This window comes from Coturnix japonica, chromosome Z, assembly GCF_054131305.1.
Source record: "Coturnix japonica strain WE chromosome Z, WE-NBRP24, whole genome shotgun sequence".
NCBI lineage: Eukaryota > Metazoa > Chordata > Aves > Galliformes > Phasianidae > Coturnix > Coturnix japonica.
The window spans coordinates 11,136,689-11,208,777 of record NC_140702.1 but is presented as its reverse complement, the minus strand read 5'-3'; the positions used below and the strand labels follow the sequence as shown (position 1 = coordinate 11,208,777).

General features: G+C 38.1%; 1 protein-coding gene across 2 annotated transcripts; it reads right to left on the bottom strand.

Moving 5' to 3' along the window:
- Positions 1–38,780: 38,780 nt before the first annotated feature.
- LOC146753725 (uncharacterized) lies at positions 38,781–62,585 on the bottom strand. 2 transcript variants are annotated; one of them, XM_085528140.1, is made up of 3 exons: positions 62,430–62,585; positions 40,268–41,779; positions 38,781–40,189 (listed from the first exon to the last, which is right to left on the bottom strand). In XM_085528140.1, exons 2-3 carry the CDS (start codon positions 41,719–41,721, stop codon positions 40,066–40,068), a joined length of 1,578 nt encoding a protein of 525 aa, XP_085384266.1. In that variant the 5' UTR covers positions 41,722–41,779; positions 62,430–62,585; the 3' UTR covers positions 38,781–40,065. The 2 variants fall into 2 exon arrangements, with proteins under 2 accessions (XP_085384266.1, XP_085384265.1); XM_085528139.1 differs by having other exon boundaries at positions 38,781–41,779; positions 62,430–62,583.
- Between the last annotated feature and the right edge of the window lie 9,504 nt (positions 62,586–72,089).

The window sequence follows — 72,089 nt, the reverse complement described above, 5'->3', positions numbered from 1 at the left end:
TATGCATGTTGCAAGGAGTTAAAACTTCCAGTGTAAATTACTGTTTAGCAATGAAAGCTAAGTAGCAGCTTCAGTCTTTCACTGTACTGTTTTCATGTAGGTTGTTAATAACTTGCTCCTACGTGTCTGTATCCCATAAAATAGCAGACATTAGAGCACAGTAGCCAAACCCAATGGAGTTCAGTTCCATTTAGTTTTGTATAAACAGGTAAAGAAAAAAAATTGCATGCTGTAAAACATTTAGTGATTCCATAGATCTGAGGAAATAGGCAAGTATTTCAGCAGGTTGCTGTTGTTTGTTTGTTTGTTTGTTTTTAATTATAAATGTATTTCATTGCCAAGCTTGACTTTAATTTCTTGAAGGTCAAGAAATTAACTAGTTGGGTCATGATGGCATAAGTCCAGATGAAGTATTTAACTATATAATGTCACTATTTCGTTCCTACTACACCAATGGCAACCTAGAAAATACACACATGAATTTCTGAATTATATCTGTGACAGTCAGTATTGAAAGCATAATGTTCTCCTGTGCAGACCAACTCAAAGAACAAGGCCCCTTCATTCTTGCCTTCTCGGCACTACTGGTTTTGTACACAGACTTCTCTCAAGAGGATTCTGCTTTGATTCTATTAGAAGCATTATTACAGCACATTTTTTTAACAGGCTTTCTCAATTTCACAATCAAAAGGTAAAGAAAACTTTCAGATCAGTAAACATAAACATCTCAGTGCCAGCTCTCCTGCTGAAACCTTTTGTTGCAGTGAATGCACATGAAATATTTAGAGTTTGCTAGAGCTCAAGTAGGAAGGCTTTTATTCCATCAGGAAGGAATGTAGCCAGGAGCTGCCTGCTGGCTATACACCCTGGGATGCTCTGTTTGTTGTAGGCCATGGTTCCCCTTCCCCTGCACTTCTCACAAGCTGTCACATATCAGCCCTCCTTCGAATGTTCTCTGGCTGATGCCTAGCAAATGTTGAATCATAACTGTCTTTCATCTGGGCACTAGAGGCTGCTGGAAATGAGTTTTTAAGTGCCTGGGACACATCACTCTGTATATGTCACAAGCAGAGATGCAGATCTGTTGAAGTGAATAGGGGAGACAAGAGCAATGAAGAAATAAATAAAAGAGAAAGCCTGATGGTATTGTGTAATTTCTGTCTTGCACTGGCATTTCAGTTTAATCATCTGCAACTTCCTTTTTTTTTTTTTTTTTTTTTTTTTTTAAAGCTGTCAGAGAAGATGTTGTGACACACCAGGAGAAAAATCCCATTAACTTCATTTTCTGCGTTTCCTCTGAACCAGGCTGGAACAGTAAGGCAGTGCTGTCATGCTTCTTCAAAGCATGAACACAGCCAGCAGTAAGATGTGGAGAAAATGATGGAAAATAAGTGTGCAATTCCAGTCATTTGTAGAGTCAACTGAAAAAAAAAAAAAAAAAAAGAATAAATCATGAACTATTTGATTATATCCCACCGAAGCCTTCAACCTTTATAGTGCATAGTGCAGGTCAGTGAAGAACAGAACACCCAACTGTGTCCATAAGTAGACAAAGAAGGGATTTTATCATGTACTGTTCAGTCGCCTGTGGTAAATATGTCCCTTATGCACTTATTGCAGAAAATTCACAAATAAATAATATACAAATTATTGTAAGCAATAAAACTAGGAGCAACTTTTAAACTTTTATGCACATACAAACTTGCCTTGCAGTAAAATTCAACACTGAAAGTGCCCCTGATTTTGCATTGTATAAGTGATCTGATCAGGGAGAAGAAATAAAGCAACTTGAAAGTACAGAACTCATGCTTTCTTCTGAAAATCCACTTGTTTTCTATTATCTCCAGCAGGAAAAAATAAAAAGCATTTCATAAAAAAATTCTAACCTGCAGACAACAGACAAGTGCAAAATTAACCTTAGCTAGTTAACACTACTTTTTAATTTTATTTTCCTTTGTAACTCCAGTTCAAAGCTGTTAACTTCCTATTTCCTTTTTATTGATACTTACTTAAAATAGTTGACTGCATCTACAGGACAGAACAAATCTGACATCAGTTTAACTCCTCTTCATATATGTCTAAGACAAGAATACGAGTTTGAATAGGGGACTAAATTGCTTCCACCTATATGTGAGTGAATATTGAAAATACTACGAAAATTCTAATTTTAAATCAATCATTACATTGTCATTTTTTTCACCCAGAAGTGTTCTCAGAGGTGGATGGTGAGGCACTCAGAGCAAAGATCAAAGCCCCGTAAAATTAAGACTTTTCTTCTATGAATAGTGATTTATTCTTTTTTTCTAATTGTACCAAAATGAAGCACAAGTCAGAGCACTTTGATTTTTTGTACCAAGCACTCATTTCATGGGCCAGCTTTAATCTAGTGAGCCAACTAGGATACTGGGACTCTCTTGAATATTTGCTAAAAATGTTTCTGAGCTCAAAGCTTTAATGAGTTTACACCATGAAAATTGCTGACAAAGAAATGCCTAGAACATCCCACTGACTACAGTGAGATTAGCTGCTTTGATGGCTGCAGAACCTTACTGCAGAACTACAGAGAAGCTTTCAGCTTGCTAGTGAGAATTTGTTTCAGAAACGGATGGAAATCCCTGAGCTGACCATGAGCTGGCTCCAGCAACTGACCCATTGTCAGAAATAACTCTTTAGATAGGAAGCTATTTATGCTCCATTACATTAGATAGATCTTTGTGTTCCAGCAGAGCTGGGAAGAGGAGAGTGAATTTTTGCCACTGCACAGGTCTGCTTTCGATTTTTCTCTTTCTCCACATCAAATTCTGGCAAAAAGAAGAGGATTAGCAGAAGAGGGTAAAGTTGCTGACAAACATCGATTGTTTGGAAGAATGGTTTTGGCAAACTCCTTCCATGGCCCCCATGCATTTTGTCCACAGAAGTATTCTGTCAGAGCTGTCAAGCTTCCCCTGCTTTCCCAAGTAAATAGCCAGAATGATTTGTAGAAACTTGCTGAAACTCCTCGATTAGCAGTTCTACATATAGGGGAAGGTTCTTGAAAAATAGAAGGTTAAGCTGATAGATCACTTGAACTGAAAACTGCAGGGTCAGATCCATCCCCAGTGCAGCCCCTCTCCTTGGCAGCGGATGAACTTGGCCCGGTGGTGCTCAGTATATTTATTATCAACCTGGGAGTGTGGGCTAGAGGTTAAAAGCACAGTAGAAATACCTGCTGACAGCCCTGATCTCAGTCAGAAAAGGGAAGGACAGTGTTCTCAAGATTTTTTTCACATAAACTTCTTCAACTAGGAAATCTGTAGAACAGATTTTTGCCGCTATGAAAACAGGAAGTCTGTAGTTAACAATATAACTAAATGAAGATGTAAATGAATCCAGAGAAGGATAAAGTATGAAAATGAATGCTTCAGGCACTTCAGAGACAAAACTGTCTCTGAAGGGACAGGGGAGGGGAGGGGAGGGGAGGGGAGGGGAGGGGAGGGGAGGGGAGGGGAGGGGAGGGGAGGGGAGGGGAGGGGAGGGGAGGGGAGGGGAGGGGAGGGGAGGGGAGGGGAGGGGAGGGGAGGGGAGGGGAGAGGAGGGGAGGGGAGAGGAGGGGAGGGGAGGGGAGGGGTTTTATTCATTGTTTTTTTCTATAAATGAGCAGAGGGAAAATAGAAGGAAACTGAGCCACAAGATGTTGCCCAACACACAGAACATAGAAAAGACCAGCAAGTTATTACTGAACACATCTAACAACTTTGCCTGCTGCTAATCCCTGGACCAGTTATAGACACTGTTAGTGAGGCAACAATAATGCCAGTTCTAGTAGCACATCATATCTTTTACTCCCATATAATACCACTGGCAGAAGAAACATTTATATTCTTGACCTCACACACTCTTCAGTCGAAACGCGGAGCCACTGATGTGAGCACCACTTCCCATCCTCTTCTCAAGGGATTCTTTCTCATAGGAGACTTCACTGGAGTCTTTACCTGTGAAGGAAAGTGACAGACATCTGAATCAGAAAGAGACAAAACATTTTCCCTTAATTCACAGAAAAAATAACTTTGGAGTTCTTTGTGTTTCCAGCTAGAAAAGATGTAGTGATTGTAGATGGATACAGCAACACAACAAAAAATTTACTAATTCTTTTCCAAAGGTGTCACAGAAGTTGCCCTGTTAGCCAAGTTTTCTACCATCAAAACATACTCCATAAATCAGGCTGGAAAAAAATACCAAAATTAAAATAAAATCAAAGAAATGCATAAAATTTTGCAGAACAGCAGATTTTCCAGCTTTCTTATATCAGACACTCTGACTCTCTGACTGAAATGAAGAATTCTCACAGAGGCTTCAGGGACGGTTTTGTATCAGATAGAGATCTAGTAAAAGGAAATCATCACCGTGTGATTTCAAGCCCTACAGAAAAATATGTGCTTCTAAAATAAATATATGCATAGCTGTACATTTCTCACCTAGGCACATTTACCAAGACCTGAATTTCCATATATTGGCATATTGCATTGTATGTCTTTTTTGCTTCTGACTCTATGTTAACTTTCAGATAACACTCTAAATGCAACCTTTCCCATACTCAGCACATCAGTCATATACTTTCATAGAAAGTCTTGGTCTGTTACACATCACAACTCACCAGATTTAAAACACCATTTATTCAGGCACAATTCTTTGTGCAACAAAAAGATTCTATCTCCATTAAATTATCATGAAATCAAGGCAATATGCTCTTCCACTTCAAGATAGCTGAATTAAAAATACTGGAGTGAAATTACTACAGTATCAAATAGATTTTAAATATTAAAAAATATTAAATTGTGACTTTCACATTGAATAAATGTGAGATAATTAAGTATAGAGTTCTCTGTTTTCAAAACAGTTGTGCAGCCTGTATGATTATGCCATATAATTTATTTCTTCCTTCTTTATACAGGCATATTATACAGGAATATGACACTAATGACATTGCATGTTCTTACAGTAAGGAATCAGAAAGTATCTCACTAGCTCCTGCAGTTTTACTTCTTGTGCACTTAAGGCGGTCATCATCATCTTTTGCCTCTAAAAATTACTACTGACAGTATGTCACTTGTTGAACAATTGACGCAGATTGCTTCAAAGAACTTGCTCTTGAAAAAAAAAAAAAAAAGGAAAAAAGAAAAAGAAAATATGTGATCTCCCAGGCCAAGAAAGCTGGGGCTTTCAGCCTGAAGAGAAAGCTCCAAGCTTTATAATAGTCTTCCAGTACTTGAAGGAGCCCTTCAGGAAAGCTGGGGAGGGACTTTTTAGAAGGGCTGGTAGTGATGAAAAGAGGGGAAATAGCTTTAAACCAGAAGATGGTCGACTTAGACTAGATATCAGGAAGAAATTATTTACTGTGAGAGCACTGAGATACTGGAACAAGTTGTCCAGGGAGGCCCATACCTGTGGATGCCCCATCCCTAGAAACGTTCGAGGACAGGATGGATGGGGCTGTGAGCAACCTGGTGAAGAGGGAGGCATCCCTGCCTATAGCAAGGGGTTGGAACTTGGTGATCTTAAAGGTCCCTTCCAACCCAAACCATTCTGTGATTCAGCGATTCTATGTGCAGGCAGCTATGATTACGAAGGACTTTATGACAGGGTTCACAGTATAGATGTGCAATTCTGAAAGGATTTCAAGTGGTTTTTGCAGCTCTGATTTTCCCATTCTGAGAGACCAAAGGGTTTTGAATGAGAAGATCGTTTTCAGCTATGACAGAATCATCTATCATGTGTTCTTGACAGACAGGTAATAAGTGTACTATTAATGTTTGAATATTCTGATTTTGACAGCTGTCTTGGAAATAACATGGTTTGGAAAATTAGTTCTTGATCCTGTATTAGAACTTGGGATATGACTATATTTAGCTAGGCACTGAGAAGTAGAGTTTGAAAATTCTTTCAGCATTCAGAGATCCTTATATAGCATGTGATACAAAGAAAAAACAACAGAGTAATTAAATGTGTAACTGTATTCGTACAGAGACCACTATTATGGTCATAGGTTTCACTATTGTGCTCTCTCTTCAGTTATCCATATATGAAAAGAATTAATGAGTAGCATCAATGACCTCCATATACATCACATATCTTTAGAAAGATCAAGTGAGTTGTGTGTCTTAGCTCATTCTCTCTCTGACTCACAGTGTAAACATATTAGAAGAGTTCTGAAAAAAAATTGATTTTCTAAATTTTAGAAATCACATTAATTTTTTTTTATTTATTTATTTTTTTTGAGAGAGAGAGAGAGAGAGAGAGAGCTGACAAGGAATTTGATCAGCAACCAGAAAATTATATATTTTCAGTTTCCTATGAGTGCCATTTTTTTGCAACTAAGTTATATGCTGGATGAGAAACAAATCATTTGATTGACTCTTCATAATTTCTCCAGTCAGAGGCATCCAAATTCTGCATTTGCACCTGCAGATGTTGGCAGGCCCATGTCCTCTTGGCTCCTTAGGACTTTAGAGAGACCAACACCTTCTTCACTAGCAACTATCTGTTTTCTGTAACTTCACTGTGCAAGCAACCAATATCCTTCTTCTATTTCTGTTTATGTACCTTCTTACATTTGCCTTTATGCATCTTGTCTCATCTGCATGTAAGAATGATGGTCTGAACTTCACACTTCTTCCACAAGTAATATCAAATCATTGACAGTTACAGATGGATACGCTTTTATTGAGCCACATATCAGACAAAAATCTCAATTTTTCACATATCTTGCTGTCATTCACACTTCTATCTGCCCAGAAGCAAAGTCCATTAGTACAGAGACTGCATAGTTCATGTATATCTCCTTGATATGTAGCAAGAAACACAGTAATTTTTAAATGAATCCCTTTCACAAATTAAAAATGCATTTTCAAATCAGTTTCTGTTTCCATATCAATTTCCCAAGGGGAGTGCCAGTGTCCATTGTAGGAAAAATCATATCTGTCTGTACTGAGTTCAGATTCAGTTCTATAAGACTGTGTTTTGCCAGATGGAAACACGTCCTTACCATCTCGGGGTCACTTTGCAGCTTCTAAAAATCACAGGCAATGCAATGTAAAGTGAAAAATGAGTATTTTAAATAAACAAATAAATAAAGCCAGAAGAGTTGATTCTAATCTTAATTTTAAAATGAGCTCGATGCCTTTAGAGACAACCTAGACAATGTTTAAAGTTGAAGGATTAAGTACCTTCCTCGTAAACATTTCTGTCATTGTTCTTTGGCCTCAACATCATGTTCCTACAATCAAATTCTCTCTCGAGAATTTGTTAGAGAATCCCAAAGTTCTCCAAAAAAATATATCAGCACTGCCTCCAGTGTGTTTACGCTGAATACTCCCTTCTGGAGCTTTTACATTAGAAGAAAGAATGTTAGTGTCTTCAAGAATATTCCTCAATTGACTGAGATTTTTCTCTAACACTTTAAGCAGTGCATGAAAAATGCCTAAAAGCTTTTGAAATCCTTAAATATGGCAGAGCTTACTTGCTAGAAATATTACTTGCCATTTTTCATTTTTTGTCAGTTACTTTCCTGTGATGATCTTAAAAACCTGAGAAGTTATATTCTCAGTATTTTACTTTGTACCATTAGAATTTTGTTAGACAAGGTCAGGTCACTGCAGCTTTTCAGCCTGGTGTGAAAACAGACTTCAAAGAAAATCCAAAAATCTACAACTTTCTAGCATTTGGTTTCCAAAGACTTAGATCATCAGAAAGCAGAATTAGATTGTTCTTTTTATTATACAGCTGAAACAGGCAAAGTTGAAGGCAAATAATAATAAGAAGGAAGGAAGGAAGGAAGGAAGGAAGGAAGGAAGGAAGGAAGGAAGGAAGGAAGGAAGGAAGGAAGGAAGGAAGGAAGGAAGGAAGGAAGGAAGGAAGGAAGGAAGGAAGGAAGGAAGGAAGGAAGGAAGGAAGGAAGGAAGGAAGGAAGGAAGGAAGGAAGGAAGGAAGGAAGGAAGGAAGGAAGGAAGGAAGGAAGGAAGGAAGGAAGGAAGGAAGGAAGGAAGGAAGGAAGGAAGGAAGGAAGGAAGGAAGGAAGGAAGGAAGGAAGGAAGGAAGGAAGGAAGGAAGGAAGGAAAATACTGGAAAATTGCTCTCTTACACTCTTACAGACAGGGTTATTATAACACCAGTGTTTCAGCACATCACACTCCTTCTCAGCTCTATTGCTTCCACCGAGTTTATACCATATGCAGTTTGAGAAACAAACCAAAGGCAAGTAAATGAAAGCATAGCTGTAAACACAATGGAAACTTCCCACTAGCTCCTGTGCCACTTGACTAGGGAATCAGGTTTTATGTGTTGCCATATTCTAGTTAATTCAGACAAAGTACTTAAGTCAGTAAAAGGTAAAGCAAATATAACTTTTCAGGCCTTTACAATTATGAAGATCTTTAATCTAAGTCTGCAAGCCTAACTAAGAGCATAATAATAAATATGATAAGTTTGTATGATACAAAGGGGATAAGAGTGCTGTTGTGACTTTTGAGTCCTCAAACCTTCCCAGTTCTTCTCAATTGTAAAATACCTTACTAATCTCAGGGAATATTTTTGATAATTCTCCTGGCTCAGTATTGGAATTTCACTATAGCCAGGCTGCTATGACCTTACAGTAGGAGGCAGCCACTCACGGTCTCCTGTCCTGGAGAATGAACAGTACTGATTCAGGGGGACAAAGGTGGAGAGAAAAAAAAAAAAAAACACGTGAAGATAAGAAGAAAGAGAGCTTAGTATCTACAGTATTGAACACAACAAACAATTTCCTAACAACAAGAGTAAAATCTGAATAGTTTTGAGAGTATGGGACTATGCAACTCAGGAGGCTTCACAGAGGAAATCATTAAAATGATACATAAGGTATTTCAATTTTAAGTCTATCTCAATATCATACACACATCAGACACTTCCTCTGTCTCTTGATCCACTTATTCTGCCTGGATTTCCATTTAATTTTTATGATGGTGCTTATGTACTCCAGAGGTGCTCACCAGCCCACATTTCCTTTGTCCTGTTTTTATGAGATTATATAGTTAATAAAAAATGATCCTCAGTGAAGGAGACGCATAACAGAGTTAATTTCTTCACACTAGAGTACACTGCCATTTAGAACTGGTCTGTTTCTATTCATTGTAACAGCATGGAAGTAAATAAGCAATTTTCATACATATTACAGCAAATAAGCATGCCAGAGCTTAATTCATGTTCTTGTGATTAACAGTGTAGAGTGGCTGTATAAATTGCATCTTTCCATTTCCACACCATTCTATTAATCCACCCTTTTACATGTGAAATATACCTAGAATGAGGCTTACTTGACATCTGGGGAAAAAAACTTAATGAAATAAGATTGGGGAAGAAAGGTTGAAATAGCCTGCTTTGATCAAAATAGCAGATAAGAACCCAAAATAATGTGTACCTTCTTTATTTTATGGGATATCAATCTTAAAAGAGCTATAGCATATCAAATTACTCCAAAAAGTATACTTTCTCTTCTTTCTTTCTTAATGGAAATTAAAAACAGGCTGGAAAAAATGAAATTGATTTTATTCTCTATGAGTTTCATACTCCATTGCACAATCACCACCTAGCTAATTCTTCATTAAGAGAGATAATTACTTTAATGGAGATTAAGTATAATTTAAAATTCACATTCATCTTTATCTACCCAATGCAAGTTGAATTAAACCTGAAATGGGGGCTCTTCAGTGAGATCTTGCTTTCGCATTTTGGTTGGCTTTGGTTTCTTCCTTTCTTCCTCCTCTTTTACACCTCATCCATCAGTGTCTTTTACACCAGCCTCATACACAGAATTTCCACTGCTCAGTTAATACAGCTTTTCTGATGCCTACTGACACATGCAGTATATCTGAAAATTAAAATCAGAAGAGCAGAAGTGCTCCAGAAGTTGTTTGTGCATACAGCTGTATAGAAAACTGCACTCCAATCTAGTGCTAGGAAAGATCTGAAAGCAGGAAGTGACCCAGTTTTCCCTATTACTAACTTTTTCCACATAGTTTTATAAATAAAATTAATGCTGAACAAAAAGTAAAATAAGAAAAATGAAAATTAAGTTCAAATCAGAAGTACAGTATAAAAACAATTATAGAGAAACTTAAAGTAGAAGTTTTACTCAGGTACCATGGTGAAATATGAAAGAAATGTAAGCATGAAAATATGCATTTGAGAGATGCTGAAATCTTCAGAGTTGTATTTATACAATTAAAATTCATAGCTTTATTGAATGCAATCCCAAGTACAATTACCAGATGCTGAAAAAACTGCCATTTTTCCTCATTATTTCTATTTCTTGTCTTTCTGTACACTGCTATAAGTGTTCTAATAAGTGTTTTTAACCTTTTCACTTTCCTTCGCTAGAATTCTGTCTTTTCAGCTAACACCAAAGAGCCCTTTGCTCCAGTATACCAATACAGTGATGCCTTGCTGGAAGTGACCAACAGTACCTGTGTGACTGAAGATGCTCACTTACTATCAAAGGGCATTAACCCAACCTTCAACCCAACCACTCAGGGGTAGTAAGGACTCTTGAGCTCAGGAAATGCAAAATTTTGTTCTGATACAACAGACCTGACATTTCTGCAATAGCATTATTTTTAAGTGTTTTGTTTTTTAATCTCCAGGGTGGCATCTGAGATATCATATCATCTTCCCATTCAAAAGAAAATCCCCTTGTGACACATAGAAAAACATTTCACTTGCAAAGATACAGTAACCATGTAGGTTCAGTGTCCCTTTTGCATCATGGTTATTCATTTGTGCCTTTTCTTTAAACCCTTCCCTTGCTTGCAAGGATATACCTACCCCTAAAGAAGGGATGAGAAGTCAGTCTTTCTAAAAGAGGCAATTACTCATGATTACCAGATCTTCTGCTTCCAGTGTTCAATTTGAAACATGCACAGGGAGCCTTCACTACAAAAGCTGCACTTTCTCATACATGCGAGAAAAGTTAAATTCTCCCTCACACAAACAGTCAGCAGAAGACATATGTGCCTGCTCTTTGCGCCAAATATCTCCTAGGCCTTACACCCACAATAGTGAATGTTGTGGATTTTGCTTTAGAAAATTAAATATTCCCAGAATATTAAGTATTAAAAAGATATAGCATTAAGTCGAAAGAGAGGTTCGGTCTATTAAGCAATATATTAAATGTGAAGTATATAGCCTTAGATCTTCCACAATAGATCAGGACCCAAAGACCACTTAAAGTAAAAATAAACCTATTACAACTATCTGCTGCCTCTTTTACCATGGAGATAAATGAAAAAGGCAATGCATGTCTTTCCTTCAGCCCACTGCATTCACTGCTGCTCCAAGTGTATAAACTGCTTTTAGCAGGAGAGAATAATTTTGTCCATATGCCTCATGACAATTTTTTGAGTCACTGAGTTTAAGACATCTGATTTAGGAAAGAGTTGATGCTATCTGGGGGCTTGGCTTTCAGAGACTGGCACTCTACCTGTGGAAACTAGACTGAAGCAATAAGTTAACTTTATATTTGAATCAATAATGAAGGAGTGAAAGACTCTCCATATTGTATTGCTTATTCTTCAGAATAGAAATGTGACTTATACCAACTCTCTTCCCTTTCTACCAAGTTCTTCTTTCCATGCCTCTTAGATATCCATGTTTTTCTGTTTCCTAGCATATGCTGTTTTATAAATATGTTTAGTAATCAATAACTTACATCCAAAATCAAAACCTTCAAAAATAAAGCATAATCATATTTTAGAACACTTCCTGAAAATAAGTTTTCTGCTTGAAAGAGATTTGCATTTCTTTTCTTCTCATGACCTTCTACATGGATTATTCTGACAGAGCAGCTGTTAACAGAGGTGACATACCCCTAACTCTGGGCATTTGACTTCTCACCCTGACAGTGTCATGGCCAAGTTGTCATCACTGAACAGAATGTGATTTAAAACAGAGGGGAGAGAGAAATGTGGCTGCTAGTTTGCAATATTTCATCCTTCCTTCAGCAGCAACCAATGCAGTGAGTGCTCTTGCATGGTATAGCAGCAGTTGTACAGCTGTGCCGGAAGTCGTACACATAGAGGTTCAATTTCATAATCTCTCCAAAGGCTGCTTGCCCCAAAAGAAAAATGGAGATAGTAATCAAAACTACCTGAGAAAAATACACCCTAAATAAATAAATAAATAAATAAATAAATATTGAATGTTTCTGTTACATTGTGAAGTAATGGTCATTATTGTTTAAGCCAATACAAAACTTTTAGCTTTTACACTTTCTTTTCACCTAAATCTTCATTTCTTTCATTATATCCACATTTTTATTATTCTGCCGCTGAGTGTGAGATTTAACATATATACTATTAATAGTCTTTAATAGTAGTTGAATTTTCTGAGGACAAAGTACATTAATTCTACAGTTAAAAATCCTGGATTATATCTCTCTAGTATTCGCAGCTGCTTAGCTTCTGCATGGTGAGCTGGTATTCACATGTCACTTCATGTAGAATGCAAAGATGGAAAGAAAACCATTAACAGAAGATATTACTGAGCATTAAAAAACAAAGACCCATCAGCTGTCACAGAAATTTATTTATCATGTTCCCAGGTTAAGTCAGTTTGTGTACTACTATGGAACATGCTTGAGTTGATCAACATACAGAAACATTTTCAGTAGGTTTTTTATCCCATTGCCCCAAAATCTATAAAATAGCCATCACAAAGTAAAAGCTGTTATCTGTTATTTCAGAAGACCTTCAAACACAGACCCTGAATCTATACTAATATCTTCTTTCATCTTGTTAGTCCTGGCTAGTTGTTAGTTGAAAATATATATGGTTTACCAGCTCATTCATTCTCCCTCGTAGTTGTTTGGGAAGAATGCATTACCCACAGCTGCTAACAAGGAAATGCAGGTTCTAAAAGGAGAGCTGTTGGCAGATATTCAGCTTGTAAATCATAAAGACTTCAGGCTCCAAGACTTGGGAATCTCCATTAGTCTGAAGAAACCTGTTCTGTGCAGGTCCTTCTCTTGCTTCCAAGCACCCATTAAGTCAGAGGTATTTCTTTCACTCTTTGTATTTATCACTGTATACTTCCCCTCCATCTCAACTTTACATCATTCTTTTCCCTAGAAATATAATACGTAGCTAAAACTGTGATCCTAAGAAAATCTACAATCTAGTTTTACTGTAACCACAAGATCCCTGTGTATCTAAGCAAAAATGATCCACATCACACCTTATCAGCTTAAATGTAAATATTTTATGCAACAGATGGAGAACACAATCAGGTAGCCCCAAGTTCCAGTTAAGTAGGTTTTAAAATTTTAATAAGCACATAACTGAAATTTTTTTTTGCTCTATAAATGAACATTTATATTGGTTATATACTTTCTATACTTTCTAGAAAAGCACTTTTTCTTTTTTTTTCCTTGAAATGTCTTTTCAGATAAGTGATTCTAATCTTTGTTGGCTTAATTTATGACGATCTAATTGTTCATTTTCAATAATAATTTACAGCAAAACGGCAAAACCTTGTCCAACCTTGAAATGAGAGAGACGGGAAATGGGCTTGCTACACTAATTTCATGTTTCCTATACAATTACATGTAAAAAAACTTATACTATAATATTTTACTATATGTTTAGTCAGGAGCTATCATTTTTACCTTCTTCTTGTTATAGCTTACACAACAGTGTTTGCTGTAAATTGACTTGCTGATTTTCGCTGAGATGAAAAGGACTCATTTTTAGTTGATATTGAAAACCACACAAAAGATGGCCATAAATAGCAAGGTGATTCATCAGTCTGGAAGAGGGCACTACTTCAATAACAGAATGAACAAATAATACCCTACAAACTTTATTAAAATATTTATTAAAGCTGAGGCTTGAGGCAGCCTTGTAAATTTATTGGCTTGAATTTCTCAGCACATTGCTATGTCAGAAGGTGCCATAATGGAAGCCAAAGACTAAGATGTTTCCATCTTTTGCAAGGACTCCCCACCAATGACCTACAGAGAATAACAAATATATTTATAAACATACAGGAGCAACTTAATTTATGAGATATGAGAAGCACAGAACAGCTAAGAGATTACAATCACTTCTCCAAATGTATTTTTTTCTATTTCAAAAGCAGCAGGTTTTACTGTAAAGATCAAGATACTGTTAGGAAAAAATTAATAACAAAAATGCTAATCTTCCAAAAATGAGTGTACTTACAGCTGAAGATTTTCTCAAATGTTGTAAAAAAAAAAAAAAAGAAAAAAAAAAGTTTAAAAAATGAGTTTCCATGATACAATATATGTTGCCTATTTTTAAACTTATTATTAAGTTCGTTAGGTCTAGCTTTGAGGAGATGCGTACTATTGACAAGTAAAAATTTAACAGATAGCACAGGACACAGCCGTTCCAGCCACATACACAGTTGCTGTAGCCTTGTTGGCAGTGGTATACATAATATACATAATATTACAGAAGACTCAACAAAAATAAAATTTCATGATAAATATTGTTGCTACTATTTTCCAGTAGTGCCTTAGAGAAATCATGAAATTATAGAATCACAGAGTCATAGAATAGCCTTGGTTGAAAAGGACCACAATGACTATCTAGTTTCAACACCCCTACTATTTGCAGGGTCGCCAACCACCAGACCAGGCTGCCCAGAGTCATATCCAACCTGGTCTTGAATGCCTCCAGGGATGGTAGCGTATCACCATGCCAAATTAGATGAAGACACAAGAAGAAAAACAATACTAGATATGGCTATAATTATCTTTGACTATAGGAGTTCTGAGGTCAGAAATGACAGAATCTACACATATTTTTCTCTCTTCCCAACTGGAAACAAAACAAAACAAAACAAAACAAAATAAAAAAGGAGGCTGGAAAATGTAAATACAAGAAAACAGACAAGAAAATTCTCACCATTCAATTTTATTTCAAAGCAGAAAAGAGGAATGGAAGAAAAATGATTGAATTAAAGTATTTATTTGTATTCCAAAGTCAGATTCATTAAGGAAAAAACAAACAAACAAACAAACAAACAAAAACTGATTTAAATCTAAATTAAGTAAAAGTTATCAAGGGAAAATTCAAGAACAGAAATCCGAAGGGTAAAAAAGTGATTATTCTCCTAAATAACTGTTCCCTCTCATGGTGAGCAAAACCAGTATAGATGATCTGAAGAACATATAACTTAAGTAGTCTCATGATCTCTGAGCTGCCTGAGCCCATGCAAGATGATTTATAGACAATTAAAGTACTTGAACGGACCACCCTGGTAGGTATACTACATCTCCTCCAAAGTAGTATTTCCCAGAATAGTCAGTGTAGCTCAAGTTTAGGTGGTGGTAAATGCCAAACAAGGAAAGGGAAATGTGTTTGCATCTGGCAACTAATTATTGCACAGATTCCATCACGAGTAGATAATTGGAAGGCTGAACCTTACATTTGTTGAAAACAGCTGGGCACATTCCTGGAAAGAAGTCCCTGGCATGCTCTTAAGCATAAAACCACAACTTCTGCAATTTTTTTCTCAATAACACAGCAAGATTAATACTCTTAGTACCTGGAAAAACATTTGAGGACAGCATCTTCATGCTCTTGTCATGTCACATAGTGTTAAAAATTAGCCACAATCAGCAAGAGCACATTTCCCACGTTCCAAATGACAGTTGTTCTCATACGTTAAATTGAAAATGTTCACAATGTCCAGATTTCTCTTAGGGATGAGGCCAAAAACTGTTTGTAGTTGTATTAATTTGTTTTGCTTTTAGTTTCAAATATCATGTTGTTTACTGAGCTTACTTAAAATATTAAAATGATCTCCATTCCACACCCTTTGCTTAGGGAAGAAAAAAAGAAAATAGCCTGGAACTGGCCATTACAGAACTTATTTGCAAGAAACTTATTTTCATTTGATAGCTGTATTTTCCGTTTCATTATTTATTTATTAATTTATTTTTCTGTTGACACATTTCCTAGACTTTAATCTTGAATGTTACTCTATCAGAAAAGCTCATAGTGTCACAGAAGGTACAGTGACAGAATGCAGAATCACATATGGGGGCAACTGTTGTATTGAAAAATGTACCTTTCCTAGAAAAGGCATTTAGTTTTGTAGTCTGCTTGTCCATAAATTATCCTGTGTGGGCTCAAGCAGCACGGAAAACAGACTGAAATCTCCTTCACTTCCTTTACTAGAATAGTAATGTTTGCACTGTTGTTGTTGATTTGTATCAGCCATTTTAGTCAAAGCCTGTATTTTCAGTTAAGAGACTTAACCAAATCTCTGGCATTAGTATTCAGTCTGAACTGAAGTCCAGTAATAACATGCTAGTTAAGGATATTACTTTCACTACTTCTGTCATGAGAGAGAGTATATTGTTATTCCAGCTGATTATAAAGAGCAGTAGTCCAGTCTAGCTGATATTCAAGAATATTTTGGTTTGTCCATATGCTAGATATGTTTTCAGCCAGGTGTATAGTCTCAGAAGCTAATTTCAAAGCTTACACTGCAGAAAACCTGTAGTACAGACGGCCTTTTCTACATTCCCTTAAGAAGAAAGAAGAAACTGAATTGTTTTGGCTGACTCTGTTTTCAGTGTAAGCCACAGGGTCATTAGTGATTGGGAAACACATTCTATTACTATCATCACTTCAAAAATATCTTATTTCAGCAGTATGGGAATGATCAGGGAGCTTGAACTGTCTAAATGAGAACCGAAGAAAGAGTAATTGCACCCCTGTTTGAAATATGTGGTGTCTCAATGCAATGGTGAACTTTTAAAATTGTTAGGAGTTTAAAAGACACCCTTAGCTTATGATCAAACACTGTATGGTAAATTAAATATTTAGAAGCATGTTTTAATGCATTGTGTACTTTCTCCTTTAAGTCCAGAGAGATATACTGAATTTACCGTATCAGACTCAAATGTTAAAGTTTGAAGCTACTAGCTGAAATACCTATTCAATTAACTATACAAAATTATACTCTGATCTGACAAATTATTTTTGTTGCTTTTATTTATAAATATCCCAGACACTCACAGGCTTCAGCACAGAACTTTTAAGAACTTACTTTGTTCCTGTACTTGCTACCTGATCTTGTAATATCTATGTCTTCCCTTTTTGACAAATAAATTCACTCTAGGGCTATTCATTGAAATCAGTGACTTAGCCTTGGATTTCTGGTATAGCTATAGAACAGAAATGAAAATTCAGATTTTAACTGACCGTGTTAACTTTTGCATATCACATAAAGCAGAATGAAAAAAAAGTTTAATCCAAACTAAGAAAGAAAAAAGGAAGGAAGGAAGGAAGGAAGGAAGGAAGGAAGGAAGGAAGGAAGGAAGGAAGGAAGGAAGGAAGGAAGGAAGGAAGGAAGGAAGGAAGGAAGGAAGGAAGGAAGGAAGGAAGGAAGGAAGGAAGGAAGGAAGGAAGGAAGGAAGGAAGGAAGGAAGGAAGGAAGGAAGGAAGGAAGGAAGGAAGGAAGGAAGGAAGGAAGGAAGGAAGGAAGGAAGGAAGGAAGGAAGGAAGGAAGGAAGGAAGGAAGGAAGGAAGGAAGGAAGGAAGGAAGGAAGGAAGGAAGGAAGGAAGGAAGGAAGGAAGGAAGGAAGGAAGGAAGGAAGGAAGGAAGGAAGGAAGGAAGGAAGGAAGGAAGAAGTTAAGTAAGTTGAGGATAATTTCTGGGAACTGGAGAGAAATGTGGAAACAGAGATGAATGGACTCAGTAGTGTAAAAACCCTTTTTGTGGAGTAACTGGACTTTGGCAGTGGCACAAACATGAAATGATTTGTTTATAGGATGCCAAGAAGTCAAAAAATATCTTCCAAAACTGATCTGAAATATAGGATCTTATCACAAAATAATAATCTGAAATAATGGGATAGAGTGGTCTACAAAGAAGGAAAAAAATAAATTGTATTTAGGAAAATCCCAAATTTGAGCAAGACATGAGGATTAGTAGATGGAAAACGCAGGACTAAATAGCAATTTAAGAACAACAGATAACATAGTCTTCCAGGAAGAAATCTTATAGGATGTCTAAAGTTTTTTGTTTTGTTTCATTTTATTGTTGTTGTTGTTTTGTTATGTTTTGTTTTGTTTTTGCTTTGCTTTGCACACTGAAAAACTGAAAAACACAAACAACATTCCACATAATTTATTTAGAAATAATGTTTCAATATGTTATCCCAAAGGAAGAAAATGCTGTCATTACGAATCAATAGGAATTCATATTGTAAAAGATGCCAAATTACAACTACACGATTACACAACATTGTCTAAAAATGTTCACATTCAGATCCAAGGTCTTCATCCTCAGGACTGCAGCTGACATGCAGAACCTGCAAGCTCATCTCCAAGTATAGTACTTGGACCCACTTTCACAAAACATACAGCATAACTATATCTTACATTACAGGTAAGAAAACAGCATTCAAAATGTAACATGGAAAATACCAGCCAAACAAGAGCAGAAGACTTTGAAAATCTTAGAAAATAGAATGTGCACATGCAATTTTCTATCAAATCGTGACATGGATATTTCAGTGGATTTTATACTATTACCAGAAAAGATTCAAACAAGAATCCAGATTTAGAGAAATCAGAATCTCAATACATCGGGCATATAATTTGTGTTACAATCTTTGGCTTCAGTAAATTGCTTCCCTGAGTAAAAATTTGAGCATATTTAAATCATGACTCTGGATGCCACCACAGTTCTGCCACCCAAGAGTCTACCTTGGGTTTGCAGAGATGCAGCTTCTTAAAAGACACTTAAGCATATGCCTAGTCCTGAAGTCCACAACAGGGCTTGTTCTTTACTACTATTAAGCATTTGCAAGGCTTTGAAGTTATTCCTCAGTATCTACACTTCAATGTACTTATGAATACTTCTTACTTAATTTGTAAGGGGAGGATGCCAGTTTATGGAAAAAAAGGTTTAAATAATAATAAACAATGAGAAAAGGAATCTGATAAGATTATCTAAGCCCATTAATTGATTTTACTTAAATGTAAATGCTTTGAAATCAATGGAATTAAGTTACATGAATAGAATTAGGCTGATGCTTATACAACTCAAGAATTAGAATCCTGTAGGAGTGACAGTCCTCTAAGAAGTGTAAAAGGTTATTTAATCCCTGAAGGTTAAAATCCTGCCAAATGATATGTAAACTGATAGGAAAAATAATGTGTCACTAGTTATTTCTGTTTGTTTTCACAAACATCTCAAAGGCAGATGTGTTTTCACATGATTCCAAAATAACATCTTGTCTGCTTTCTAACACACGTATTAAAACAAAAAACTGTGAGTGCCATCAGAATGCCACAGCCACACAACAACTCACCACAGCACATATAAAATGAGATACATTCAACTGCAAAGTCTGCAGGAGGCTGGTGGAAGAAAAGATAAATTAGAGAGAGCTTGGGCTAGCTTCCAGAGCCAACAGCATGGATCAGCTACCTCCGATCAGCCCAGTCTGATGAGCCCAGACAATCCCAGAGTTTTGCCAGACTTTTCAGTTCCTGGCTTTTGATGACTGCTCTTTCAGAGAGAACACTGGGGAAATATGCAAAAATAGACCAAAGTTCATTAAGCAGACATCTGGTTCGTTAATTATAACAACGCTGGAGAGTACAGAGGTGTATTTTTAAAGGCGTTTTCGTTCTGAGCTCTGCTGGAAGTCAGCTCCTTAGAAAGTCTTAAATGTCATTGGAAACAAGATGCTCACCACCTCTGCGGTAGCTGATCCTCCTTCTATTGATAAGCATTTCCAGGCAGCTTTTCTTACTCTTGTATTTCCCCTCACTTTCCAGTTTAGCTTTTATTTTTGATTAAGACTTTGTTGTTTTAATTCTTCCTGAGTCTTCATGTGCAAACTGTAGACACAGGCTCTTAAATTATCACTGATACAGCCCTTTCAATAAATGCTTATTAATTCAAAAGCCATGGCATCACATGGCAAGTAGCTGCATATTCTTTCCCTGATGTTCTCCAGTGTTCGGTGACACTCACGGAATATTCTCAGAAATTTACATGTTGAAATCAAGCCAGAGGACAGCTTTTTATTTAAAAAATAATTATTAAATAAGGGTCTTTATGTCACAAAAGCACAACGTAATAAGAAGTGCAGAATAAAAGAACAAGATTTTATTGTGGCTGCTGTGATATTCTTACTTGTTCACGTTAAGATTTTATTTTGTTTTTGTCTAACACTTGTCTCCTGTTCTTCCACTGTGCAGCTCATTACATTTTTAAAAGATGCTTTCTCCGGCAGCTAATTGAGCTTTATCGATGTGAGTGAGCTGATATCTGTCACTGACAGCCTGCAGAAGGCCATTTCTTCAATTGCCTGAAAAGACGAAAGAGTCAGACATGACAAACGGCAGTCTGGAATACCTGGCAGCAAGCCTATTAGTGCTGCAGTGCCGAAGATGCACAAATAAATTACTTACATAACATACACTCACTTCATTTCTGTCATGAGGCTTGCCATCCTGAAACAAAAGTAGGAGCTATTTTTCTCCCCATCACAGCTTGTCAGAGCCTTTGAAAGTTAGATATATTATTTATTCTATCTGAGACATAATTACTAGCATTCTTACTCTGTTTTGTGAAGTGAGCTCCCTTTTCATTCCTTGAGTAATTTCATCAGAACAAGACCTCAGCCTCTCACAAGCCACACTTCATCTCAGCAGGTGCTCTATATCGTACACAGAATGGCAGAGGAGAGGAAGAACCAGCCCAGATGGATCTATTTCTTTCTGTAGGGTGATCTGCCTGGGTTTCTTTCTGCCCTGGATTTTTTCTGCCATAAATGTGGCAAGGATGAAAGTGGATTATCATCCGAAAAATGACAAAATAGACCTCAGGGAAGTAATAATGAAATAAAAATATGTCTTTTGTGTTCAGGCTACAAACAAATCCAGCCAGGATGTTACTGGCCTACTGCAGATATACTGGGGGTTCTGTGCAAAAAACAAAAAAAAACAAAACAAAACAAACAAACAAACAAACAAAAACAAACAAACCCAAAACAGTGTCCACTGATTAGAAAAAGCTACTCTCAACAACTGGCCACTAACAGTTATAACTTTTCCGTTAGGAAAAGCTAAGTCTTTGTCAAGACTCTCTGTTAGTGATGCTGTAGAGTTAATTCCTCACACTTATCCAAAGCATTAGTCTGCAAACAGCATCTACATGCACGGGGGACCAATTTTGGTTTCCTGAGGATAAGACCCTAAAACTACTCATTACTGGCATCTCAGGACTAGAAGACATCACTATCCTGTACAGCATTTAAAGACAAGATCAATTTCTGCAGGATTAGGGTTAAGGTTAGGGTTACCCTAATCTGCAGAATTAATTCAGTGCCTTATGACTTTGTTCAGGTACGGTCAAAGAAGGCTTTTAGGGTCTACATGATCTTTGCAATACGTTGTCTGATCTCTCAACATTACAAGCAACTTGGTCACATATGAAGCAAATGTATTTTTCAAGCTTTCATCTTCATAATTCCAGCATTTCTCAGAGATATCCCCTGATTATTCCAAAAGCTGAAAGAAATAAGCCAACAAAGTGTGACATAACCCACTGACATATCTACACCTGGAGACTGACAGAAAAGAGAGCTTTAGCTTGAAAAAAAAATGTAACTTTATTTATCCATTGCTTCTTCCAACTACAAAAAAAAAAAATAAAAAAAAAATTCTTACCACTCAAAATGAATCCCCCTTCCACGGGGAGATTTGCAGAGGAAAAGTATGAAAGCTTTGGAGATGCATTCAAATCTGTACCTTCACACCATAGTATGCCCTTTCTGTAGATCCATATTCAGATATGTTGCTGACATTGCAAATCTTACACTCACTTCACTTTCCCATCCCAAATCTGACCATCAGTTGCTCAGTAAATGGGCAGAAATTTCCACTACTCTACCATCAGATTACCATGTTCTAAACTTTTTCATGTCAGACTTAGCAGCAACATCATTTTATTGATGTGTGCTGAAAGACAACAGAGGGAAGGGAGAAACCTGCTGTTAACGGTATGGAATCAAGCACCATGCCAGCTGTGGAATATAAATTAGAGCACATACTGTGTCAGATTCTCCCAGAACTAAATCTCATTGACATCAGTAACATTGTGCCCATGTAAAACATCAGGGAGATCGGGCATAACTCTTCCTGATTTTCCATTTTACTTATGAAACAAAATAACAGTTTACTTTTGTGAATAGATAACATTGCGCAGTAGGTCAAGAGTGACAATCTATGCATCAGAGTATACAAGTCCAGTATAACCAAATGTTAAAGCTCATCCATCTCTAATGAACATGCAAGAACTCACACAGCATAATTAGCTGTCAAGTTACTTAACAATTGTTGTGCCTGCAAGGTAGTTGGATTGACAAAGCAGCTGTCTTGCTGGTAGCCAGAGAGGTGCAGGTGGGCTTCAGTGGCTCTGTTTCACATTCCTATTAGAGAAAAAGAATCTTTTACTCACATCCTCAGACAACAAGTGATCCTATTCTGTCCTTTTGATGGCAAGTGCATTGGCTCTTGCATTTTGAGTTTTGAACAAGGCTTGCAGGGCTAAAGGTTCATTTAGGGCCAACACAATGTCAAGGCTTCTTGCCTAGAATTAGTTTGTAAACTGTGTATGGTAACACATACTACTCACCATTGGATAGCACTGCAAATGTGGGGTGAAATAAATGAGTTCTAACACCTTATCTTCAAAAACACAAGATTATAATCAGGGTGGCACCAGTTGAAGGTCCTCAGATTTCTGTGCCTTACTTTTGTGCCTTGTTCAAGAGGATGTAAGATTAAACTCTGCTTTCCTACCTTTATCAGACACACATGACAGGGACTTACAAATCTGTCCATTACAGAAATTAAACCCATGGCTCTGTCAGCAAAAAGTAAATTTATAAGCTCAGTTGTGAGTGTTTCCATGTATTATTTCCAGACAAGCAGGAATATTAATTCTCATTACATCAGCAGCTGTGTCATCTTTATGTAAAGATCTCCAAAACTTCAGTCCCATAATTTCAGGATGCATGGAAACATTTCCTTTCGTGCATTTAAAAAAGACTTTGCCTTGTAATTTCAAGGAAATTTGCAGCAAAAAGGAGAATAATAAGTGGGAAACAAAGGCATCAACCCTCAGGAATCCTCACTATCACTTCATGGTAAATTCTTCCTTTATTTGCTTAGGAGGTTTCAAGCAATGCACAGCCTCAGCACCTTTATGGCTTCTAATCTGAACCTTCTCATTTCTTTCCTTTCACTGTTTGTTACATGAAAATTTTAAAAAGTACTTTTTTAAAAAGTGTTTTATTAGCTGTGCAGTCTCTTGTACAGGCACAGTTACATAATGTCTCTTCATTTTAAAGCAGAGAAAGTAACTTGCACTTGGAGTGTGGTCAGCTAGGCAAAGTGGGACAAAATATCAAAAATGCATTACAGTAAAAATATTAAAAGCAGACATTGCTGAGTATGATGCTGAGCTTTCAGTTACCACAATCTGATTTAACAAAGTCACATTTCCAGATCCCCACATCTCTTTAATGCAAGTGGTGACACCAGAAAACAAACCCTTTTTTTGGTGACTAAGGGATGAGTTATGTCTGAAATGAGTAAGGAAACTGAATGTGTTTGATTTTTCAGTGAGTTATATAGACCAGTATAAATTAATAAAACTACATCCAAAAAAACAATTAACAACATACTCTCAGAAAATACAACTACAAAGAAGTGGATTGTGCCATGAGCTACATTTCCACAGGTACAACTACAGCATATTTACCTGCATGTTTTGTTGGGTATGACTTTTTTGCATGTAACTCAAAGAACCCTTTACCCATCTGAAGCACATCCTCCTATTTAAAACAAATTAAAACAAACCTCCATTGATAGACTGAGCTCATAAAGTAGCAAACATAAAATTAAAAGGCCTCATGTAAAAGATTACAGCTCATTTAGGAACTGAGAGTAAAGTGAGACATGGAAATGATTAAGTTAGAGCAAAGGAGGAAACTGTTAACCTTTCAAACTTTCATAAAACTAACCCTAATAATCTAGCTGGGTGCTTGGTCATTTTCCAATATATGCTTTAAATGAATTTTCAACATGTTTAAAAGATATAGCACTATCTAAGAAAACGTTATTACTTTATATTCATGCAACTCATTTATACTTCTATTTATTATTTACATGCTGAATATACAACAGTAGACTTCTGGTCAGCATAAAATGTGGATTTCCTTATATCAAGCTATTTATAAAATGGTGCAGATTCCTTTTACATTGAGTCAGATACAGTCAATACTCACCACCTTTAAGGGACAGAAAACTGTTCATAGTTACATAGATGGAAACATCTGAAACACTGCATTTTCTTCAAAATCTACTAATGGAGAAAAAGAGTTGCAACTCAAGAGTTTCATGTAAGAATGTAGGTAACTTTCAAGTACATTTCTATTGGACACTATTTCATTCATCTTTGATATCACTGTCTCATCTTTTTGCTACCAGTTACATATGACCATTTTTAGTATCCTTTTCAGAACCCATCACCATGCAGGAAGAGAAGGACGAAGGACGACATCATGATAAAATCCTTGGTTTGAAGAGAAGGATGGTGGTTATAAGCATCTCCATGGACTCAATTCAGGACCTACTGATGGGTAGACAAAGGGAGAGCAATTGTAATCCTGAGAAAGCACTGAATATGAAATAAATAAAACAAAATACAATAAAACAAAATAAAACAAAACTCTACTGCCTCAAGTCATCAGCAGCAGATGGAGCTGAGATATGGAGCAACACACCCCAAGGACAGAGGAGGCACTGGAGAAGGGACCAGGAAATTCTGTATGCCTTCTTCACAGTGTGAGGGACAGTTAGGAAAGGGAGACGTGTGTCAAGACTGGTGTCTTGAAGCATTCTGCTGGAGAACAGTGAGACAGAAAACAACATTAATTTTATTAATCACTGTAAACAAGTGGTGAAAGAGAACGTAAAACCAGGAGAGAGCAGTAGTGGCAGGCACAGGTCCAATCTGCAGTCACTCAGAAAGCAGAGGGTGATTGATTACATCAATGAGCACTGAGATCAAATGAGATAGATTGAAAGTTTCAAATAAAGCACTGGGGATACTTGCTTCTTGCTCGGGGGTCATGAGACAAATTGAGTGATGGATAGGGTCAATTCCAGCACTGACTTCTTTTAAGAACAGGTCAGAGTGATGTGACTGACTGAGTTTTATGCGGTTTCACTTACACTTCCTCCACTGATACTTTTAATAACATAAACTCCAACTAATGGGTCAGATTTGTTTCTGAACTATAGAATTGTACACCCACTGTGTCTGTGAAGACAGCTATTTCCAGAGACTGTGTTCCATGATGTGCTTACCACCACTAAAAATTGCTTTGCACAGTCAATAGAACAGCTGATATTGCAGGACTCAGTGGATAACTTTTATGATTATTGCCTCTTTCAGATCCAGCATCATGATGGAAGAGGAGGCAGAAAATAACAATGGCAAAAAAGCAATCTTTGGAAATAAAAACACTAGTAAACAACAGATAGTTGCAGAGGCCTTTTGCTGAACTGATGGAATAAAAGGTTTCTGTGGATAACCTTAAGATCAGTACAGTCCAATCTGCTCTATGTGGTGTTTGAATTATATAAATATTATATTTAAGTGTGGGGGACCATGGAACAAGGAAAAGGGCAAGCATCATAGAAAGAACTAAAGTGGCTCAAGACAGGGTCTGCCCTGCTTTCATGGTTTTAAATGTAATGTTTTAAAAAGAAACATTAAGTTCCACATTTTAAAAGGCAAAATATTCCTAACCACAAGAGGGATGGATGGAAAGATGATTTTACTCTGAATATGTTCTCAGTAATACACAGTAACAGATATATGTGTAGAAAATAGCAGAGGAAAATTGGTAATTCCACGATTCAAGTATTAACTGAGCAGAATTTAGAAGAAGGATCATCATGAACAACTCCACATGGGAAAAAACAAAGAGAATGACACCATGGTGAAATAAAATGAGCCAGAAGATGAAAGAAGATGAACCACCTATGAGAAATCTACTATGAAAATGCTTGTTTTACTCCACGTTTTCCATATTATTTTGTTTTCGCAGTTCCATTGTATGCTGTCTTTTTCAGATCATTGCAGAAAGGCAGCAAGATTGCAAAGTACTAGATGGGATCATCAGGAACAAGGATTAACTACTTCATTTTGTGGCTATATTTTAAGCAAATCTCACTGCTGATTTCAGTTTCATTATTGCATAACCTAGTAACAAAATAAGCGCCTTTAGATTAAAACATTTCATTTTCAAATCCACTCCTGATCATGAGATGCCATCAGTATTATACCACTGAGCTTCTGTGGCTGAGCAAAGAGCTATGGCCGTGCTGTGCTGTGCTGGAATGCAACGTCAGCACAGTTAATGGTAAAAGTTATCCCTCTTAGCTCTTTTCAGTACTGGTGTTCTGCCAAAATTTCAGCATACAGAACAAGGAGCTATTCTCCCACTTGAATTCAATGTGTCCCACTGATGTTGGATTCCTCCTCACAGTCTGCCATGCAGCTGGTGTGAGAGGCTCAGCAGGCCTCACATCCCACCCCCCTGAGGTGGCTTAATAGAAAGTGGTGAGAAGGGAGAGGGAAATGGGAGATCAGCATCAACCAATCTGAATGTTTTAAATGTCTTAAAAACAACAACAACTACAACTTCTCTTTAAAATTTAAAATGCCTCAAATGCACTTCCTTTCATGGATGAAATCTGCAAACAATGAGCATTCCAATGTTCTACTGAAGCTGCCTGTATATCAGAATAGTAAGCCAAAAGTAAGCCAAAACAAGCACAGAGGTTCCTGGGCTCATCTGCAAGCACAGGTATCACCAAGACAAATCATACAAATTCTGTGCTAACTACTGGTTTGGTGGAGGATTTTTGTTGTTGTTGTTTGTTTGTTTGTTTGTTTGTTTCCCTTGAGAGAGCACTCTGAATCATTTGCAGGCAATTTAAGAGCCATCATGGACATGGTACACATCAGGGAGATGAGAGAATTCCCATGTTCAGACTCTGATAACAAAAGCAAAAGATTTTACTGGACATCCTTATCCCATGATTGCAGAACCAAAGAGTTCTGTCTCCGTTACGGTTAAGAAAGCCTGATACTAATTCTCTGTGCACAAGTTCAGCAAGAGGCTTTGTTTTTTGGACTTTGGTCTTCTAAAGAGATAGAATCTGCATATTTTGTTTTCCAATTACAATGGCTGGATTTGGACTACTACCCTTGGCTTTGTGCATCTTACAACAATCTTTGCAGGGTACATGGTGCTGTTATTACTATAAACAGGAAAATGAGAAGAGTAAGTCTAATGATCTTGCAAAGTTTTGATCCAAACAGAAGGACAACTGTCAGGTCACTTTGTTCTGTCTGGCACAATATCTGTTTTGCAGGCCTCCAGACACTTCTGAAATGCCAATAATAATTGGATAAAATAACCATATGTATAATTTGTGCTTGTTACCCTTTAGCTCACAGAAAACAATGCAAGCTCTTCTGAGGCTTCTAAACTGGATTCCTGACTGGGAAACAATGTTATTTTGCATTTATTTCCAAAGGAACTTAAGCTCAAGCTTTGATGTTTTGTGGTATTTCTTTTTGGCTCTGACAAATGTTTTCTTCATTGTTGAAAATAATTCATGTTAACAAAGAAGCCAGTGTACGGAGCTTTTGCAAATGGATGTATCTATGTAAAGCTGGGTTTAATCACTTATTGATTCATCCAAGGTCCTCTACTCTGCCTTCCAAAACAATTTTAATACTGTAAAGAAAAGAAAAATATCAAAGCTATGGTCCTAATGGCAAAGTCATTTGCAGTGACCAACTACCATTCATACTCATTTGATGACAAATGACTTATAAATGGTGATTTCATCAAGAAGATAAAGTACTTGTAGTTACATTTTGACATGCAGAAAATATTGCAGTGTGATTGTGGTTTCCATAATGCTTACCCAAGTTTCTGAAAAAGACTTTCAAATTCCTCTTCTGTACATCTTTGTCCACATTCTAGGCACATTTAGAAACACATTTCCCATATCTTCTTTGCTATCAATACATTAATTTCCCTGAGAAGTGACTCTGCTCTGTGATTTCCTGGAGCACTATGGAATTAGGGGAATAATCCTCTTTGAAGTTGTGCTTCTGTAGCCAGGGTAGAAAGATGTATGACTGCTGTACACTGCAGGATCAAACCCTCAGCTCTGCAATTATACTAAGATTATGGTTCTGAATATCCTTCAAGCATGCAAATGACAATCAATTCCAGTAGGCTAACAAAATCGAAAATAATACACAGATTTCTCAGCACTCGATAAGCTCCCTAAAAAAGAACTGATTATTTGCTAACTTCTGCCAATTATCATTTTATTCTGTTAGTAGTGTTTGAGATCCTGTAAGCCACACTGGAGGTAAATGGGAGGAAAGCACATGGGACAGAGGGAAGAGAGAGAGGCATTCAGGAGATGAATGATGTGACATCCAGCCCTCTGAAGAAAAGTGGGACTTTTGAAAACCTTTTTTACAGTAGGTAAAGTCAGTTGAGGCACTTGAAGAACTTTGCACAAAAGGAAATGTCAGTCTGCACCCAAACAAACAGAAATTATGAAGAAATTATCTTCACTTAGCAACAATTGCAAAGAATGTACGTTTGTTCGGTTTATTTCACTTTATTTCTAACGATGGTGATTCAGGTGAAGAGCATGCTCTCTCTCCATGAGTACACTGCAGGGATGAGGAAAATTGAATTCAAGGCCCAGTTTTGTGGTAGGCATTCCAAGTGAACTTTAAATCATTATATCTCCTCATAGTTTAACATTTAATTCTAAGACATCCAGTATTTAAATTACATATGGCATTCAAATACAGTGATTGGCACAGGATTTTCACTTTTGATCTCTGCTCCCAGTTGAGGCTGCATGGTGCACCCACAGTGCAAAATGCCATGTCTTCCATCTTACCTGCACATGGGGTAAGAAAATCCACAGCAGGGCCCAAGACAAGAACACTGATGTCAACAGTGTCTGCTCTTACACATACACCTACCTACTTTTCATTGCAGAACACAGGAAGTAATTTTTAGTCATCTTGGTGACTGGCAATAAATATATTTTACCCCACTGCAGGGCTCTGAATAATACAACTTTCAAGGGAGTGTGAGTGCTGTCGTAAGCCATGTCAGACTTACTTATATTAAAATCAAGAGAGAAATAAAGGAAGAATGAAATATTTTCTGACCACAATATTGAATATAATTATTAGGTAGTAAGCATTCATTCACTAGGAAAAAAGAAAAAGAAAAAGAAAAAGAAAAAGAAAAAGAAAAAGAAAAAGAAAAAGAAAAAGAAAAAGAAAAAGAAAAAGAAAAAGAAAAAGAAAAGGAAAAGGAAAAGGAAAAGGAAAAGGAAAAAGAAAAAGAAAAAGGAAAGGAAAGGAAAAGGAAAAGGAAAAAGAAAAAGAAAAAGAAAAAGAAAAAGAAAAAGAAAAAGGAAAGGAAAGGAAAAGGAAAAGGAAAAAGAAAAAGAAAAAGAAAAAGAAAAAGAAAAAGAAAAAGAATAAAAGAAAAAAAGAAAAAAAGAAAAAAAAGAAGGAAAAAAAAAGAAACCAGAGAAACCTCTACCAGTAAATAACCAGAACTCAGAACACTGCAAAGCTTCTGCTTCCTGCCTCCAAAAGCTTGGAACAATTCACAAATGCAATAGCATTTACAGTAATTTAGCAGACTCCATCTGACAAGGGTATCACAGCCCAGCTTTACAGAGACTGGATTGTAATTCTTATAACCGTGATGTTCATTAGGGAACAATTATTGTTGTGTAGTGAAATAAATAAAAGAAAAAACATAGTGTGATGAAACTCTGTCTGATGCTGTTTCCTTCTCTGAAAGTCTAGAGAAAGGAAAATTGTATTCTGAGGGATTTTTGCTGATATACAATTATCTATTTAGCAATATTATCATGCAGCTATGGGAGATGCATGCAACCTATTTTAAAACTAGCAGCAGAGATAAAGAACTGTAAGCTATTTTCAGCATGATATAGACTTAATGAGTTCACTTACAGATCTGCTAGTTCACGTTTCTGTGGAAGATGGTAATGAATGTAGTGTTTCCTTGCATCTGAAGTAATTAAACCTAGCACACTTAGAAAAAGGAGAACAAGTCCACAGATTCTGTTTTTATACTTTTTAGGATGCATATAACAACAATACTCAGAAAGACCAGCATGCTTATGACTCACAGCCTTGCACTGCAATAAAACTACCCTGCCAACCCACAGTATTTCATTCTAAATTATACAGAAGTTAGTCTTGGTTGCTTTACAGGACTCTCTTCCTTCAGTTGAGGGAACTGGGCTTGTCTAGCTTGCAGAAGAGAAGGCTCTGGGGAGACCAGATTCTCTATTACAGCCTCCTCAGTGGAGTTCATAGCATAATGGAATATGTGCTTAAAGCCCCTTTGTACCATAGGGGAGTGAGTGCAATAACTGACAATGATGGAGGGCATCCAGTTTGAAAAACTTAAAATTTCCAACATTCACATTGGACATTGAAACCTCAAGCCTTCATCTGCTTTAAACAGATGTGGAATGCATGCTAGAATAAAAAATAAAAAATAAATTAAAAACGTTCTTCATGACAGCATAGAAAAGTACTTGACAAGGGCATCCAGAACATTACAAAGCAGTTTCTGAACAGTTTTTGCTCTAGAAAAGGATAAAAACAGATTGTAGAGGAGGAATTTTCATGTTATTGCAAGTTCATGAAGCCCCACCAGTACACCAGTAGACTATGAGCTAAAGTCTCTTGTCAACTAAGAATCCATAAAAACTTTTATAGACCAAAAATAGAATTTAAATGAAAACAAATAACCTACCTGCACTGAAATAGGCACCAGTAACAATGAAGTTCTGCTGAAAGCATCTCTATACTTTATCTAAATCTAGTCATTAAGCTACATGCTTTTCAGTGGCTTGTTACCTAGATACTGTAGAAAAGTAATTCTTTCATAATCAGAGTTTTCTGGGCTCATGAAGAGTGAGTTAACAGAAGTGTATAAATAAATAAATCAGCAGTCTGTTATCTACTTATGGATAAATAACATCTGTTTACAGCACAGTCTGACTACTTTAAAAAAAAAAAACATACTTGGGCAGTTCATATTTACTTGTACTAATTTCCCCAGTTCCAATTTACAAAATTGACATCATTTCTGTAAAAGGCAAAAATTCCCAGAAACCTATCCTTTATATTGCAGATGTGGGGCGAGGAGGCAGCTTGTTTAAAAAGAGCAGGTTACGTAGGTCAGTGCTAACAAATTTTATACTGACCATAATATGTGAAAAGCAGCACTAAGCAGATTTAACCAATAAGCAACAAGCTCGGTCCTTTCATGGCATTTTATGTATTCTTGATCTTTTTAAAAAAAATATATTCTGAGTTCATGATAACAGCCCAGGTCTGGAAATTTCTTGGTCTCTTTAATGGCCATAGTTCAGAAACTGCTGGGCGCCTTATGCAGTTATCACTTAATGAATTCTCCAGAGCTGCTTAGATTTTACTCTCAACCATTCAAGATCAATGCAAAGACCTGGAAAATCCACTGTGGAATAAATAAATAAATAAATAAATAATCTTTCCATCTTTCAGAAATTGAGCAAATACAGCAATTACACAATAATGGTAGGAGATGCCTAAGAGAATAACAAGCAAACATAAACGCCTTTCAACTATACATCTGTTCATCACCTGCTTCAGTGTCATATAGGAAAGTAGCACTATTTCTAGTGGCAGTCACTCCGATAAGGGACTGGGAGCACAATTTGGTCATTACTTCCATAACATGTAGTCTTGTTTCATGTTTTGCTATGCAGAAAAGATCTTCTTTATACCAGGAATGGTTCAGTGTATGGGAACTGCTGAGTCACGAATCAACCATTGATTGATCACCTGGGGAAAGGTCTGGGTCATCCCTGGAAGCACAGGTGAAGGCAATTTAGCAGTCAGAATGGAAAGGGTGCAGCCTGGCTGCACCTCTCTTAGACCCCATTTAAGTGTTGACTGCAACAAGGGAAAGATCTCTTTGTGAAGATCCTTTGCTGGTGGCTTTCCCCTGTGAACCTGGAATCTTTTGATATGGGTAAATAATCTTTTTCCCTTCCTTTATAGCAGTTTTCTATTACGCCAATCATCCCAACATACTGATCTGTACAATTGCTACAGTCACATGCTATCACAGCCTCTGTAGCTCCAGTACCAGGAGGACAAGCACAACACAGACAGTAAAGATGTTTCATGAGCCAGTGCAAGTAATATACAAATGTGTAGTACAGAACTATTGAAGAGAAAGTACAAAGTAAGCCCATAACAGTAATCACAAATAATAAAAAACTCAGATATTTAACTAAGCATATAAGGTTCAAACTTCACATAGTGTGTAGTAGTGCACATGTGCTACAAAAGCTGCAATGAGTCCAGAAATCATTCCTTTGATGTAAAAGGTCAGTGCATACAGATCCTTCCTTCCAGGACCAGAGACAGATTTGTATTTCAGAGCATGTATATTCCTTATGTCTAGCAGTAATGAAGTTCTAGCTGCAACACCATTTATATGAGTTTGTAGCAAATTCTACCGCACAAGATGGGAAAAGAATATTTTGGCTGTTTTTGTAGGATAGGCCAAAAGAGACACAAAAGATGGTGCAGGAATAAAGGGAGCTATGGAGACTTAAACATAATCTGATGAATACTCCAGAATAAAAATTTTAAAAATTAAGATAATAATAATTTTAAAAATTACTAATAATTAAAACCATGAGAAAAAGTAAAAGTGGAACTTGGAAAAGTAGGAAAAGAGGGTCTGCTGGTATTTCTAAGAACTGTTATGAAATTTCAAGGCAGAAGATGCTCCACAGTGCAAGAAGAGAAGGAAAGAATGAAGGTGGCATAATCAGCCTTCTTCTTTTCTGAACGTCTGAATGCAGCAACCAGGCAACCATAGCATTTCCTTAATATATTTTTTCCATCAGAGATGCACAATATATGCACCAATATTGGGTCACAACAGGGGTTTCTGCCACCAAGCATTAGCATATAGTATGCTTTCCAGTTCATTTTCCTCCCTTAATAGAGAGTCCTAGGTAGCAGTGATTGGAATCATTTCCACTGTGACCTTTCTTTTTCTTTTTTGCAGTATGATTGCTTCACTGGGAACTTGCCATGTTATTTTGATGAAAAAAAGAAATGCTTTATTACATAAGAAAGATAGGTCATTTGAAAAGATAATATAAGCATCATTTTCTTCAAGCTGAAGAAAAAGAAGGAAAATATCCCTGCTTTATCCAAAATGCTCATATGCTTTTTCTACAAAGCTTACATGCTTGTTTCTGTGTTGCAAAACTGTAACTGTTTTGTTTTGTGGGTTGTTTTTTTTTTTCATTATTATTTGAAAGAGGCACTGTACAGAATTGTTTTTCTTTTTTTACTTTTTTCTTTTTGATAGGCAGGTTCTTATTCTTTATTTCCTTGTTTCCTTGATGAGCTGTTTCCAATTCATACACATCTATCACAGTTAGAGGAATATTCAGATCAGATACAGGTGTTTGCCAAACCTGATTCTAAACATCACTATTCATGACTGTTCAAAAAAGAAAAACATACCCACACCAAACTCACAAACTGTTCACTAGGTACACACTTTGGAGCAGATTAGAGCAACACTGCAGTAAGCCAAGAAAATAAAGCAACTTCACTTGGAACAATCTGCACCAGAGGGGTACTAAAATGCTACACCCATCACCTCACTGTGCTCACATCCACTGATTGTCACTGGATGCCATGTTTTCCCACGTGGAGAAATTCAGTTCCACACTTTTCTTTCACCTGTACTTCCATACCAGACACCACTCTGTCAGACTGCCCCTGTGTTGCTGTCTGCTACACGGCAACAACACGCAGGATAGCAGGATATTGGTGGGAAGGCTCCACATCTACTACTGTCACACCACCAACATCATCTCCAACATTACAGGTTAGTATAATAAAATAGGAGACATTACTTTTGGAGCATCCCTAGTGTGTATGTATATATTTTTCAACAGAATTAAAATATGAAGAAATTACTTCTAACACCTCTCTGAGACTGGTAAGGAATGTCTCAAATCAACATGAGGCAATTAGTATCACTTTGTGGACAATTTTACATTTCAAAGCATTTGTTTGGAGTTGTTTGCATTTGAATGGGAAGGCCGAGGAGTATTTACTGGCTAAAGACTTGGCCTGGGAGCAACGGAAACCAGCTTGAAGAAGACTAAGAGTTGATACTGGTGTATCCTGTGAAGGCCAGATATAAGCTGGTATCACTCTGTTTAAATCTGCTGATATAAATGTGCAAGGCCTGGAAGAAAGGAACAAAGGAGTTCCTTCGGAGATCCCTGAAACCAGAAGCTGTCAAGACCTTCATGATCATCCAGTCTAACCACCACCTACCACCAATATTTCCACAGGGAAAAAAAAAAAATATGCCCCTGAGTGCAGCACCTGCAAGTTTTCCAGAATCTGATCACTCTTTCCAGGAAGTTTCTCCTAATACTCAGTCAAAACAAATGATCCCTTTCAGTTCCACTCCTGGGTATTGGTGACATTATCAAATTATGCTGTCTGTGTGCTTGTACCTCATACCAGTAAAACAACCCAAGTGACTTCCAGCTTGGCAAGGTATAGCTGGACTAACAGAATTTGGAATGCAACAGTTACATAGTTGTTGCTTAATTGTGAAGCACTACACTAACAGATGCTTTAGTGATATTCAAGCAGCTGCCTAACGTCATCAAAATTCATTTGTTTTATTTGAAGAGCTTTAAATCTTTACCTTGACTCCCCCTTCTCTTTGTTTCAAGGATTGTAGATTAACTTGTTCTCATTTTTATTTTATTCTCCATTGTGCCTGCACCATTATTTCTTCTGTAACTACATCAAATTTTGTTTCTTCAGCTAATCTTTCATTAAGTACATTTTTTTTTAATACAATAAAACAGAAAATCAAAAGTTCCACTTCCTGACCTCACTGTAAGCTTCAATGCAGAGGAGGAAGGAAAATGCATCCTCAGCTGGGTATCTGCATCTATTCATCTCAGCAATGGGCAACAGCAGCCCAGACTTAGAGATTAATTAATTTTTCATACCCTGCAGTGAAGCTACTAATTGCTATCTGAACCAGGTGGCATGGTATCCCTTACACTTTGCTCACCTCACATGTAATCATTGTTCAGCTACTTCTGGCACTGCATGGTCTGGGGATCCCAATGGTGGAAGAACTGATCACAGCAACCCACAGCTCACTACCAGTAGCCTTTTGCTATGGGTGTAAGAGGCCATGTTTTTTACATTACTGTCTCAAAGTTTGCTGAAATGGACAAGTTCAGGCAAGTCCTGGCCAAGGTTCCAGGACTCCCTTTGTCTGAGACACACAGGAACCGAGGTTCGAGAAATCCCTTTGTTCAAGAGATGGACAAGTCCGGGAGCTACGCAAGAGAGATAAGATGCTGATTAATGGCCCTAAAGTGGTCTTTTTGTGTGGGCCTATCTCAAGGAAGATGGCCATCTCCGAGGAATTTACATGACTCTGACCCGAGCCTTCCAGAAATGTCACGAAGGCTGGGAAGAAGAAGGATAAAAAGGGCACGGACAAACCCCGAATTTGAGGTTTTCTGACACCAGATGCCTCACTACGTGAGCGCCTGCATGCTGAAGAAGATGCCTGCATGCTGAAGAACCTTTTAGGTAACTGACCTCAGATTCCTCCACCGTCGTCCTACTGCTGCCTACTGTCTCTCCTGGGATTGCTGCTCGAGACTGCTCCGTGAGACCTCGCTGCCCGAGATTCCGCTTCTTGAGACCACGGTACTCTGACCGTCTTCTCTGCGCTGCACCGATCTGCTGCTTGCGACCTGCTACTCTGCTGCTGCTCTCCCCTACGCTTATTTTGCCCCGGGCCAACGTAACAACTTGCTATGGGACGCTGCTGCATCCAGGAGGTGACTTTTCCCCGCTTTTAAGCAATTCTTGCCTCTTTTCCTACTTTTTCTATCGCCTACTTTCCCGTCCCCATCACCCTAATTTTGATATTTGTCGCTCTCCTTTCCCCATCCCCTCAGTTGTCTATCATTTCTAATAAACTAATTATGAATACTTTTGCAAAGAAAAGCTGGAAATTGAATCTTAATCCAGATGTCTGAAGGAAAAAAAATAAAGCACCAAGAAACAGGTTAACATGCTCAGTAATCTGTCCACAGTGTATAGGATATGAGAGTGTCTGTACTGGCATCTGGAAGCCAGCCACAGCGATACATACCACACAGGAAGGCTGCTTCCAGGTTTGGCACAGAGAACACGTGCTGCGCCCAGACTTACCATTCCTGGCCACGTGCCTTGTCCAACACATAGCATGACATCCAGGGGGTTGAAAGCAGTGAGCTCTGGAGGAGCTGCTGAAGACTAATCTGTATTCAGTGGTAAGGCGTATGGGAAATATGCTCCACTGTAACAGCACAGATTGAAGGATTAGAGAAGGACCCCACAGTATGGGACAGAAAGAAACAGTCTCAGAAGCTGGGACAGGGGGAGTGAATAGATTTATGTAAAAGTTGTTGGAATGGGGATTGAAGACACTGGGTCTGGAACAACAAGGGGGATGAAGGCCATAAAGATAAAGCTGGAACAGCCCGAGAACAGTGAGGCCCACTGTTAGATGTCCACAGGGCAAGCTGGAACCAGTTTGGGGGGTACCCCTCCTGCAGGGTCAAAAGTTTACAGTGAGGAAGATGGTGAGCCTTCATCCCACAACCGCCCCCATGACTCACCACACACGCACACAGGGGAGGGACTGCATGCTAATGGGGTCTCAGGAATGTTAGGTATATGTATCCAAATTCCTGCAAACTATTGATTACGTATTAGTTCAGCCTATATATGCAGCACACTTTCTCCTAACAGTGTGCAAGTGAGGTGGAGCTATCCCCCTTGCACCAGGGTGTATGCACATCACTCATTAAAAATACCTGCTTTATAACCACTTTGTGGTTATGGAGTTTGATTCCACGAGTCAATTTGGTGACCCAGATGGGACCCCTCTGTTTGGTTGCAGGACTGGATGAGAAAGGGGATGCCTTTGGTGCACCCCGAGGTTTCTTGGAAGGACTCCCTTTCCTCACTGCAGGAACAGACAAGGACCATCTATCGGTGGACCAGGTATGTGTATGGGAAGGGGGAGCCCAAAAGTCATGAGGAGACATCCTGTGCGGGGTATGAAGGAATGTGCATGCTCACCCCCCGAGGAATGTGAGCTCACAGGTTAGGTTGGGGTGGGAAGGCTCCTTGGAGGAGCTCCCACAAAGGGGACCTGTAAGTTGTTCACAAGGAAAAGAGCAATTGCTCTCCCTTAGGTGGTTGGTAATAGGATGGACCTGGATCATCAGTCCCTCCTGTGCTGACAGGGTATAGTGGGTATCCTGTCAAATGGTAACGTGGGTTCTGCTGACCATAATAGTGGGAGTCATAGGTTGTGTGGCTGTTATTACCATCTGTTGTACGTATTTGGTACTGTGTCTTTAAATTATTGTTATCAAAACATTCAAAATATCATCTTGAATTCAGATTTCAATTAAGCAGGCGTTGTGATTTGCGAGTGCATGTGTTGAATACTTGAGATGCAGCATAGCTGCAGGGCAAGTGTGGAGTGTAATGATTATCATTGTCTGACAGTCTGTCTTTACATTTTGTATGAATTTATGAACAGGGACGATGAATCCATAGAGGGATGACTGTTTCATTCAGGGAATGAGTATCAACCCATTTATATGTGTTCTGCTTGCAAAGAGGTATAAGGGAAGTGGGTCAATCAGTGCTGGTTTTGTGGTGAGGTGTTTATATTGAACAATGGTAGAGGAATCCTACCAAGCTGAGTAAGAAGGAATCACCTGTGACTGCAAAGCTGAACTACTTTGCGCTTATGGAGTTTGATTCTGCAAGTTAAGATCAAAAAAATTCACAGATCCCAAGCAACATCATAGTTATTCCCACTTCCTTTGAGAGCTAGGACCTGAAAGCCACCCAGCCTGAAGGACCCTTGACAGCACCAACATATGTAGTTGTGACAGGGTTATCCCTAGATGTCAGTCTGTGACAGGGGGCACAGGGCCCAGGAAAAGAAAAAATGAGAGATAAATGAGAGAAGGAAAAAAAGAGGAAGGCGTTTGCCACAGGACCCGGCCAGCCCCAGGCCACACACTCTGAGAGAGGGGAGAGGGCAGAGAACGAGCAGATCATTCTAACGAAGAGAAATCGCAACAGCAGCGATCTGAGGAGGAATGGTGATTTACTTAATGGAACCAAATGAAGCAAAGCGAGAGGGAAGAGAGTAACCAAAGTATGAGACGGCCCAAGGCAGAGAGCGGTTGGGGTCTGGTGTGGAGTCCCACCCCGCTTCCTCTCTGCGCCAAGTCCTCAGGGGATGCCACCCATCCCCTCCCCTCCAGGAAGCCCAAATGCACCAAATGGCAGTAACATGGAACTGGAACGTGAACTCTTTAACTACCACTGCTCTGCATGATTTTCTGATGTGGAACTCTGGCTACAGAAATCATAAAACCACAACAGTAGCGTTGTATGACACCCAAAAGTGAAAGAAATGTATTGTGTTGACAAAGTTTACAGAACATAGACTTGCTTTTTTAAACCAAAAGGTATTCTTGCTTTCTTAACATTACAGTATAATTCATGCTTACAGAAAGGCTATGCAATACCTGTGTAGAAAGTGCCTTTTAGCAGAGATCAACTTACACCACACACATGGATCTATTTGTGAAAATTAATAGGACTAAACTGTAAGAACTATACAACTTTCCAGCAATGTTCCAAATGTTTCTTATTACACTTTCTTTAAAGCATGCTTCATTGTGACTGTCCCTTCACAGACCCTCTCCATGTTGGAAATATCCTCAATAATTTTTGGTGAGGACAGTTTCTCTGATAAAAGCAGCTTTTATTCGCCATTGCAATGGCGGGCGCCCTGATAGCAGAAGCCCACTTAAAGACACAATGTTACAGTTCTTATACCTTGACTCCCATATGTTTTCCCCTCCCGTTTCCCTTTCGATTGGGTATTCCAGGTTGCAATTTTAACCGAGGTTTGCTGTCGCAGTAGGCGATTGCAGGGACCCAGTTGTATGGGATAGTTCTCCCTATTGCCCCTATATGCATATGCTTGCTTGAATATGGAGCTATGCTGGGGGTCGGGGAGTGAGGGTGGTTCCGTGTGGGGATGTGGGGGAGCTGCGAGGGGTTGGAAGGGGTCAAGAGTGGACAGGCTGAGGGAGTTGGGCTTGTTCAGCCTAGAGAAGAGAAGGTTGCGGGGTGACCACATTTCAGCCTTTCAATACCTGAAGGGAAATTACTCCCAGGAGGGAAGTAAACTCTTCAAAAGGTCTGACAATAGCAGAACATGGGGAAATGGTTTAAAGTTAAAAGAGGGAAGATTTAGGTTGGATGTTAGGGGGAAGTTCTTCACTAGGAGAGTGGTTAGGCACTGGAACAGGCTGCCCAGGGAGGTTGTTGATGCCCCGTCCTTGGAGGTGTTCAAGACCAGGTTGGACGGGGCCCTGGGCAACCTGATCTAGTAAATGTGTATGTTTGGTGGCCCTGCTAGGCAGGGGGGTTGTAGCTACATGATCCTTGAGGTCCCTTCCAACCCAGGTCATTCTGTGATTCTGTGATTTTGTGATTATGTGATTTGATTCCCACACCCACACTTTAGACTTCCCATACTTCTTCGTGTTTTGTCTCACTGCTTTCTAGGTTGTGTGAAAGGCTGCCTTTATTTTTGTAGCACTCACTGGATGTTGGAATAACACTCACAAGGCTATATTTTCCCTTTATACTTGTGCTCCCCTATTGTGTTTTCTCCAAGTGATGAGTTTTGCACTTCCTCTTCCCACCAGACTTTTCGTGTCTTGTTCTGTCTGTGTCTTCAGAAGGGCTCCTTGGTCTAGACCTTGTTGATGGACTCTTTGACCTTCTTTGTTCATAACGGGAGTTGTGTCTCTCTTCAGAAGGGCTCCTTGGTCTAGACCTTGTTGATGGACTCTTTGACCTTCTTTGTTCATAACGGGAGCCGTGTCTCTCATGGAATTCCATCTGGCTTTGCAGATCTGTCCTTTCAGTGAAAGACTGGATCTTGAATTCTTGACCAGGAGAACTACTTGAACAGTGAGCTTCAGACTGAGTGCTCTTACTGAAGGGAGCATCATCTCCAGCTGTCTTTGGTGTCTGTAACAAGTACCTGTTTTTGTTTTGGTAATAGCCTCTTCTATAACACCAGTCGCTGTCTAGGCTGCTTGAACTGCTTTGGCCATAGCTTTTGCAATGTGACCATGTGATGCTTGAGTCACTGGAGCTAGTGCTCTCACAATTACTGGACTCTGCATGACCTTTTAGGGACAGGCACGTGTCACAGGACGATGACCTCCTGCTTTCTTTGCTCTGATGTTTGCTGCCATCTCCACTTTTTACTCGTTTCTTTTTAAACTGGTATCCACTGGTGTGTGGACTCTGTGGAGATGAAGCCCTCCTCAGTTTTCTGTCACTCCCGCTGCTATATCCACTTTTTTTTTGTCTCTTTTTAAACTGGTATCCACTGGTGTGTGGACTCTGTGGTGATGAAGCCTTGCTCAGTTCTCTGTCACTCCAGCTGATATCTCCACTTTTTTCTAGTCTCTTTTTAACCTGGTATTCACTGGCGTGTGGATACAGTGGTGGTGAAAACCTGCTCAGTTCTCTGTCACTCCCACTGCTGTCCTGGATTGATTGCTCTTTCTTCACATCTTCCCTCTTCTCCTCCCTGATGAAGACCTCAGAGTCTGAGGACAGCTCAGTCAGTTCTGGTGTCCTCTCAGTGTAGAGATTTACATGGCCAGAGATATCACAATGCTCTGATAAGGAGTTACTGGAATTAACACTTGACTGCACTGTGGCTCTCCCCCTAGCAGAGCTCTCATGAGACATCTCTAACCCCGTAGAAGAAACTGTGGATGCACCATCCTCTTCTGAATGGGAATACAAAGGACCTGGAGTTTCATCATGTTGGGGTAACAGATCAACACTGTACTCAGATGAAGTCCACTGTCGCTCTTGAGGATTCCCCTCATCTGAAAAGCCTGAAGAAACTTCTGAGAGTGAGATGCTACTTTCATCATGCAATGGTACAGGGCTCCCATACTTAGCATTCCTTTCCCATGTCTCTAAGTCAGCAGGGCTATCAGCAAAACTGGCAGTGCTCTGATCAGTGCTCATAAAATATCTGTTTTCTGAAGGCCCAGCTCTGTTTTCTGAAAGGCTAGATGTATCACTTTCAGCATGGTCCACACAATAAAGAGAAAAGTAGGGCTGTTGGCAGACTGGGCATTCTGTTTTGAATCTTGACCATCGTTGGATACAATAGAAGCAGAACACATGGCAGCAAGGTTCTAGATATACAGCATTGTCAAATGTGTCCAAGCAAATGGGGCATTTAGAGTTAGGAATGGTGTTCGCTGGCATGGCCTGCATATTGTCAGGTTGAGCTAACAGCTGCTGTCCTCAGCAAACAGGCTGTGGAAGTTGTGTTCTGCAAAAGAAACAGACAAAAAACTGTGTGTGCATGTGGGAAGAAAACTGCTTATACCTTACAAAAAAAGCTCAGTCGTGTTGGTTTTCCCCCTGAAATAATACAAAAACAATATGAAAGTCAATCCAAAAATAAATTCTAAGATGACAGCTTGGACCCAAAAGACTGTAAATAAAATAATCTGAGCTAGATAGACAGCTCACTCTAGATTCAGTTCAGCCGGTACATTCAGGCCTTTAGCAAGATGCAGGTATAATTAAATTGGTTATAATAGGGCTGACAATTTGTGTCAGGATCTCTAAAACAATTCTTAAAATTATGCCACAAAATGCAAGAATTGTGGGACTTTTTCTAATTCCCATGGCTTTTGTCTTTTTTTAAGTACAAAATGGTACCAGGATGGTGGCACACATGCTAAGAGCCCTTAAACTTTTAACTGCTGCAGAGAACCCAAACTGTTAGGGCAAACAAGTATTGTGATGGCAAGTTAGCATACAGCTACTTTTTTTATTATTATTATTTTGCCACATTCCTTCTACCCTCATAGAATTTAAAATGAAAGGACTAATATGAGTAAAAAGATCACAAGTAAATAAATTCATTCATCTCCAAATTAGATAATACAGATATTTTAACTCCTAGTCTGTATTTTACTAAAGAAAAGCAAAAGCGTGGCCATTTCCAGGATGTTACAACAGTCAACACTGCACATAATCTGACAACAACAAAAACACTTCAGCAAGATATGAACCCTGATATGCTGAGTTTGTGTCTGATTTTGGAAGAATTTCAATCAACACCCTATATAACTTTTTTTTTTTTTCCCCAAAAATTTCATCCTTTAACATGAGATTTGACAGCTCTTTTCACAATAAAAAGTCCTTGCTATTGAATAGTACCCTCCAACCTAGACACAAAAAACCACGGATAGGTATAAAGAATATTGGGAAGTCAAGAAAGTATAACTTAATGTCAGTTCCCAGCAAAAGGTAGAAGTGTTTTCTGATTAATGTTGTGGTTTTGAAAGATCAGTATGGAAGAAAACAAAACCAAATATGAGTTGTTTACACACAAGTGAAGGTACATCAGCATTTTGAGAAATGCAACGCACTTCTTAGTGCAGAAGCAGCCTCTTGAGTACTGCTTGTTCTATGGGACAAGTGTTAACTGAGCTTACTATGCAAGACTTCTGTCTTAGGATCTGCAAATCCAATATACTAGTTACATCTTCTCATTATAATGTACTGATATTTCAGTTATATTACAGAATTCTGGAGATGCAGATTTGCGAGAAGCTTTGCAGTAGAGTTACAGTGAATCTGTTTTATTCATTTCACCTGTATTAATACTCCGTAGTCAGACCTATACTTTATTCATTTGCATGCTCATACTGTTTTCCCAGATTACTACGAGTTTTTCTACTGAAATTTGGATAACTGGACAAAAATGCCAGAATGCAGATATTCAGCACTCTCTGAAATACGAACATGCTCTGGTTGTGTTAGATTAGGCATTAAGAGACCTAACTTTAAATTTTCTTTTTCCTTACAAAAGCTGAAAGCAATTCATCCTGTCTGTCAGCCTTATTAAAATACAGACTAGAATGACATTTGTTGTCTGAAGAAGCCAATATGGTAAGAGGAGTTAAGAACAATCTTTCCTGCACTGATAGTCTTGTATATTGGCCATATTTTCCTGCAATCAGTAGGAGACGTAAATTTTCAGATATCTGACCTGTAACATCAGGGCTTCTCCTTTAGTTGCTACTTGGCAGGGCTCAAATATGAGGTTTAGAAATCTCATATCTTTCTTCAGAAAGAAGAGTAGACCAGTGAGACCCATGAGCAGCAGCAGCTTCAAAAGTTTCCAGCGGGAAACTGATACTTTATCAACTATATTTTTTCATACATTTTATTTTATTATTTTTAGAACATTTTTTTCTTGAGTTATTTGGCTCTACAACTACAAGGTTTCACTGTTCAATGGGCACAAAAAAAAAAAAAAAAAAAAAAAAAATTTGTTAACATCTCTTTATAAAGGAAACAAAAATGGTAATACAATTCGTGAGAAAGCTATTTCTTATCTAAGTAAGGTAAGGCTGAAAGGGAAGTGAACATCTTTCCATAACATTTTGTTAGCAGTTCTTGAAGAATGAGCTTACATTAGTATTTTCTCCCTGGCTTCCACATTCCCCTCTACTCTATCGATTCTATTAATTCTACTTCTACTCTGGCTATCTACTCTCACAGTATCATATTCATCCTTCCATTATCTTTTTCTTTTCAGTTCTTATTCTCCAAGGTATGAGTGCCTTAGTAATAAACTTGTAGTAATAAACTTGATTGCCACAATACTATCTGCACTATGATTCTAGAAAACATATTTGAGATAACTAATTCTTAACAACTTGCATAAAACCCCCAAACAAGTAGAACTATCTGTAAAACTGTACCAGTACAATAAAACCTCAGAAAATGTTTTCTGTGGTTTTAATACCTGAAAATCAGGCACACTCAGTGAACTTTCACTGTCTGTGATTTTCTCTAAATTTGTGTTTGCTTTTCCACCTGAAAAACAACCATTTCTAGCTCTTCAATAACTCTCTTTATAGACTGATATCCTATATCTAGAAAGTGAACTACAAATTGCTTTTTTTGTTTATTTGTTTAATCTTAATATTCTTAAGTTGTGTTATTTTTTTTCTTTTTTAATTATCTTATTTGAAGACAGCTAAATAAAATCAAGGGCATTCCACTTTTATAAGCACTGTTTTAGTTGTATCTCTACAATAGACAAGGCACTATCAACATAAAAATAATCCTGAGCCATTCTAGGGGCTCAACTCATCTTCTACCTGCATAAGCCTTATGGGCTTCTTCGAAATTTGCAAAGGCCTGAGAGAAAGGAGCACCCACTTAGTAGCTAAATAGCTTAGGCCTCACAGGAAGGCTTTCTGTCACTGAGCACTGTGGTATAGAACATTTCTGAACTTGAATTTCAAGGAGTTTATGCCAGATGAGCATCAGGATCTAAGGCAAAGGGTGTGAAAATGGGTGCTGAGTTACTCTGTACTTTAATCTCTTTAGATCGTACATGAAGCAATTTGCTCATGCAGATCAAGCATGTTGGTAGAGTGGTTTACATTTTTCACTCAACTGATGTCCAGACCTCCAAGTTTCACTTGATATATAACCCCTTGGCATTCTGAGTAATGTGACCAAGAATTTAGCAAGCATTATCCCACTAAGTAATCTATGAAATAGCAGAGCAATGGCTACAGATAAACTTTTAAAAGTTTGGAGTAGCTTATACATAGAAGCAGATCTGCTGTATCAGTTCTTACCTGCTGTTAATAATTTTAGAGTCAAAATAACAGCCTCACACATATTACCCTCTTTTATCATATACACAGGGGATAAATTACTCCCTGCCAAATTTAACTGAACAATCTAAAAGAAGGCAAAGAACCTTATTCACTTACAGAGAGAAAAAAAGGAAGAAAAAAACAACACTTTCTGACACATGCAAGGAATAATTAGGATATTTCAGTGCTGTATGTGAATGTTTAAACTGTCTTCAACAGAACTCTCCATATGTATCCAAATGATCTGACTGAGATGTTACTCACATCTAATTTTTAAACAAGCCGATAGGAATGAATACAGCATGATCAGCAATTTATACCAAAACACATCAGTTTCTGATATGAAATTAAAAAAAAAAATAAAAATAAAAATTGCAAACACTATAATCATGTTTGCTAGAGAGACATGAAACTATATATTAAAACATCAAAATTACTAAAAGAAGAGAAGCACGGAGAGATGCTTCAACAAGCTATTACATAGTGATTGCCAACAGATCTCTCTGATGTTTCCAGAAGACAAGGAGGGAGAAGAATCTTTATTTTAATGTCTCCAAAGCTTGACTTTTCCTGTAACATTTATAAAATATTGAAAGGGGGAAGGGGGGCAGGGGGGGGGGGGTTGAAGTGATAAAGATATGAGTTCTGTGGCTGATTTCAGTTGCCCTTGAAAGAAACACTGCCATAAATCTTGGATGAAGCCAAATAAGACTGATGGTTCTGAGCTTCAGTTCATTCTTTCCTATCCTGCAGAGGTAAATAATCCTGATGGAAGTGGAGATAAGCAGAATGGCTTTCTTTTGTAATCTTCATATCCAGTGATCTACACATCTACTTTAACAAAGTCAGGCAATTTCCCCCCTAATTTTGTTGCGTTTTTTAGTCTGTGCGCACACACATGTGCATATTCATATCTGTCTACTCTTGTGTGTGAACAGCTGAAAACTACGATCTAATAGAAGGGAAAAAGCAAAAGAAAAACTTCTTGGTACTTTTACTCCCTTCCTGAGTATCAGTCACTCTGGAAGATAGCTACTGAAATGAACCAGTGATAGGGGAAAAAAGGGGATAAAAATAACAGATGTTACGCAAAATAAATTCAAGTTTCATACTTATTCATAATATTCTTCACTGATCTCCCACATGGTTTTCAGATTCCAGGGATAGAAAAGTCTTTATCATGGTCTGCAGTGACAAGACAAGGGGAAATGGTATCAAAATGAAAAAGGGGAAATTCATTCTGGATACATGGAAAAATGTTGTTAAGATAAGAGCAATGTAGCAATGGAACAGGTTGCCCAGAAAGCTGGTGGATGCCTTGTTCCTGATGATGTTCAAGGGAAGGTTGAATGGGTCTCTAAGCAGCTGATCAAGCTGTTGCTGTCCCTGTTTATTGCCAAAGAGTGGGACTAGATGCTCCTGAAGATCCCTTCCAAATCAAATGATCCTATAAAAATTTCTTAGTTTTCAATAGAAGCATACAGTTTGTACCACAAAAATACTGTCTCTTTTCAGAGGCCTGACACTGTTATCAGAAAGCTCATATAAGGACACCATAAACTGTCACTGAGAGGCTGCAGTAAATGTAACATTGTGATCAGCCACCTCTGCATCCACTGCACAAGGGAAATCCTGTTGCATGATGACATTTCCATCTATCATATATCATGTATCTATCTATCAGCTACTTTGTCTGATAAGAAGCAACTCCAGAGCTTTTCATCTCGTGATAACCAAAAATCTGAAGGATTTTAGTTCAGAAAATGGGAAAAATGTCAACTTTGCAACAGCCTACATGACAGAAAAAAAGAATGTTCTCCAAATAACAGAGATATTTATAATATATCAATATATCAAAATAACAAATAACAATATATTAATATATTATGATCTAAGGCAGAGATCTGCAAGAAACTGGAAGGGACCAAGAACAAGGAAAGAAAAGGAGAGTCCCGAGAATGGATGGCACAGTCATTCGTTGTACTTGGGAGGAATTATTTAAGGAAGTTTATAAGTGACTGATCTCAGGAAAGGGCTATTCTGGCTTCTTCTGCTACCTTGCAAAGGAAAAAAACAAGCAAGAGAAAAAAAAGTACCAAGCTGAGAGCGAGTGCTTTACCCAGAAGAATAGGAGAGTACGTAAGACTTTTTGATTATGTCTTGATCTTGACGGATGCTATCACAGAGCACCACATTACACATCTACACACCTGCCTGTCCTGCTGATGGCTGGACCCCAGAAAAAAGCTAACAAATGAACAATATGTAACAGCTGCTGAGCTGCTCCAAACAAGCAGAGAAAACACTGCATCTATTAACTGGTTACCTACTTCATCAAGAAAAGATGACAAGTTAAATCTACTGGAGAACTTTCAAAGCCATGTTTGCCCAACAGAAAAAGTATTCTACCTAACCATTACTTGCCTTTTCTATATGTTGATGTCATCAATATCAAAAAATTATTTCAAAACACAACATGCTTCAGTTTATTTATCATGAAATTTACCTTTCATTTTTTCCCCACGTTTTAGTTTTATCTATTTTATGAAAGAGCATCACCAGTGTTTCACATTAAAGTGACTTAACACAATGAAACTGAGAAGTGTATTAAATATAAAATAGAAATAATACTTATTTCATTTATAATTCCAATTATAATTGTGACTTCTGTCCTGTCTGCTTATCTTTATTTGACTAAATGGATAATGGTAAACATTTCTGAAATGCTTGAGTTTACCCCAGGGGTGAAGCTTGATTTCCACAGCAGTTTTAGTGAAGAAAAACTTTTTAAAACGTATTTATCCTAAAACTCTATAGCTACATTCTAACAATTAAGACTATCCAGAATGGTTTCTCACCTTCCAAAATTTAGACATGAAGATGAACATTCACTGGCTAGAAACAAAATGTAGTGTACTACTTGATCCTTGATTACAAACAATATATACCTTAAAATTACTCTTACAAGTTCAAAATTACACTATCACGAAGACTTATGAAAATTTCATCATTTCTGTTTTAAATGCTGATATTTGTTGTTTAAATTAATACGTTGAAAAAAAATAATATTCCTCTAATAAAAAGCATTAAACTTTTTTTTTTTTTTTTTTTTGAGAAATACCATGAATCTCTTCCCACTCTCCCTTCATACTTATATAAGTGCAACACTCATTACAATTGCTTGCTATTATCTTAGCAAAAATAATCAGCTTGTACGTCAAATTTAAAAAGCATTCTGTTCCACAAGAGGCAACAATACAAAACTGTTAAGTTTGAAAGCCCTCTCCCTTTTCTGCTGCTGTACACCAAAATCATTTGTAAATTACCTTTGAGGGAAAAAAACAATTCACAAATCCAGAACACCTCCACAAAAAGCAGAATCCCCACCACCTACCAGCTCACCCTACCAGCCACTGGAACACCTGCAGGGCTTTATACCAATCTTCTCTCTGCCATGTTTGATGCAATTATATGCACCTAGGCCAGGACTTCTGACATGAGACACTCCAACACAGAACTCGAAGTAGAGTGTATGCTTTGAACTCTCCCTGTCCTGATGTGATTCCAGGAACACACTAAATCATAGATCCATACCCTCAATGGAGGATAACCATGAGAACTTGCATATTTGCCCCAGGCAGTCTGGGACACACCACCCTACTGTAAGAATGGCAGTAGCTCTTTCTAAACCTTGAGCATTCATGGGCAGACACAGAGGGGCTTACTGAATCTGTAAAATCTCATTTGTCTGGGGCACACAGTTCCATGACAAATGTTGTTTAGTTCTCTTAGCACACATTAGAAATACTTCCAGCAAAACACCATCTGGAAAAAAAGTCATCATTTGCAAGCCAGTGTTTTACAGCATTCTCCCTTCTAAGCAAAAGCTGAGTAAGAACTGGGGCTGAGCAGCCCAGAGGAGGGAAGACTCGGAGAATGTCATCAGTGCTTACCAAAACCTAATGGGTAGGAGTTACGTGGGTGGGACAAAGCTCTTTACAATGGTCTTCAGTGGCAGAACAAGGGGCAATGGGCATGAAACTTCCTATCTCTACATATGGAAGAGCATCACTTTGAGGGCAACAGAGCACTGGAACAGGCAGCACAGAGAGGATGTGGCATCTCCTTCTCTGGAAAGAGTCATAACTCTCCTGCGCATCCTGCTCTACAGTACCTGCTTTAGCAGAGGATAGAAAAGGATGATGTCCAGCGGTCCCTTCCAACCTCTACAATTCTGTGATTCTGTAATTCTTAATTTCAGGACAGAATAAGACATTTGTCTTTCCCCAGCCTACTCCTCTTGTTGTATATTTTATAAGCCTTGCTGATGGGAAAATGAAAGTTCTTTTATTCTTCTCTAATCTTTAAGTAAAATGTTCAGAGTTGTCTGGTGAACAATAGGACAGAAAGCAGGCACAGTAATTTAGACAGTAATCTATGGGCATATATATCATTCTGCAATGCTACATTAATCACTATCTTTAAAGGACAGCTCAGGAGTGATGAAGTTTTTTCAATTGTGTTTACTGCAACTCAGCTATATTCAAGTGTTTTTAATCTGTGCCATTACATCTGAAGGTAATAACTGTATTTTAATCTGGAAATCTTTCCTATCCTCTTCCCAGATATGATTGGAAAGAATCATAAGCAAAGGAGAGGTGACTTTTGAATTCAGCAAGTATGTGAATGCAAAAATACTGTCAAGCACACAGAAAAGTTATCTACAGAATATAATATTAACATTGCCCCTAAAAGAATAATTCAAGAATAAATCATTCAAGCCACTGAAAATAAAATTCTCCATATAAGAAAAGAAAAATAGAGCAGGACAGAAAGATCTATTTTCCAGCCAGCTTTAATCCTACCACTGAATGGACTGTATTTAGTTCAGTATACTTCATCAAGAAAAGGTGAAAAGGTTGGAGAAAGAGGTGAGAGTTCAGCAGTTAAGGGGGGATATTAAAAATACACAGACACGCACAACAGAGTAGTAGCTGGGCTGATAAAGTACCCTTCATATTCAGAGATATCCAGAAATCCTTTCGAAGATTGTAATATGATATTAAAGCAAGAAAATACAAAACATAGCAGCCTTTCCATATTCATGACAACTTACATATTGCTTTGGAAGGAGGATTCATAGTAAGAAAAAAAGTCAGCCCTGACAAAAAGGTTTTACCCTACAGTTCTTTAATAGGTGTACTTCTGAAAAGAGAAATTGTAGTAATGCACATGTGCAATATATATGCATATATGCAATATCCAGAAAGATAGCAAATCACAGGTTAAAAGAAAACATTCCTTTTAAACTATGAGAAATGTGCTCCATACTAATGCTAACTAAGTAGTTCCACAACAGCTTCAACTGTGCTAAAACTCACTTTCCACCTCCTCTTGAAAATTGGCCTTATAAATCCCATACCTAGCAAACAGCACGTTCCTGCGAATCATGTCATTACACAGAATTTCTGTCTCTTCTAAGATATGTTTTGTGAATCAGACCAACTTTATTTCACAACCAAACATAGGTTTCTTTAGCAGCATTTATAACCAGAAACCAAATATTAAGCATCTTATCCAGTCTGATAACAGCTCTCAGGTCTTCATGTTGTTTAATCTATGAAGGCTTATAAAATATCTCAGCCATGCTATGCTTTCATCATTTTACTTGTCATCCTCTTTTTTAGTAAAAGGAATGATTGACACTTATACTGAAAATTAAGATTTATTCTGTTACTTTGGTACCAAAATGCTACAGAGAACTGTACAGATACAGCTTAATAAGATGCACCATATATTGTAAAGGCAAGAGCCACTAATCTGTCCATATGTACAGTGAGAAACAAGGATAGAAGTTTTTGCATCTCTTAAACATGTTAGACGTATATTATATGCACCTGCAGCTCAGCTCAAGCCAACCAGCTGGCAAGAAAGTGAGTGGTTTAATCTCAAGTAAAGTGAGTGAAAGTATTTTATGGGTCAGGAAATTCTGAAATCAAGCTGATTTAGTCCTATTTATTTGCAGTGTTCTAATTTGGCTTCAATAGCAGCATGGATCATTCCGAAAATAAACACTGACTGAATAAAACACAAATTTCAATTCATAAACTTCTCTTATTCAGTGGGGAAGATAACTGAATATGGTATAGATTACAGAAGTAAAAGGAAAGTGAGATGGTTAGAAGAGGAAAAAAGTCTTCAGGTAGGGAAGGGCACACTTCTTTCTGTTTATTTCTGGTCTATCCTCTGCTTCATCAGAAAACACTTGAAGCACTCCTGAGCTGTTTCTTTGTCTCTTTCTGCATCCAAAAATAAAGGAAAGTACTGATGGGAGCCCTCTCCTGGGCAAAGTGAACACTCACACTCTGTTTTCCTTGTCCCTGTGAAAAGGCAGGTGGCAAGAGTTGCCAAACACTGGTGGAAAAAGGCTCACTCTGGAGAAGAGAGGACCCAGACCTTTTGTAGAGCACAGCTTTATGATGTACAGAAAATAAAACTTGTTTCTTAGATAGCCAGCCAACAAATTCTGCACAAGCTGCGGCTTCTGTGTAGATGCAGCTCCACGAAGAGCTCAGTGCTGCTGGCAGACCTCAAGGTGACGCTGCCAGATCTTCTCCCAGGCTGGATGACTAACCTCTCATCTGATGGTTGCAAGATATGTGCCTTCTCCCAGTGAATCTGTTTCTAATTTTCAGCTTTTTAAATTATCTCCCTTCCTGTTTTGAGCCCTCCTTTTCTTAGTTTTTCTCATTCCCCAGCAATATTCATGCACAATGGCTGAGGACATTGGAGAGCAATTGCCCTTTTAAGTCAAAGAAACCCTCTTTACAACCACTCCTCAGAGCAAGGTGTCTTACAACCTAGATGCACGTCTATAAGCTTTCTTCACACACTCTTCAACTTGAACACATTCCACTGATGAGACAACCTGAGTTTCATACATCACAGTTATTCTGGTGGCATGGGGACAGAATACTAAATAGCTTGAAAATGCATGCAGTCCTGAGGCATTAAAAAGTGTCTGCAACAAAACCAGCAGTGATACAAAACAGGAGGTTTGGGGTTTTTGTCACAAGCAGTGAATACTCACAAAAGAGAGTTCTGATCTTTCAATAGGCTTGCTGAAGTAAAAACAACTGAGCCACCTCCGGCTTCATCTCAGCAGAAAAATAGCAAGTTTTATTTTGAAACTAGCTGTAGTTCAGTTCTGCACAGTAGAACAGAACTCAGTGGAACAGCAGGTTTAATTATTTTGATGTCTGAAATACAAGGCTGATATTTTAGGCATTTTTTGGGTAGACTGAGCTAAGGAGAATGATCACACTATCTACTGAGAAGCAAAACTCTACTAATAAAAATACTTTTTTTTTTTTTTTTTTTTCCCCCAGGAAATGAGAAAAAATCACATCATCCATAAAGTGTCCCCACACTGTGTTGTAAAGCTAGTTTTAAAAATGATAGCAAACATAGGGAGCTAATTAAGAAAGCAGCCAAAATTGTAATTAAAATTTATTACCTGATAATTGATGTAAGTATGTACTTCTAGGAAAAAATAAATAAATAAATAAATAAAAATGTGTCTAATTGCTACTTAGCTATTTTATCAGAAACACTGCAAATTAAAGAATCTCAAAACATGGCAAACATTTGAACATGGAAAGGAAAATGCTGCTTTCTCATTAAAGCATGGATCATTCCCACTTGGGGAACAGAGATGCAAAAATTAACCGGGTGAGAAGTTCTGTAATTAAGTCCTTCTAGTTGAAAGTGATGTCCTTCTGTTGGCCTTGGTTGGGTTATTTTTCTGGTGACAGCTTCTGCTAATAAGGCCAGTTGTCATCAAAGCAAGATGAAAATTTACTGGAGTGGGGTGCATATTTCAACAACAATGAATCAATTGAAAGAAATAGGTTGCTTGCAAAAAGTCTGGGATAAAGTTTGTGATACGGCTGTGCTGCTATATGGCAGTTCATTTTCTGAAGCTATTTTTCATGTTATTTAGTAGAACAAGATAAGATATAAAAAGAAAGAATGCTTTTGTTCCAAATAAAAAAGGAACTTTCAACTGACTGAAATAAGTTATAATAACAACAGCACTTAAAAAGTGCTCAACAACTTCAGTGCTTTGAAATTTTCATGTGATTATGCTGTTCTGAACCAAAACACTTTTTGAAAGTTTGGGTTTTGCACAGCAGAAATATAGAATAACATTTTCTCATACTGGATGATTTTGGGTTAGAACTCTTGTTATGACTTTGGTCAGCAGCTGAAGGTGAAATAGCATGTGTGAAAGTCCTTGGTGTACTTTCCCCGCATCACTGATGTGTGAACAAGGAGAGGACTGGAAGAGGAACAGTTTCAGTATAAAGATTTCCTAAACTCACTCGTTTTCAATAGCTTGATGCAAGAAGAGATTTCCTTAACAAGGGTCATATACACAGGTAGACCCCATGCATTTCACATCCAGTGCAACACAAAGCAGCCAAAGGATGCTTGTCCTGCTTATCTTAGTAGTGATCTCTGAAGGCTCTGCAGTAGTTTTCACAGCCTATTGCACCCTCCTACAAAACTATTGAGATGCTTTGCAAGTTCCACTGTTTTCTCCCATGGAAACAAATGTTTGCTGCTTTTTTAAATGCTGATAAGTAGCAACCCAAAATTAAGATGGTAATCAATCAGATCTGTCCCAGTCCAATACAGATTTTAGAGAAGCACCCTAAAGATCTGAAAAAGAGCATGTTTTCTTTAGTTTTGTTTTCTATAGCACCTATAAATGCAGCAAAGGGATTGGAGGGGGAAAGACATCAGTCTGAAGCAACATGGAAATAATAGCTGTGGGACCCAAATTCTCTGCTCACACTGCGAGCGATGCCTAATGCTTGTGAGGCATCAGTAGCTTCTTTCTGCTGCACCTAGTTAGGAGCATGACTCTACTCACAACGTAGGCTTTTTTTTCTGAACCAAATTATGCCTGGTGATTTTCCCTTGTTGCTTGCATATTCAAGTATACATTACAGAACACAGTGTCTTCATTTTCATTGCAGCAGTTATGGTCTAGGTTATCTTAGCTATAGTATACCCTGGATTTTCGTACAGATTAATATAATCTGAGCAAATGTTAAACCATTGTAATTACAGATAAGGTCCAGCACAGATCGAGTGAAAACTGCCTAAAGATAGCTTTACATCTCCCTTGTCTCTTTTTAATCAAAGGTCAGCTGCAGCAGGAAACCTGCTTTGAGAAAGGCTGTGAAGAACCATGCTTTTTGTCTTGCAAATGACATTTCTTGGGTGACAAAGAAGGATGCCTGTTAAATTTCACAGACTGCAAGGGAACCAGGGGGCTGAGGAAGTGTTTGGAATTACAAGCATATCCAGCAGCATTTCCCAGAGGCACAGCGCTTGCATCAGAGACTGATTAGCTCCTGTTCACAATGTGTTCCACTAAGACTTAAGGGAAAGTGTGCTTTTCAAGAAAGAGCAGCAGATGAGTAACACCATGCTAGTCTGACTCAAAGTGAAACAAACAAACAACAACAACAAAGCACAAAACACACAAAGATTATCCAGCATTTCAGAAAACAAGCTAAACAAAAGTCTGCCCCCACCCTGCATGGATATAGTTCTGTTTTACCAGGAAGAAGTAAGCTATTTACAGCACAAAGACTCTTCCACACCAAGTGCCCTGCCATGTCATACAGCCAAAGGAGAGGAGAGGAGAATTGGCCCAGGTGAGCAGTCTATTCTTCTTTCCCCAAAGCATGACCTGAATGGTGTGCTAAACCAGAGGCTGGGTACCAGTCTGTCACTTGCAGACCAAAGATTAAAAAAAAAATAAATTCTTGGCCTTCATAGCACAGTTCTTGGCTCAAAGTGTGAAATGCAGTGGTGATTTCTGAAATGTACACAATCATAGAATCATTACAGCCGGTAAAGACCTCTCATGTCTCTCAGATTAAGTCCAGCCCCAACCCAGCCCCAACATGCCCACTAACCACATTCGTCAGCTCCACATCTTTGCATTTCTTGAATGTTTCTGAAGTGCAGAAACAAACTCTATAGCCTATTAGGATATAAAGCAGCTATGATTTAATAAAGAGACGTGCACACAGCCCTGGTTCAAGGGGTTAACACTCCAAACTTGAGTGCCATAAGGAAAAAGCACATTACAGATATAGGCCAAATTAATATATAATCAATAGTCTCCCCCTGAGTTTAGTTACACATTCATTACATTCCCTGCAACCCCATTGGCAAAGATGGTTCCCCCACTTCTCTGCATCATTATTTTGGGATGAAGATTCCTCTCCTGCTGTGAGAGCTCCTGTTTTCTTCTAGTGTTAGCTTTTGTCCTTGCAGGTGGAGCACCCCTCCACATTAGTGTCATCTTGCCCTGTGAATATCTAATCACCTTTCTGCCAGATGTCTCCGGGCTGCTCCCAAACTCCTATCTTTATGGCCTTCTTCCCCTTGTTTTTCCAGACTTAGTGTCTGCAGTTCCCCCTCTCTCTGCCCCCCTTAACATAAACTGTCTGTAACTACCCTTTGCCTTGGTTTCTGCGAGGCCCCCTTTTCTCTTTCAGTAGCAAAGTGTTCCTTTTTCATTTATTATGGAGTCCTTTTCGCTCTTCACTTCCAGGGACAGTATCTCCATCAACAGCCTGGGCAGCCTGTTGCAAAGCTGGATCACTCTTTTCAAGAAGAAGTGCTTCCTAATACCTTCCTTGACACATTTTGAGGCCTCTCACCCTATTTTCAGTCGGTTATAAAAGCAATAAAGTCTCCCTTGACCCTCCTACTCTCTGGACTAAGCAGTCCACGAACTGTAGACACAAGAGTACACAGGGGAGCAGAATGGGAACCATTTACTTCTGTCCAGTGATCTCATAGCAATAAAAGCACTGCCCTGGGCTACTGTGACCACCCAGAGAAAGGAGCTTTCCTGTGATGAAGAAGTTACAGTACCAGTATCACGGTGTTTCCCCCTGCCAAGCCAGCCCTCTGCACACCATCAGCCACCAATTTCTTCTACCGATCTAGGGCAAAACTGGTGTCCTCAATCAGCATTTGTGCCACAAAATCAGTGCTGAAAATATACACATGGGAAATGATGTGAGCTCACATTTCAGTTGTAAGTAAGAGCAAATCCTAGTCAATGCAACAACAATGCACAGAGGAGAAGAAAATAAGGAAAAAAGCTCAGAGATGAATAGGCTGTAGATGAGAACAGCCCTACTGTTGAACAGTTTACTTTTCAAAGGCAGCACAAGGACAAAATGCTTTGTGTGAGGAGAAAATTAGTTTCCAAGGTGTGTGCTTTCCACAGAAAGTCAAGTTAATTATTCAAAGCAGAAGACCATGAATTCTCACAATTTAGTCATTCTGTTCTGACACATTCAGGCCCAGTGAGCTGCTTCTTATCACCAGGACTTTGATAATTAGCATAGACATATGAAATAAACTTTCTGGAGAATTCAGTAGTAAGCAGGTATGACATCCTAATAGGGGTTTTATTAGGCATATTTCTTCATGGTAATGTATTAGCAATCACTGTGACAATTTCTGCTCTGAGGGGTTTTGGCCTTGCTCATTTTTTATACTTGCAGGGAAATAAATTTATTCATGGCAGAGATATAATCCAATACGCTACTCTGTTTACTCTGGTTTCTAAAGTAGCAGTTCTCTCAGAATTAATGAGAAGTGACATATACATCATAGAAGAAAATGCAGTGTCTTCAGTCTGGCATCACCGAATAGCAATGATTCCTTCTGAGTCTACAGACTGTAGGAAAGCAGACCTAACTACTTGGTCCTCACATCACAGCTGACATCAGTACAAGACAATCAAAGAAATTTGTGTTTCCTCCTTTCCAAACAAGCCAAAATTCTGAAAGACAGAAGAACCACCTACTATTATGGATATTGCTCCCTACCTTCAGAAAAGCACTCAAAACTCTCCTCATTAAAAAAGTGCAGTACTAAAAATATGATGTGACCTGCAGTGCTTTTCTTAATCTTTTCACTGCAAGCTACTACAGTTAACTTTGTGCTGTTTGCAGAGCAACTTCAGCTGAAAAACTTTTACTGTCTTTTTTAGGTGACACACAGCCTGAGAATACTATGATGCAGTTTTGGTTTAGCACTCCATAAAGTCTCTCTTACAACTAGATCTAAAAGAGAGTGAATGTGCTTCACAGTTTCGATAAAGAAAGCTTTCTCTTTGAGAAGTGATTCTCCCAAAGGAAACAAATGTGTAATATGTCATTAACCCATTTCAGCCACACATGTAGTAATAGTGCACAATCAATTAACTTGTGTTCAGTGTGATATGATTTTTCCAGCTACTCTATTATGGTGCACTACATCCAGCTGAACATTTGGATTTACATTTCTGGGGCTCTGTATGCTTATGGTGCATAGATTCTGCTATGTTTTTCACTATAGCAGGTTTTACTGCATTTGAAATAGTCCTTTAAAGTAAACATCTGCCACTATTGCTCAACAAGAGGGAAAAAACAAGCTAGTAGTGAGACTGATATATCAGTTTATAGAGAGTATTCAGCCAGGGTAAGGTAGAGAAAGGCACTGTGTTGTGTCTACACTCGCTATTATGATACCTTGAGCAAGAGATCTGAAGACAGAGACAGAGGAATCAAGCAAACAGGTACAAATGCTGTGAACATACTTTTTAAAGGATAAACCAGTACTTTAGTATCCCTTTTCATATAGAGAACAGCATAGAATTGAATTTCTGTCCAGCCAGACCAAGAAATATTTCACTTCAGGTAGCATTCAGAGGAGTAATAAACAGATACAAGAAAATATAATATCACCAGTAGGGATGATATTTTTAGTGAGCTATAACTGGATCAAAAGTTGTTTAGTTTTAGAACCCTTTTGTCATTCAAGTAATACTGGTCTCTCAGAAGATGTTAAGTTTTTCTATTTTCTGGGGTTTTGACTGAAATGTCAGTCATAAATATGTGCATTAAAAAAGGGTAATTTCAACAAATGATTATAATAGTTTAGATATTCATCACAGTGACATCCTTTCTTAAATTTACAACATTCATGGTATCTCTTCAGCCACCTTCATGCTAACTTTGCAGAAGCTTTCCAACCTGGCTGCTATTTGTACTCAACTCTGTGTTTTCATGAATGATAAGAACTGAGTTAATCATACTGTATTCACCCTACATAATAACCTCAAGTGCTTTTGTGAACAGAGCTTCTCTAGGACACTCTACACTGCTGGCAATCCCTACCACCTCATCTGTGAATTAATTTCCTCTCCTGCTATTCGTGATGTTTTCCCTGGTGAATCGTGATGATTTCTTTCCTGGTTGCTCAATTTATTTAGAAGGCGTCTCTTCCAGCTGAAGGACAAGAAATGTAGGCCACCCAGAGACTGCTACAAAATGCCATCCAAAATTAGCAACTGGAAGACATTTGGGAATCTCACTGTGGAGTGACACTGTTACAGAAAATATTATTACTTCAGCGCCTTGAAAAATGGAGGAGATGGGTACAATTTGTTTCAGAGTCTTTGTTTTGAATGAAGTGCTCAGAAACATTTGATTTTTATTTTTTTTTTTTGTCCATTATTCTGGTTCCATGGCATGGGTGAACAATACTTAGAATATAATCAGTCATTTATTAACTAATTTTGTATAAACACTGCTGTACCTCCTCTTAGAATAAAAACTATTAATGCACTCAAACACTCTGAAAGTGAAGTCATGCTTGTAATAGATACATTTGTAACTCTGAGTTCTTCAGAATTGCAAGACCCCTACTCATTTCTTTCATGCCCAAGCCAGATCTGTAGTGGAATTAATGATGCTGCCTTCAAAACTGTACAAACACAGTGGAAGAAGCACATGAGCTCCTTGCTCATACAGACATTCAGCAGAAAAGAAGTGAAAGATCATCAGATGCATGGAGATAGTGAAATGATGAATATCTTCATAAATCTCACCCTACACAACTTTCCCAAAATTTTATTGTGGTCTTGTCTGAATAAAGACTGAAGAAGCAAGAGTCACAGTTTGTACTTTTCAAGCACCTGAGATATCAATGGCTACAAAAAGTACTTGCTTTTCAACTAGTAAAGGTAGTTTCTTATGATTCATTGGCCAAATATCTACTTAAATCTCTGTGTGCATCCTTTCCATCTGTCAGCAGGTAAGCTGGCAAAATAACACTTGGAATTCCCAGCTGTCTCATCACTGAGTTTTTAGGAGCTACATAACTATGTAGTGGGTTGAAGTACAGGTTCAAATGGTACAAGAAAGCTGAGAAGCAGTCACAGATGCAGGTAAAATAGCCAAAATCAGATATTCCGTGCTGTTTTTGCATACTCAGGCAGAAGACCTCCGTCTCAGTCCTGGTTATCAATATCCTAAGTGAAATCCTGGTACAAGAACTTTGTTTTATTAACAACAGCCACACATAAGACTCATTAGAAATCACATTTATAATGATGTCAACTTCCAACTCCTTTTCTAGGAATAATCTCTAAGCTGCATGTGCCAGCAGGCAAAAGGTACATTTAAAGATTTAAAGAGCACAACAACAATAAGAAAAAATCTAAAGAGCTGAATCTAAACCTGAAGAAATTGTGCCCTGGGAAGAAAGCACTGAGAGGTTCTGGCTCCTGGAGGGTCCAAAATAACATCTGATGAGGAGGTCAGAATTTTAAAGGAAAAGGAGAATCTGCTGTCAAAAAGAAACTGGGACTCAGTAGCAGAGTTACTAAATGATTGAACTTATCTGTCTGCAGACTACACAATCTTAGCAGCAAAGCAGACAACACATATTGTTGCCTCTATGCTAGGCGCTGAAATTCTAAAGCAGCAGTGGATAATGTGTGCCTTATGAAGAACAGAATGTTGTCAGCAAGTAACTCTAAACAACAGATGATGAATTTCACCAGAATCTCAAAGGAGCTCAGAAATAGACTAGATCTGTTATCACTCACAGCACCATGGAAACTTCCCTTGCTATAAGGAAATTGTACAATTAACAATAACAATAATAATAAAATAACACAATTTAAAAAGGAAAAAAGGAAGCAAGATAGCTTTGTAACACATAGCAACTCAAACAGCAAATTTGATCAGAGAAGAAGAAAAAAAAGTGAAATCTTTTTTTCCATGCAGACTCATCAGGAGCAAAATAAAGACAAATTAATGCTCTCTAATGCCTACCCGAGAGACACCTGGAGTGAGACACACAATACAGGATGAGGCACTCCAAGGTCAGTGCTTAACAGTGTAAGAATGAGTATGATGACAGATATCTGGCAGCAACAAAAGTCGGTGCCTTACGAGAGACTGGTGTCTTGCATTTTAGGGATCTAGGCTTCAGTTTTAGGTTCACTGTATCCACTACAGAGCATTCAAAGACAGCTTCTACTTCCTTACATCTAGATGCTCCCCTACTTCAATGTAAGGGCTGAGACTGAGAGCAGGTGAAGAGGAACCCACTGTCTCACAAATCGAAGTCTATCTGTGTTGTGAATTAAAGTTACAATCTATTTCTACTACAGCAGAAGAATGAAATATGGAGGCAACACTTATTTCTCAGTAGCATAAGGAAAGTAACTATAGAGAAAGTGAAGCATGGCTGGCGTTACTTAAGCACAACACATGCTTACTCATCACCATCATTTGAAAATACACTCCACAGAATAAAAAGCTGTACAGTCTCTATGAAAGTTTTCTTACAAGACTACATGAAGGAAAAAATACTTGCTGCTCTGTGACACCATTCATATACAATTTCTCAGCCAGAAGAATTCACTGTTTTTATGGAAATTAAATAAGAAATGTGCAATGCATTTGTGAATTCAGTTTTGATGTCCATAAATTCTTTCCTTTTTTTCTTCTAAAATACTTTAGACCTATTTATTTATTTAGTTATTTAATTTTAGAGGCTTGTGGAAACATTAAAAAGGCTGACTATGGTGCAGGGAAGTATGAATAGACATACATCACCAAGAATTCCACTGTGCACACAAAATATATAAATATATATATATATATATGTTTTTAGTGATGGCAAAGGCAAAATTTCAAATTAGCATGTAAAGTCCACAAAAGTGTGCCTTAATTGCTCTATAAGGGTTGCAATGGAGCACCAAGCTCCAAGAATTGGAGCCCAGTCTGATAGATGAAAGCTTAAAAATACCACAGGACATCTCAGAGGGAGAATGGTTAGGTAACACAAAACACTATTTTTTTTTCAATAAAATAAATAGTTTTGTTTAGTTAGCAAAAACCAAAATTACATTATGTAGCTCACTGTCACCAACATTTTTCAGTGTTCAGATAAAGAATAAAGGTTAAACTCCTTATATTTTGTCTTGCAGTTTTGTTGCCAAGTATAAAATATTTAATCATTAAGCCTGTCATTATTCTCCTGCTGTTATGCTCTGATTAATTCTTATAATATTAAACAGCAATTCATTTTATCCTTCCACATCACAAGTCCAGCTGAAGGAGATAAGTAGCCGATAAAAGATCTCCAAGAACAGTTATAAATGATTCTTTTTACAGGAATAATAAAGCATCTATGTGGAGCTGAGTAAACCCTCCATAAGTTACACATAACTAATTTTGTTAGAAAACCTCAGCAAACTGCAGTCAATAATCTTCACTGTTAACATGCTGTTCTCCAAACTTTTGAGCAGAAACTTCACTCTGAGATGCAAATGTTTAATTACTTTTTAATGGTGAGCTTTATTTTCACTAAATTCTGTCATCTGTCCCAGTTATTTTCCTCCATTTTTTATATTTCAAGTAATTGTCATTTCAGAAGATTTCTTCTCCTTAATTTCTGCTCTGCATTTTACTCTTTGCAAAAACAAACTTTAGTGGAACTGATGTTCCTCTGATTTAAGTTTTGCCTGATAAGTCAGCACATTCTTTCTCTAGAGGGACCTGCTACAGGGACATCATTTAGCAATGAACCACAGGACCCCATCACAGCCATTTTATTCTGAGACTTGTGGTTTAACTCACCAGGTGGCTAAGCACTGCATAGTCATTTGCTCACTCCTGCCTTTTCCAGTGAGATGAGAATCAATGGGAAAAACAACAACAACAACAACAAAGTAGAACTCATGGTTGAGATAAATCTATTACAGAGACCGATAAAAGGAAAATAGTTCTGGCAAAAAGAAAAGGATAGCAGTTATGATTAAATATATATGTATATATTAATGTGTATAAGAAGTGATGCACAAACAGTTGCTCACCACCCCCCAAGTAATGCCCAGCTTACCTTCAAAGCAGCAGAAGTGAGAGCTCCAGTTCTTCCAGTTTCAAAACTTTCCTTCCACTGGTTGCCATACAATATGGAATATCCCTCTGGCCTGTTTAAATTATCTGTCCTGAATCCGTTCCCTCCCAGCTCCTTGGACCTCACCTCATTGGCAGAACAGCAGAAGAATTTGTGAAAACCAAGTTGTGCTTGGCTCTATACAGCACTGCCCAGCAATTAATAGAAACATCATAGTATTATCAGTGTTACTTTCCTGCTAAAACCAAAACATGGCACTGTGAAGTAAAGCTATCTTGTCCCAGCAGATGTTTAGACTGGACAGACAGGCCAAACTTGAGGACTCAGGATGAAGAAGGGAGATGTTTTTAAGCTGGATCAAAGGTACATTGTTGAAATAATCACATAAGTGAAAGGCAATGTATTGTGTTATTTTGAAGTAAATAACAGATGGCAGGGAATGAGAAGTATTGGCAAAAGAATTTAGACATTTTATGACTATGAGAACTAAGATGTGATGTACATGCTGTCTTGCAGAGGAAAAAAAACAAGTGACATGACCTTGGTGACTCTGAACAGCAACAGTCTAGGAATTTGTTTCTCATTATGTGCTGAAAATAGTGTTCAAATTCAGAAATAATTATAGAGACAATTACATATCCTATGTATATTTGTCTCCTTAAAGTGTCTAAGGAATGTGATACAGCTGAAAAGTTCAGGAAAAAAAATAATATTAAATGATTTGTTTCCTTTTCCATAGGCCACCAAGAAACTGAAATTATCTGAAGCAATTTGATTTCTTTCTTTCCTTTATATCTGCTCTAAATAGAAAAACAAATATATTGCAGCATTAGTCACTGAATTGTTTTCTAACACTGATCAGTTCATCATCAGGTAAATACTGTCAAGGCCTATGTCCGAGATTTAATACTTAATGATTTGAACATCATATCTGGTACACTGGCACTTTACATTCTAAACCCAGAGTATGAGATTAGAGAAGTGCAAAGTTTTCATTCCATCAGCTTCCCATCCATGACCGTCTCTGAGTAAACTTGTTTATAACTCACTAGCATCAGTAGTAGAAGAACTCTTTATACTAGGAGACCACTCAGATGCTCCTGGGTCATTGTAGAGGACTGTGACTCATTCAAAAGCCTCTGGTTTTTTTAGACAAGTGCAGGGAAACATCCCCAGCCACCTTTTCCACCTGATCCTACCAACTAGAAGAAGGAGCTTGCAGTTTTTATAACACTAAATTATCAAACTGTGTTCTCATCCAATTATCCTTACTGAATGCTCAGACACCACAGCAAACAGGACAAAAAGGCAGACTCAGGCAGTTGGATACTGGAAAATGAGGGAGACAGGCAGGCTGTGTCTTAACAAGGCCCCGATCATATGTTAATCCTGGTCTGTTCCAGCTGCAGCTGTTGCTGTGGTGGCAGATACCAACCAACCAAAAAGGAATTTTTAGAAAGTGTGTGGAATACAAAGCCTTGGGCAGTTCATGAATCAGCCATCCCTGTCTCCAAGGAAACATTATTACAGTGTCACAGGCAGTGTCTGACTTGGCTTAGCCTCTCAGTATGCAACTGAAATATGTTGGAAATTAAATAAAAGCAATCATTAATAGAGAAAAGCATCATAAGGAGTTTTGGGGGGTTTGTTTTGTTTTGTTTTGCTGTTGTTGGTTGTTGTTGTTTTTTTATTTGTTTGTTTTCTTGTTTGCCAAAGTTGTAATTTATACAAGTCCATGAAAAATGTGTAGTAGAGCAATGGTATGACACAGTTTGGCATAGGCATAGGTCCTATGCCTAATATACGCATTATAAGAGAAGAATTACTGTCCCATTTGATATGAACATGCACTGAATATGAGAAGAGTACCTCCATTTCACATCAGTCAGAATATATCTTCCACCTTGTAAACGTGATCTCCAGCACAGCAGTCAGTTACCATGGGGATGGGTGATATAGAAATGAAACTGTATGCAAAAATGAGTGGGTGGTCCGTGTCCATTTACATTAGAAAGATGTCCTGTTCAGATGTAGCTGTGTTTGGCACTTTGCTGCCAGTCTCACTGGGCAATAACAGGAGTAGGGAGGTTGAGCAACTCCACCACTCTCAGCAGTGATCCCTTCAAAAGAATCCTTGTTCCATACAGACCTCCTGTTGTAGTTAAACAGCAGGCTCCAGCTTCAAATCATGTCAATTCAGCATTGTCCCCAGTAGCACACGCACACATGTGCTGGGCAGAGGGAGCTGTATCACACTTGATTTCAAGAAGTTGAACGTCTGCTATCAGTTACTGAAAGTCAAGTCCAACAGGAAGGTGCCCAGGTAGGGGCTGAGGAGACTACAGATCCCTCCTGGCTCCTGGGGCGATGGAGCATTCTAATAACCTTCGCTCCCTGGTGTCTCTTCCTCTGGACCTGAACAGAATTATTGTGTGTGAGAAAGTGACTGAGAGGATCTTGATTAAAAATAAATTCTGGAATTTCTGGATACTTGAACTGGTGGCTCTTTTAAGCAGCCTTACTCCCTCAAGGCAGTTTCCTAACTCCATCTTTTACAGCTTTCTTGAACTGTTCACTCCAAACTGTGCACTCCATCTCCCCTATGAGGAGAGACTTAGGGAACTGGGTCTGTTTAGCCTTGGAAAAAGAAGGCTGAGAGGGGACTTGATCCAGGTTTATAAATACCTGAGGTGTGGGAGCCATAGTGGCGAGTCTGGTCTCTTTTCAGTAGTGCATGGGGACAGGACTAGGGGTAATGGGATGAAAGTACAGCATAGGAAGTTCCGCATGAATGTGCGGAAGAACTTCAGTGAGGGTGACGGAGCACTGGAACAGGTTGCCCAGGGGGGTGGTGGAGTCTCCTGCTCTGGAGATATTCAAGACCTGACTGGACACCTACCTGTGTGATGTGATGTAGGGAGCCTGCTTTGGCAGGGGGGTTGGACTCCATGATCTCTAGAGGTCCCTTCCAACCCCTACAAGTCTGTGATTCTGTGAAAAACAGATGGGAGGTAAATTCAGTCCTGTTATAACAGTGAAAGAAACTGGCTTTTATACACTAATCTCACACAACAAAATCTGAGAAGACACTCATGATCCCTATGGTTGTATGATACTGTATGGATTGCAGAATAAATTTTTGCTCTTTGCCTTCTCCATCACTTTAATGCAACAACCACCATAAACACAGAAAACATTTTAAAGATGATTCTTGATATATAACATTTAATATCCCATAAACATGTTATCACAAAGGAGTTTATGGAGCAATGCATTATGTTCTTGAAGTGCACTGATTTGCAAGTATATGTGCTAGTCCTTTTGGGAAGGACTCTCATGAATTCCTGTACTACCAGCATTTAACGTCGGTGATTTACTGAGTGCAGCTGTATTTGTCAGCATACTGAGCCCACCTTTCCTTTGCTGAGATGTCTCACAGGACCTTCCAAATACTCTCCATGAACATATAAATAGGAAAGAAACAAGAAGATTAAACATCTGTCTTTAAGCTTCCTCCTCTCAGGTATTCAGTTGTTTCCAGAAAAGACAAGAGAAAAAACACCTCATATTGTAGATAACTTGCAAAGGAGTGGTAAGATAAGGGAATTAATACATCACAAGAGGAAAAAAAAAAATGTTACATTTTTCTAGATTACAAATATCCTCACATGACACTGAATCAATGCTTTGCAGAATGAGTTCTCCATCAGTTTTTCAGTCAGGCAATGCCAAATAGAAGATTAATTTTTTTTCCAACTGAATGGATGGATCAGACAAAGAATGACACGTTATGGAACATTATGTCTCAGTTTCTAGCATGCTGTCCAGTGAGGTACAGTTTTCAATTTCAGGCTGTGATTTTTGCAATTAGCATTTACCTTTGCAGAGATAAACAACATAAGTAAATAAATAAATATTTATATTTATATTATATTCATATATAAATAAATAAACACTGATGATATGAATTTTGCACGACAAATGAGGCACTCTGCAGATAGCCCTGTTTGTCTCCATTTCCTGTAAATACCCTTCTCCAGACTAATGCTTCTTCCCCAGTGTCAGCTTATTTGATGTTGACTGTTTTTAGAGGGACACTGAAAGCTGTGTGGATGAGAGTTATGTGAAGAGTTTCAAACAAGCTGAAAAGGTCTTCTGCATTGGATTGGAGGTCTCAAGTTGCTAAGCTGCCTTTGTAGACATAACATTAAAATTATTATCTAAACTCACCGAAGTTCAACAGTTACTGGCTATGTAAATTGATAAAGATCCCTTAGTTGTAGGGAACAAAATAAAAGTAGTAGATATAAAGAAGCCTCAGAGATACAGAAGTATTTCTATATTCCCAGTTCACATGGAGAAGATGAGAAATAGAGAAGTGCAAAATTCAACCTTCTGTGATAATGACTTCAGGTGATAAGAACCATCCTTCTCTTATTATTTCCAAAGGCAATGAACAGGTTCAAAGCCTTACATTACTGAACTTTAATTAGGAGACAAGTTTGCATACATTTTAAATGTTAATCACTGTTCAGAAAGCTGGTGAACTTTGACGGGTCACAACCTGCTCACCACTGGAATAGTCTGTAGCTCTCACTGCCTATTGGCATTGATGCCAGAAGCCAAATAGTGGAAGGTATATTGTGGAGAGCATAGCATGCTTTCCAGAAATGCAGAATCATTATAATGGTAAAGGTATTAAGAAGAATTTAAGTGATTTTAAAATAACTGATTTCTGAACTGAAATGGTGAGTTACAGCAGACAAACTGTGCAGAAATTATTATGTTATGCTTACAGTGTTTAGCACTGAGTAGCCAGACAGACAGCACAACTCAGACTATGGAGTAAAAGATGGATAAATCAGTATCATAATAATAATTTATGGGCAGCTTCAGTTGCTTTTGCCCGTTTTTATTTTAAAATAAAGTAAAATAGCATTTAAAAGGATGTGTTTCTACATTTTGATACAGCCAGGCTGACAAGGAAGGACAAACACTTGAAAAGTGCAGTTACACGAGATGCTTGAAGATATAAATTATTTCCTTAAAGTGTTTAATCATGCTTTCCAAAACCACTTCCTCTGGTGACCTAATCACATAAATCATAGCAAAAGGTTAAAGATGAAGTTCAATTGCAACAAATTATGTGTGATGGTTTCTCTGAAAAGAGATTACTTTCTATTAAGGAGCAAACTCATTCCAAATAACCATGTTCTTCTTACAGCCCCTGTGCTGGCGGTCAATATGTTCTCACACAGTTGCATGGATGGACTGTTTTCCTCCTCAAAATTCTGCTGCACATAACAGGAAAATAACAACCAACTTGTGGTTCACATCCAAGATAAACTTCCTAATTTCAGATTTCCTCCCATCAGGTGAATAGCAGATTCCTGGGTCAAAAAATGGTGTACACTTTTAAAAATACATACCCTTCACGTGTATTCTATGAAGTCCATATGCTTCAATGTATATTTTAAACAAACAAGGACAATTTAAAATGTTAGTGAGGTGTCTGAAATAATCCTTTTTTGATAGAAAACTTCCCTGAATTGCCACACCATGGGTTGCTATGTGAAAAGATCCCAGGACAGTCTTTCTGAAAAATCAGTAACAGACCATTGCAACATACAGAGAAAGAAATACTCACAGAATAACAAATTTTCAGGTCAAATTTAGCTGGAATTTTCACCATCCAAACAACTCAGAGAAGCTCCACTGCATGAGAAAATCAAGCCAGCACATTGGCAAGTAACCAGGTCTCTGTTGGTAGCCTCCTAATTACAAAGTAGTTTCAGTAGAACACTGTAATTATTAACAGTTAATTAGGACTTTATAATGTAGCTTTGATAGCACTACTTGAACTTAATTATGAAAAAGGTAACAGGCTTTTTCCCTTACTAAAGAGAGTAAATGCATCATTACAGAGGAAGCCATATTAAGAAATAAACCAAATATAACTCATTCAGATAGCAAAATTAATACCAAAGGTAACAAAGGTGATACTGAATTCATTATATAAGAAAGATACTTGAAATGTCCACCACTGAAAATATAGCTGTAAAACATGCAAATCTTCCATCTGTGCAACTCTGGTCTCAGTTCTGTTCATTCCAGAGAGGAAGATAGATCCAACTATGTGGGCTGAGTTGATTTGTTCAAGACTACTGAAACATTTCCTAGAAGCTTAAGTACTTTATGGAGACATAATTATTATTTGGATCAGTTTCCCCACTTTCAGGGGAAGAAATGTTGGCAGTATGAAAGGCAGATGTGTATTTCTGTATTTCTGCTTTACTTTTGTTTGGAGACATCTAGGTGGTGGAATGGGTGTAGAAGAGAAAGAAAATCCTTACTCAGCTCCAAAGCAGGCAGACCAGAGATTTGAACCAGGTCTTCAAGGCACCATCTTAGCTTTAAGATGAAAAGTCCAAGTGCTGAAAAACAGATACTTCAATAAAATTCTGTGTTTTTAAAGCCTGGAAATCAGATTCTTCACACCTCTACTGCAAACTGTAACGAACAGAAAATAAATAAATAAACAAAATAAAATGTTTGCAATTCAGTGAAAGAGCCCTACATAAGCAAATTTAAATCAAAGGGCTGTAGCTACTGGAATAGATGATGTTATTTCATATGAGTAGAACATAATCCAGATAGTGCAGCTTATTTCCTGGCTAACTGGAGTATTCTTATGAAATGTTTGCCTTCTGGAAACACATAGCTTGTATTAGCTGAGCGGGTGTGACACAAATACCAACATCACATTTAAAATCATTATGTGCTTCTTCAGAAACAAAGCCTTTCTACTCAGTTGAGGGTAAGGATTTTATTACAAAAAGATGTGTGTGCTTTTCTGATTTCAAAATGTTACATTTAGAAAAATAAAAAGGAAAGAGATTACCCTGTAGGTACACTCCAGTCTCAGAAGAAAAATGTCATGTCAACTCATTCTTTCTGGTGTTATTAGGTTAGGAGATAGCTTCTAGGTGAAAAGAATCCACCTGTAATAATCACATTACCACAGAGTGCATTAATTAAAGATGAGGTCTGTTTTAATTCACTTGTGGTGTCAGATGAACAACCTATGGCATTTCTATAATAAAACCAAACTTCAGAAAAAAGAAAGATTTTAAAAAGCTAATTTTCACCTCTTCTAGTAAAAAAAAAAAAAAAGAAAAAATAAAGAAAAAAAGTTGGCATGTACTATATTCTTATGTAAACACAAGTCAGTATGGCTCCATATGCTAACTTGTGTATGATATTTATTTCTACATGAGGATAATCTTCTTCAAAACATGGGGTAGCCGCATTTGATCATAAAGTCTTGGATGTCAGGAGGAAATTTTTTACTGAGAGAGTGGTAAGGAGCTGGGGCAGCTGCCTAGAGAGGCTGTGGATGCTCCTCTGCCCCTGGATGTGTTCAAGGCCAGGCTGAGTGGGGCCCTGGGCAGCCTGGTCTGGTATCTGACGTGGAGGACAGTAGCCCTGCCTATGGTAGGGGGCTGGAAATTGGTGATCCTTGGGGTCCCTTCCAACCCAAGCCATTTTATAATTCTGCGCAAGACTTCCTCTAAATAATTTGTTTTTAAAAGGAGTCATTAATTTGCAGATTTTCACAGGAACTGAGACGTAAAATTCTAGCAGCTAGAGGGTTTTTAAATGCTGCCATTACTTTCTTCTGATAAATGTTTTTAAATAAAAACATATTTTCAGTCTCATTTTAAACTGTACAATCACACATTTGTCCTACAGAGATTGTAACTTAAAAATCTCTGTTGGTTCTGCAGATAGATAATACTTACAGACAAATTGAAAGCCAATGTCATGTTTGGTTTACTGCTCTAAAGGGAGAGGTACATTTAATAGAATTTTCAGGTCACATTCCACTCTTATTGATGTAAATTCAGCATGAAGAAATGACATTTTTTGAATTTATAGCAGTATTCATAGAACCAAAGAGGTTTACTGCTACTATTTGAACAAGACTAAGCACAAATTTAAAGCCAGATTTAAAATCCTACCAACTGTACCTTCCACCCCCATTAAATCAGTCCACCTCCAACATACAAATTCTGTACCCTGAATCCAGAAGAAATGTAATTTTGATTTTACCTCAGTGACTGTAAGAGATTATTCTGTTATACCCTTGTCTCAGAGCTTGCTGAAGGACACAGATGAACAATTTCAAGCAAGTCCTGGTCAAGGGTTGCAAAATCCTTTGTCTGAGGGATGCAGATGGACAAGGCCAGGGGCAACCAGAGAGAGATAAGCTGCAGTCAAATGGCTGTAAGCAGTCTTTTGTGTGGGCTAATCTCGAGGAAGATGGCCATTTCACAGGGGGTGCACCCAGGGATGTCATGTAGGCAGGAAAAAAGAAGGATCAGCAACCATAAAGTTAGGTTTTCTGACATCGGATTCCTCACAACATGATGCCTGTGTGCTGAAGAAGAAGGTATCTGCTATCAGATCCATCACTATGGAAGTTCTGCTTGCTGATGGACACTCTTGGTCCTGCTACCTGAATCCTGCTGCCTGCTCTCTCTGCGGCTCCTCTTTCTCTCTTTTCTATTGCTTGCCTTCCCTTCCCCATCACCCTAAATTGTCCATCCTTCCCTTCCTCATCTCTCTGATTAAGATTTATAATAAACTGGTCAGACCAACATTTGAACCATTGTTTCTTAATCTCATTCCAGGTATACATATACCAAAGAACCTCCTCTCCCTCTTACAAAGTGGAGAGAGACAGTAGCTTAACCTCATTTTAATCGCAGACTGTCTCATTCTGCTACAGACTGGACTCATTCCTAAATCTGCTCACCTCCTACTTACTTTATTTACTGCAGCACACTGCTCCCTAGCTGCTTCGTCCAGTAATAGGTAGCTCAGGCATAGACAGCTATAACTGATACTGCAGAGAGATGCATAAATTAAACCAAGTATTGTCCTCTGCTAGCTTAGATAAAACACATTTTAGAAACAAATGGAAGGCGTTTTTTTTTTGACAGCCTTCCCACTCCTGCAATGAGATTACTCCAGTGAGTGTTTTCATTTCCTAATGCTTCAGTCATTGTGTCACTAACATATCTTCTGTTTAAAACAAACAAACAAACAAGACCTTCAAACATTTGAAGACTACTGCAGAAAAGTCAGTAGCTGGGTCTATTACCACAGTTCCACCTTTTGGCATGCCAGTAACATCTATATTAAGTGGACTGGTTTAAATCTGTGGGTAGATATGCAGATAAGTTGACAGGCAGGTATACAGATGTATGTATATATTCATTTGACTTTTTTATTTGCATCAAATTGTCTGCATTTAACAGTTTAATGCAGCTCATTGTCATTCATATGGAGAAATTCATGTAAATGAAAATAAATTGCATATTATGCCCAATAGAAAGAGTATCCCGGGTGCCCAGGCGTAAGCAAAGCAAAACAGCCACATCTCACAGAAACTTTGGAGGGGCATATGAGCTTTCCCCTCTGGTGCTTAACAACTGGTGTTTCCAGATATTTTTTGAGTAGGAAATAACTTTAGAGGGTTCATGTCACGGTTTTATGATTTTTGATTACTGGTATTCCACATCATAACATCATGTAGTGCACTGGGAATTGTATTAACACTCCAGTTCTGGGTACCTG

Bases quoted from the DNA above. Each gene is read 5' to 3' on its own strand.
- LOC146753725 (XM_085528139.1), bottom strand. From the start codon at position 41,721: ATGCAGGCCATGCCAGCGAACACCATTCCTAACTCTAAATGCCCCATT.